Consider the following 72,089-nt stretch of genomic DNA (forward strand, 5'->3'; position numbering starts at 1 on the left):
AGGCGGACTGGCAATACTTACCTCAATATCAACCATTGGCACAACGGAAGTAAAAAGAGTAAACATCACCCCACCAAATGAAATACAGTCTATATCATTTACAGTCAAAAACAAACAGGTCATTCAACAGCTACATGTCATAAACACATATATTCATCCGAAGCACAAGAAATCTGGGTCAAGGGAACTTGTCAAAGAATTGATAAGGCTCATGGTCGATGGGGATATGGAGAACATACTTGTGGCAGGAGATTTCAACCTCAACCTCTTTGGAGATAAAACTAAGGACGAAATGACAAAGGAATTGGACACCATCTGGGAAATCCCAAGCCAAGCCATCCCCTCCCGAAACAAACACACCAAAACCTCAACCCAGTTAGTAAAAGAACTTGAGCAACTAAACCTAAGAGTGCTCAACGGACGACTCATTGAGGACATCCCTCCAGCACCAACACATTTCTCATCAAGCACTTCTTCACACCTTGACTTCATGCTTGTGTCACTTCCACTGTACGAGAAAATAAGCTTGTTCAAGATAGGAGAAAGTACCCAAAGTGACCATCTGCCGCTAGAAACCAATCTTGGACTGACCTGCGTGAAGGAAGCAGTCGAAAGAAGATACATTGCCACAGAACACACTACCAACTACAGAAGAATAAGATGCAAGCCCACCGAGCCTGAGAAACTATCAACCAGTGCAAAAATAATTATACACCAGACATCCAGCTCAAACAATAACCCACTTGACGCCTGGGTAGACTTTGTAACGGAATTAGGAGCCAAACACGCTACAGAGATAAAAATTAAAAAAGGCAACAACACCACCAGGTTTACACATGGCAAAATAACAACTGCAGAGACAAAAAATATAAAGCGAGAAATAAAAAAGACTCTTAAACAACTCCGAAAATACCCTAACATTAAGGACACCTAAAAGAATCTCCGCATGTTAAAAGCACTGCTAAAAAAGAAGACCTGGGAAAGGAAAAGGCAACTGAACGAGGATCTCTGGATAAAAATTCTTCACACCTCCAAACAGAAGAACAGCTCCGGCTTTTGGAATATCCAACAGCCAGGTCACAAAGGCCTCCAACATATCCGAATCTGACTGGGCTACCTATCTATCAGCTCACTTCAACACAGCTGACCCAGCAACGGTCGAGTCAACAAGGGGAGACAGGTCAGATGGAGCATGCCAGAGCCCCGACAATTTCGGCACACTTAACCACAAAGAGAACCAAGCCCGCAGGTGGAAACCAACCCAGGACCAAACCTCAATTGAGGCTAAATGTCTATTACCAACATTCGACCCATCCGTATTTGGAGAAGAAAATTCATTCCCGGATACACCAGATAGGTTAAGAAAACTAATCTTAAAGGGCAAACTTGAGGGGGCCCCCGGTCCCAACGGGATCCCGTCGATACTATATAAGCAAGACCCTGCCTTCTGGAGCAACATCCTGACACCAGTATTCCACGCAATAAGGGAAACAGCAAAAACACCAACATCCTGGAGTGGCTCGATAATAAGCCTGATTTACAAAAAGGGTGCCAGGAACGACCCAAGTAGCTACCGTCTTATAGCCTTAATTGATACAGAGGCAAAATATTACGCGGGACTCATCTTGGAGGAATTAACATCTTGGGCAACAGTAAATAACATCATCCCAGCAACCCAAACCGGATTCCGCAGTGGCCAGGGCACCTCGACAAATATCATGGCTCTAACCCTTTTGTCCAACGCAGCAAAAGCTTCCAAGAGTTCCCTCTTTATGTGCTTCATCGACTACAGCGCTGCGTTCGACCACGTAGTTCGGCACAAACTCTGGCGGAAGTTGGACAGATGGGGAATTCCAGGCCCACTCTTACAGCAGCTGGTAATGCTACACACCGGCACCTGGGTCAGGATTAAACTGGGACCTGGCACGCACCTCTCAAGACAAATCAAGACCAGTAAAGTTCTGAAACAGGGCTGCGTCCCAGCCCCCATGTTGTTCAATCTCTTTCTTGCAGACCTCCCTGGCGAACTGGAGACAGTTAAATCTCACGCTCCAAGACTAGGCAACATCACGCTCTCAAACCTCCTCTACTCAGACGACCTAGTCCTCATCAGCCGGTCCCCCGTCGGTCTCCAACACCTTCTTGACAAAACCAATGCATTTTCAAAAACTAATTCATTAACAATTAACCTAAATAAAACAAAAGTAATGATAATAAACTACCATAAAAAACGGAAACCCGTATGGTTCCTGGACGGACAGAGGCTAGACCAGGTAGCCTCTTGCAAATATCTAGGCGTCATAATAGACGGCAATGGCTCCTTCAAACAACAACTAGAGGCCATACGTCGAAAGGGCACGACATTCCACCTATCGATAAAGCCTTTGGAGAAAGCACTCCCCGACCGGTCACTGGGCCCTCTTCTACAGGTACTAAGAGCTCGCTTACAGCCCATGCTTACCTACGGCAGCGAGTCCATGCGAGGCAAAGATGCAATAACACTAGACAAAACCATCATCCGAGCATACAGGGTAATATTTCATCTCCCCACCAACTCATCACCCGCACAAATCCGCCTCAAATTCGGCCTGCGGAAACAAGCGGTGGAAAGAAGAGGCGCATATTTAAAAAGCTGGCGGAAAATCAGAGATGCCGACCACGGATCCCTAAACGCCCACCTCTAGACCGAACTGACCATCAGAGATAACTCACCTGCAAGAACCTATTTAATGGAATCATTGAAGATCTTAGGACTAGCAGACCTATGGGAGTCGGCAACTGACCCTGGCACCTTCTAAAAAGTGGTGTCGAAAGTCACCAAGATGGTCTCATCAATTGAGGATAAAGCTACCCTAGCCAAGAGAGCACACGGATGGGTCGTGTTGAAAGGTTACAGTGCTATAAAACCACAAGAGTACTTAACAACGGGCCTCACACAGAAGACAAAAAAGAAGTTCCTTAACATGCACATGGGCAAAATTCCTATAGCTCCGCACCTGGCACCATGGATAAGGAGAAACCCTGCAAATCAATGCCGCCTCTGTCTTTCTGGGAAAGAGGACCTTATACACATTATCTGCATCTGCACAAATCTCCGGGACTGAAGGCGCTCTTTGTTTCGGGCTCTATGGAACCAGAAGGGCATAACAAGCTGCAGGCAGGCCGTGATGCTCTGTTTTAATCCCGAAGAAACTCAGCTAAATTGCAGAACAACAAAATACTTTGACATAGTGGCCACAAGACTAAATGAAAAATCCAGAGGGTACTCAAGCATTAGCCAAACAATACCAAAGTAAACACCCCTGGCTACCTTCGTTCTCGAAATTTGGAAGCATCAAGGCCACGTAAACCCCACTGATTCTTATGCAACCCAAGCTGAGACTTTTATGCTCTTAAATACTTGAGCCACAGCTCCTTATTGTTTTAAAGAAGTTATTGACTTTTAATATTTGTACGTTTTAAAATTGTGAGTTTTTATTAACTGTACAATAAACAAACCTAAACCTAGACTCTCGACCCAGAGAGCATTCTAATAATAGGGGGCCATTTTAATTGCCAGTTTGAGCCCCTTAGCAATGTGAGCCTAGATGACCAAGATAGTGAGAATCAGTACTGGAACATTCCAGAACCCCTGATCCCATCTGTCAGAGCGTGGACGCCGCTGGTCCTCCAAATAAATTTGTTTATCCTTTCTTTTTCTCTGAGGGCTTGCAATGGGAGATTAAAATCGGATTGACCTGGCCTACCCACTTTTAATAGAGAAGGGCAAACGTCAACTATAGACTATACAGATTTACCAGCTGAAAGATAGCGACCACAACGCTCTAGATATGACACTTAAGCCAGGGAGCTGGGCCCTGTCCAACTATCCAGTAGTGCCCATTGTAGCTCAACAACCTCTCCTGCTACATAACAACAGGCGGAGAGTAAAATGGCCCCATATACTAGATTCCCCAAATAAGTTAGCACACATATATCAGCAGGTTGTACCATATCTTAGAGAAAGGGCTGGGGTCGGACCATTGGGCACTCAAGTAGCGCAGGACGTTAGGCCGCTTGAAATACACAATCAGCTGAGCTCCAAGCTGCTTGGGGTGTTTTATCCGGAAGTAAGCATTAAGGAAAAACCGGTCCCATCTCACCCCATCTCACCCCTGGTATAGTGCCTCCTGTCGTAAAACTAAAAGAGATTTATTGGAAGTTATAAAGGCCAGGGACAAGCCGAGAATAAAGGAACTTCGGTTGCAGTACAAGCGGGTTATCCAATCTAAGAAAAAGGCCTGGGAAGTAAAAAAATGGGATGATCTGAGAACTTCTCTCCAGTATAAGGATTCACTTTTGGGCAATAGTTAGTGACGGGGGAGGGAGGGTAAATCAGCGATAGAACCAAACATAGCACCAGCAGTATGGGAAGCCCATTTTGGAACCCTGTATGCATATTTTCGGACAATGACGGTTTAGCACTTCCAACTTTAGGCCTCCTCCATGAGTATCGATTGGGGGGGGGGGTGGGTACAGGAGATTACTCCTGTTGAAGTTGAATCTGCTATCGCCAAGTTATTACCTAACAAGGCGCCCAGTCTTGACAAGCTTCCAGGGGACCTATTTCAGTCAGAACCAAAAATATGGGCCCCTTATCTCTGTGTCCTGTTTAATTTCATCCTAAGGGGAATGGACCCGCCAGACTCCTGGCGTGGTGCAGAGATAGTTCCCATCCACAAAAAAGGCTGCCCCCTACTACCGTCCAATTACAGGCCTATCAGCCTGATAGACATCACCCAGAAGTTGATGGGACGAATAATCCTGGAAAGAGTCCAGGCCTGGGTCGAGGAAAATGAGATCTTGAGCACTTTTCAGGCCGGTTTTAGGACGAGTACGTCAACTATTGACCAGATATTCAGACTTCAGGTTCTGTATTGGAAAACAGTGAGTGTGGAGGGTGGCAGCCTCTACCTCATTTTTGTTGACCTGAGGTCTGCATTTGATCTCGTCCCTAGGGCAAAACTGTGGAGTGTACTCTTAGATCTTGGCATCCCACTATACCTCTTGGATGTGTTAATAAGGCTCCATACAGAAACCTATGCCCAAATGAGGTGCGGGAAGCATGGAGAACTGTCAGCTCGCTTCCCGGTAAAAAAGGGAGTGTGCTAGGGGTGCGTCCTGGCCCCTACCCTTTTTAGTTTATATATAAATGGGCCTATAGATCACCTACTAGGTGTAAAGGATATTGATGCCCCAAGGTTAGTTTCAGGTCGGGTACCCGCATTGATGTTCGCGGACAACATTTTTTATTTTTTTTTAAACTCTTTTTATTATATATAAAGAAAACAAACAAACAAGGCAAAAAGAGCAATACAGTGCAGGTGCATTCCGGAGCAGGAGGGAAAAAGCAGGAAAATCATAATGCAAGTCAATTAACAAGAATCAGAGGGGGGGGCATAATCGGGGGAAAAGACTCAAGATTTTAAAACGTGAAAAGTAGAACAAACCATGGAATGTTGGATCAGGGAGAGTGTGGGACATCGGGGACATTAGGAAGGGGTGGTGTGCATATATCACCTCTGTAGGAGTTCCATTGACTCCAAATTTTACCCCATTTTTTGGGCCTACCTCGCGTCACATACACCGTCTTCTCTCGAAACATACACCAATCCATGTTCTCCTTCCATACCGAGACAGTCGGTGGGCGATGAGCGCCCCACAACTGTGCAATGTCTCGTTTGGCAATCATGTTGGCCTGGGTCGCCCATCGCGTCTGAGCCACGTCATAGTCATTCGGTTCCCACACATTCAACAAACACCGCCTAGCTTCCGGTTGCATCTCAACTCCCGTGACCTCTTTCATAACCACATGCACTCTATTCCAAAATGTAGCAACCTCTGGACATTCCCAAATTATATGAAGGAAGGTGGCAAGTTGACCACAACCACGGATGCATAACCCATCTACAGAATAACCCATTGGAATCAGTCGCGGGCCAGTCACATAAACACGGTGCAAGATTTTGAGGCACTCAGTTGAGAGGCCCAGTAATAGCGCCTAATATCTGGAAGAGCAATACCGCCGTCATACCAGGGAAGCGTAAGTTTAGGGAGGGCGATACGGGAACGCCCATCCCAAATCAGCTGTCTTTGTAAACTCTCCACCTCCCGGAAGTATTTTGCCGGAACTGCGTCAAACGTATTCTGGAGCGCGTATAAAAACCGCGGTAGAGACATCATTTTGAAAAGGGTCACTCGCCCTAGGGGGGGACAAAGGAAGGCCGCGCCAGCCCACCACGTCAAAACGCAATCGTTGTAGCGTAGGGAGTAAATTACGATCATACCTGACCACGGGGTCCAAAGTGATAAAAACTCCCAAATATTTGAATCCCGCATGTGTAACCTGTATGGGACAACCACGCGGCAATACAGGGGGGCCACCCGCGAGCACGTATATACAGGACTTAGACCAGTTAATCACGAGGCCTGAATTGTGGCCGAATGAAGTCAACACATCAAACAGCACGTTTACGACTTTTTGGGCGAAGTGAGGTACAACAAAATATCATCCGCATAAAGCGATATGCGATCCTCAAATTCAGGAGACCATTGTATACCCCTCATCGATGGTTCCCAGTGGAACCATGCAGCCAGAGGCTCCAGGGCAAGAGCAAAGAGAAGTGGAGACAACGGACATCCTTGTCGAGTACCCCGTCCCAGAGCGAAGGGGCAGGAAACCCGACCATTGACCACCACCTGCGCCAACGGTGTCTCATATAGAAGTTTCACCCAGCCAATAAAGCCAGGACCAAAGCCGAATTTCGCAAGGGAGGCCCACAAATACGACCATACCACGGTGTCAAAAGCCATTGTGGCGTCAAGGGAGACGAAGATGGCCGACTCCCGGAGATATGGGCCTCTTGCGAGAGCGCCGTGCAAGCGTCTCAAATTCAGTGCTGTATTGCGGCGTGGGATGAACCCGGACTGGTCCGGGTGAACCAAGTCACCAATCACATTTATAAGACGGTTAGCTAGTACCTTAGCGAGGATCTTAGGCTCCGCATTAAGAAGCGATATGGGTCTGTAGGACGCACAACAAGCCCGTGGCTTCCCCTCTTTGTGAATCACTACTATCGATGTAAGACGTTGATCGTAAGGAAGGGAGCCAGTATCTCTCGATTCCAAGAACATATCGCGAAGATATGGTGCAATCCTATCCGGACGCAGCTTATATAGTTCAATAGGGAGACCATTGGGACCCGTAGCCTTCCCCGATCGAAGAGAGCATATGGCAAGAGCTATCTCATCTACTGAAAGTGGCGCATCCAACAGCTCCCTATCTGAGTCCGATAGGCACGGCAGCGAAATATCCTTCAACAACTGATGTGAGTCTTCTTCGGGCCTATCAGACACTGGGGAATAAACCTCCCGAAAGTGATCAGCGAAGCACTCAACTATCTCAACCGGGTCAGTCACATGCATTCCATCAAGCTTCTCAATCATCGGAACCACACGACTCGCTCTTTCCTTTCTATCCAACCAAGCAATCAATTTCCCAGCTTTATCCCCCACATCATATAGCCGCCCCTGTCGCTCCCTACTCATGAGTTTAGCGGCATCGGTCACCAGGGCCCTGTAATCAGACTGCTTGAGACTAAAGACATGAAGTTTATCACGGGTGACCCCCAACTCCAACCCCCCTTCCAGTTCAGTAATATCAGCCTCAAGTCGGACCACTGCCTCATTTCTACTTTTCTTAGCACCAGCAATCAATGATAAGGCATGTCCACGAAGCACTGTCTTAAACACTTCCCACAATGAAACAGAAGAAGACACCGGTCCCTCATTCTTAAGAAAGTAGTGATCCAGAGATTTAACAAGTTCAGCACAGGTCTTAGGGTTGTGGAGATACCCGGGGTTAATCGGAGCCACTCGACCCCAGTGCCCGAATTAGTGTCCATATAAAGCCATACGGGAGAGTGGTCTGAAATTCCCCGAGCTAAATGTCTGATCTCCTTAATCAATGAGGCCTGTGCTGCCGGCATCAAGACATAGTCCAACCTGGAAAGGCTACCATGGACACCCGAATGGAAGGTAAACTGTGCCCGACCCGGATGCATCACCCTCCAACAGTCAATCAAGCCCAGCGTTTCCAGAAATCCACTCAACCATGATTGGGACCTTGCGAGATCCCGGGGGGGATGGCGGTCCTCTACACCAGTAACAACAGAATTAAAGTCTCCACCCACCATCAACATACAGTCAGGAAGTCCCAGAAACACCCTCCCGAAATCAGCGAAGGTCGAGGACTGCAAACCAGGGGGACGTATAAAGAAAGCAGCGTGATGGTCTTCCCCTCCCACCTACCAGTGAGAGCAGCATATCGCCCTCTGTCATCACATATTACATTGTCAACCACAAGGGGAAGGGAGTTCCGAACAAGAATACCCACCCCCCTGGAACCGGAGGTGAAACCAGCGTGGACAGCAAGGTGGTACCCCCGCCTATTCATAGCTTGACAAGTGTTCCCAATCAGATGTGTTTCCTGCAATAACACTACATCAGGGGAGAAGCGTTTCAAGTATTGTAACACCACACCCCGCTTTATCCTATCCCCAATCCATTAACATTCCAACATAAAAGTCTCAACCCCCAACCCCATACACTCGAAACGGTAGCGGAGCCCTCCCCACCCACAGCGCAGCACCCAGATCAAATAGTAAATCAATACGTTGCCTTGAGAAAGAATCAAAACACCCCCCAAACATTCCCCACCCTCCCCCCACAATCCCAGAAAACGAACTCCCCCCACCCTGCACACCTGCGTTAGACTCAAAAGCCACCCCAATTTGCAGTGTGCCTGTCGCCCTAACATAAACTAATCTACAAAAAGAAACCCAGAGGAGGAAAGATTCCCATCTCCTCGCCACCTCTAAATATACACATAAGTCTTATAAATACAGGAGACGTCAAACCACAGCAACATGTCGTAAACAGTGTCAGAAATCCGGGAGCTTCCGCTCATTCTTTCTCAGGTTGGCCGCCCTCAGCTCCGCCGGAGTGTTCTGTGCGATCTCGTCGCTCAGGCAAGGAATCAAGCCAGTCACTCACTCTATCAGGGCGATCAAAGAAAAATGTCCGGTCCTCATATTCAATCCGTAGTCGGGTCGGGAAAAGCATCGCATACTTCAGTCCCATGTCTCTCAGTCTCCGCTTCACTCCTTGGAACTCCATCCTCTGTTTCTGAACAGATTGTGTTAAGACTGGGTAGAAGCTCACAGTGGTATTCTCAAACTTTACCGGGCCACCCGTCCGCGATGCCTGCATGATACCGTCTCTATCCCTGAAGTAGACGATTCTAGCAATAATCTGACGTGGGGGAGCACCGGTTTTCGGCTGACCACCCGGAACCCTGTGCGCACGTTCCATGGCAAAGAATTTGCTGAGGCCTTTAGGAGCAAGATGGGTGAGGATGAGGTCCTCAACAAGGAGATCCGTGGAAGAGGCTGTGGAATTTTCCGGAACACCAATGATGCGCACATTGTTGCGTCACGACCAGCTTTCAAAATCCTCCGGTCGACGATTAAAGAGGTCATTAGAGGACCGGAGATTACGAACCTCCGTTTGTAAGTCAGAGACATCCGTAGTGAGGCTGGAAGTCTTCAAATCCAAGGATTTTACCTTTTCGTTGGTCTTTGATAAGTCCATTCTGATAATGTTGACGTCAATGGCCACTGTGTCGAGCTTGAGGGCGATGGCCTCATACTGTTGATCCATAGAAGTCTTCATACCAGTGATGGCGCCCATGACGTCTTGCAATGTAAGATCAGCCACCATGGCGGGGTCCTCGGTCACCTCACCCCGATTTCTGTTCGCCCCCCCGGCTGACACCTTAGGCTGGGTGTAGCGGTCCATAACGTTTGTTTGGATGGCACCCCCTCGGAGAAGGGTCTTGGTTTTGCGTTTCTCGCTGTTGGGTTTGCCCGCCATGTCGGGTGGTAAGCCCCCAAGAAGTGCCCTGGACCTGGTGAAAATGGTTTGTGCGTTTTCCACAAATATCACCAAAAGCAACCCTAGCGGGCATATGGCGGTAACCACATACACGCCGCCACGAGCCTACAGTGAAAACTCAGGGTCCGGGCGCAACTCGGGCAATCGAGACAGGATAGAGATGCGAGAGGGTGAAAACCCAAAAACGAAACCGAAAGTCCACTCGAGGCAGCAACCAAGACTCCGCAAGCCGTTGTTGTTGATTTACAGCCTGGGTACTAGGACCTCTCGAGGCCCGGAGTAGTCCATGAGGCAAGCCACAAAAGTTCAAGAGATCATAGTGACGGTTCCCGGAGTCCAAATCGATTTCTGAAAACAGCTAGTATGTCAGCTGGGTTGCGTCTTCAATAGCCCGTCGACGTTGGCAGGATAATATTCAGGATAAATGCGGGAGGTGGCAAGGGTCTCGGGAGCCCTGGGCTCACGCGGCCATCACGGATGTGCGCGTAGCTCCTCCCCGAGGACGACACTTTGTTGTTGTCCAAGACATCAATGGGTATCCAACGTACCTTGGACATCTTCGCCGATTTCTGTGCATTGAGATGCCTGGAGATAAATGTATCCAAAACTAAATTTATGATCTTCAATCCACCCAGGTAGACCCTTCCAAATCCAGTATTAGATGGCATACCTTTGGAGCGAGTAAAAAGCTTTGAGTATCTGGGCATCATCCTTGCGGAACATCTGGAATGGGATACTCAGGTAGCAAAGGCTGCTCTAAAGTTAACTCAAACGGTGGGAGGGATATCGAAAATGCACAGAGTATCTGAGTACAAGCCTGCGCTCCTGGTATAGAAATTTATAAAGTACAGGCTAGAGCGGCTTCTATGTACGGGGCAGAGCTCTGGGGGCACCATAGGCCCACTAGCCTTACAAGGGTAGAGCACACATTTATGAGGAACCTGTTGGGACTGCCTGTTAGCACCCCGTTAGTACCTCTCCGGCTGGACCTAGAGCTACTCCCCATTGAGGAGGAAGTGGCTTTAAGGCCACTTACTTACTGGAAAAGACTATGGTCAGTTCCTGAATTAGCTCCCTATAAAAATGAGTTTAGGGATGTGTGGGCTGAAATCAGAACTTACAGAATCCTGTGGTTAACTCACATCAAGGAACATTGCAGTAGGATTGGCTTACCCGAGTTACGGGGAACACCAGAAGAAGCGTGCCCGGCAATATCTAGGGCCGATCTGGTATACCATCATAGGCACTGTTAGACCTGTCTGCTTCTGAGAGTCCCCTCACACTATGATTTATTTTGTTCCCCCGTGCCTCCTAAAATTTGTCGCTTTTTCTTTGTCTACCAGGACCTTTTTGTGTGTTGTCCCATGGGGCTAGATGCTCCTTGATGCCCAGTTGCTCACCAAGTTCCTGGCACCTATGTACAAGGCGCCTGACGGAACCGGTGGCATAACAAACTGGGGTTGTCAACCCTAAAATGGTGGACACCATTGTCCCCTATGAGAGTGACTCCCATTGGAGCCCCTCTGACCTCTGACCCTTTGAAGGTTTTGGCGCACTTTGTGTAACCTGCAAACCTGACAGGAATCCCCTCAGGAGTTACAAGTTCACAAAATGGCTGCCTTAGGAAGCCCAGTACGGTGGCTCCTAATGACCAAAAAGATACCTTGAAAGGGCCATGTCATTGACATAGCCAGGGAAGGTTCTAGAACCTTCTGGCTCGTGCTGGCATCCTAGGGCACTGGCTATAAAAGGCCCAGTCCCTGGCGGCCATTTTGGAATATTCAAAGAACACCAGAAGAAGAGGACTTGACCCCAGATTGACACCTGCCCTGTTAACCCCCTGAGGCAGCTGATAGCGCAGGCAGAAGAGCAGCAGAGGTTGCTGGCGTGGACCCTGACTGGCGTTCCAGTCAGAAGCGTGAGCAGTGACCTCTCGCCTTCATCGCCTGGTCAGCGAGTGCCCAATTGCCCCTCAGAGACTTTGTCCATAGTTAGAGCCTCCCCGCCCCCCAGTGGTGAGATCGCGACTGCAACTCTTAAAAGTGCCACCTTCAACTTAAGTGCCTCCTGGCGGGCGTTCGGACGTCTCCGAACCCACCGCCGTCGACGCGCTGTTTGTGGATAGAAGGTGAGGTGCTGCGCTGGGGCGGGGAAAGGCTGGCCTTCATTTGGGCGAGATTACTGTCTCTGCCCTGCCCGAGTGACTTGGAAGCTGGTGTGTGGGCCGGAGCCCCCCCCCCGTGAGTGAGCTCGGAGGGAGGATCGCAGAGCCCCTGGAACCCCCCTTCGCCCTTGGGAGAAGTGCCATACTGACTGGAGCGCTTACCGGCGCCGCCGAAGTGAGGTGGGCCGTCTCTTCCCCTGAAGTTGCCGCGTTGTTGTGGAACTGTGATGCGGCCTCATTTTGAACTGTGCGCGCAGGTGTTTTGGCCCCTCCGGCAGCCCGTTCGACGGTCCCAAGACTCGTGAACTGGAGCCGCCTTCGGAAACCCCGCCTGCGCTGACAGAAGAGCACAGACTCCTCCGGCAGCAGTAGCATTGAACCGGCTGGCCGCGGAGTGTAATTGCCGTAGTCATTTTATGCCTTTATCTTCCAGATATACGCGCAATGAGTTGTGAGTGCAACTAAGGGATTATCACGCGTATCTTGTGCCCAGAGAGCCCAAACCCGTGAACACTTCAAAAACTGTAAGAGCGCGCATTCCGCATTGAATGACAAACGTAATGTGTTTACCCGGAAAGTGATTAATTGGTGGCAGCGATACCAGAATGACCCTGTGATATTTATGTGAAACGATCAGTATCTAACCTGCTAGGAAACTGTACTGCATCGCTGATATTTATTCCAGTCATTGCTGATATTTATTCCCGTCATTGCTGATATTTATTCCAGTCATTGCTGATATTTATTCCAGTCATTGCTGATATTTATTCCAGTCATTGCTGATATTTATTCTAATGTATTGAATCCTGATATTTATCCAGTATATTTATTTATTAGAGTCCAACTATTTATTCCTGAGAAACCAGTACACAGCTAATCAAACCCATGTAAGAAATGTGAATGTGATTACCTAAGTGAACTTCCTTCAAACCCAGAGAACTTTTACATAAACGAAACGTATTTTTCTATAACAGTGGTGTGGTGTCCTTCTTTTTGTGTGGTGTGCAGGGAGTTATTATTTGGTCATAGCCGGCTTAACACAACAGCCTTCTACCGCCTTGTCACTCAAGCCAAGCTACCCCCCTTTGTGCTGGGCTTGCCCATCGCAGTCCAACAGGCACCATAACTATTGTCTCTTCATGTGAGTTCTACAGTTGGTAGACTGACATCTCAGTTCCTCCAAGTAAAAGAGGACTACAAAAAGGAGGACTTCCTTGACCTGATTTATCCAGCTTCGGCAAGGAAACTAAACATGCAATTCAGGATGGGTAATCTGCCGCTTAAGTCATTTACCATCAAATGGGACATAAATAAAAATACTGATTGCCCAGCGTGCAAATACCATCTTGAAAATGAGATTCACGTCCTTTTTTCTGTCCCAACTACCAGGCTGTACGCAAATGCTGGGTGAAACCCATTTCCTCCTAACCTTGGCTTCAGAGAATGTTCTAAGACCTCCAGAGTATTAAAATAGGACACGTACCCCCCAATCGTTTTTGCCGTCTCCAGTTTTTTAAACGGGATGTGGCATAAACGCAGGAATTTTTTATTGAAATCATTTGTTGATTTAAATATTTGTAGGAAATTAAATGTACAATTTCGATAACTATCTAGAATGGTTTAATTTGATTTTAATATATGATACCAAGGTTATGGTTTTAAATTTGTGAAGCAGGTGTACATATATGATTGTGATTGTCCTTGTTTTGTTTTATGTTATTTATCCTTTGCATTGTAGTGTTTGTATGTATTTTATTCTGTACTTTTATGGTCCATTGCGACCGAAATAAACTTATCGAAAGAAAGATATTTATCCAGTAAAATAGCGACCGGATTCGGAGTAGTGATTGTTACTTGCCCGCACCAGTGAGAGATGGGGAAAAGGGAAGCTACTGAGGGCACAGGGCAGCCCGAACGGGCAAGAAAGCAAAAAAGTCCACCAAACCGCTGACGCACAGAGGCAAGAATTGCGTCATGGATCGCATTGGTTGCCTGATAAGTGATTGCGAAGGTGCCTTAGTTGCCTCAGCAGGCCCCGATCCCTGTCCTGCCATTAGGCAACCTTCCACCAGTTTCACCAGCCCCAGTGGATATGTTTAGAAGATTACCAACCAAAGCGACTTTGTTGAGCAAATAGGGGGAACTGTCTCATACTGTGAGGGTCCACTTCCACACCCTTAAGTTCCATTATACCCCATATAAGCCAGCCCAAGCCTGCACCTGAGTGCACCAATAGGTCCTCCCCCCTTTCTGATCTGATTGATGACTCGATGGACCATCAGTCCGCAGATGGCCTAGGCGAAAAAGTATCTGCACCTGTCTCTTACCATGGGTGTAAGAACCAATGCTCTTATCAGCTCATCAGCAACCTTAGAACCGAGGTAGGGACTTTAATATCTATGATTGATGGGCTTACTACTTTGGTCAAACAACTGCTACAGAATGACACGCAACCTCAACTGCCCATTGAGCCCTCCCAAGGAACACTCAACCATCCAACTAGTACAGGACCCTCTTCACTTTTGTCTGGCAAATCGGAAGGGGTTTGCCTTCCCCACAGGCAACCCTGTCCACACTGTGCTGTTATTTCTAAAACCCAAGGACCAGCCTACCAAAAATTCACTCCTACTAACTATTTTCCCACTGTAATGTCCAGAAACAGCTCTTCCAAACACTTAGGGGTAAGAAGTATAATCTCGCACCAAGACTCAGTACATTCAAACCACTACAAGTCAAAGCCGTACTTACCACCCCCTATTAACTCAGCATTAGTTCAGAAAATTCATATGGTCAATGTCCCCAAACTAAACGGGAGTGTGGGGTATGAGGGAGAAGATGCACTAACCAACAAAGCGATTAATTGGATTTGTCACGTCAGGTGATGTCGTTCTGTGATCCGTGACGATGTTATCAGGGCAAGAAGACTCACATTCCCTGTTCAGCCCTATGACTGTATTGAACTATTTCTTAAGGGTGCTGATCTGTCTGAGGGTCTACTTGCTTTGGAATATCGCACTTGCTTCCCTGATGATTCTCAAATCCAATTTAAGAGCTGTAGACCACAAATACAAAGAGCTGTTGGCTCCTTTGCTGACCGTGGTGAGTCTATCTGAGTTCTTATTTAGATATGAATGATTGACTCCAGGGGGAGGAGGGTTATAATGCTGTGCCCTTTCCCTCACACAAAACAAACATGCTCATGAGGGATAGTCCACCAACCATTCAGAGAAGTATCATAGTGCTGGGGGAAGAAACTACACAGGAGGGAGGGGTGGGAGGATCTTGTTTCACTTCCAGAGAGCCCGACCCTGGTAGAAACATCAACCGCCATGTAATCATGCAGTCTCCCACCAGCACCTGTCCCGCTAGCCCAGGATCTGATTTGCTTCCCAGATCAGAACTTGACCAGCAGCTTAGAATAGTCTCCTGGAATGTGGCAGGGTTAAGATGCAAAATGTCACTCCCCCACTGGAACACCTTAATTGAGGGATTTGACATTGGTATTTTCCAAGAGACCTGGAGCCTGGTCCCCTTGTTCAAATCTGGGTATGCATGCTATTGCTCTCCAGTGACCACTAGAGGAAGAGGGCGCCCAGCAGGGGGGTGGATAATATGGGTGGGGATCGCGCTGGGATGTCAGATCACCCTCCTCCCAAGCCCCAGTCCTGATATCTTGGGGGTCCGCATTAAGGGTCCTAATGGGGGCATTTCCATCGACCTATTTAACATCTATGTTATGTTACGTTATGTTAAGGGGGAGACCTTCGCCCACGCTCACACTTCTGGAAGAGGAGTTACATAGGTGCCCATCCTTTTCAAGACTAATATTAGCACGCAATTTCAACACCTCTTTTGAGCCCCTAGACATAGAGGACTTCATGTGGTCGAATGAAGATGGCTGTAGATGGGCTGTCCCCCAATTAGACCTTCCTCCAGTTAGGAAACGGACAAAGCTGGCACTCCAAAAGAATGCCCTAAGCGCAGAATTTCAGCCAAGGGCAGTGAATGGAAGACCCTCCTCGGATGGGTTGGGCGTGAACACGTTCAATAGGGCCAGCGGTCCATCCCCGATCGACTACATCCTCCTCGACGTGGGGCTTTGGAGGAATGTGATCGATTTGAATGTGGGTGTTACAACACACAGTGATCATAATTCTCTCTGTCTCATTATGAAGCCCCTGTCGGACAATCTCCCTACCTCTATGAGAGGCGCCCTATTGAGTAACACCAAGGAGGTTTATCAATCCTACTACAGGTGTGCATTAAGATGGCGGAAGGTAGTCTTACAGGAAGATCAGATCAGGAACATACATAACGACTTGGAAGCGGGCACTATTGAGCTTCAATCTCTGGCCACATGTCCAGGTAGCAAGGATGAGAGAGTTATGATCCATACATGTATCTTTGCTCACCTCAGCTCCAACTTCATTGATTCAAGAACAGACCGAAGGCCAAGCACTTCAAAAGGGGGAACAGTCTTGTGGTACACAAAGGATTGTAAACGCGCAAGCTCAAATCTAGCTTAAGTCATCCAAAGTAAAAGATGGTGATTTAATAAAAACCTCTAGGAAGAGCTATAAGTCAACCTTGCATCAGGCGAGATGGGCCTGGGATGAATCCCAGTGGCAGCAATTAAAGGAAGCGTGCACGGGTAAAGATTCCACATCTTCCTGGTCCCTGGTTGCCTGGGGTAACCAAGAAGGGGCCCAATCACCACCCACTTATATTACGGGCAAGGCCTGGTTTGATCATTTCTTGAATCTTTTTTCGGCCTCTGGGGAGACGCCCACTATGGAGGTAGCTGGGACCCTTATCCAGCACTCGACAAACTAGTTCTTTACCCTGAACGAGATCAAGTCCTCTCTAAGGAGAATAATACGATCTAAGGTGGCAGGGCCTGATGGCATACCAGTGGAACTTTTTCTTATCAGATATTCCAAGCTGGGCTAATTACATCTTACACCTGTCCAATGCTCTGGCCAATGGTGCTCCAGTTCCAGGGCCATAGAAGGGGGCCGAGGTGATCCCAATTTATAAAAAAAAGGGGACAGAAGCAAACCCTCAAATTACAGGCCTATCATCTAGCTAGAATCCCTCCAAAAGGTCTTCTGTAGAGCCCTTCTGCACAAAGTACAGGCTTGGGAGGAAGAAAATGCAATCTTATCCCAATACCAAGCAGGTTTTAGGGAAATGGCGGGACTATCGACCACGTATTTCGTCTTCTGCTCCTCTACTGGAAAGTGGCTCTGATCGGTCGAGCAGTCTACTCTTTATCTAGTTTTTATCGGTTTAAAGACTGCCTTCTACTTAGTTCCCAGGCATAAGCTATGGCTTGTGCTTAATGACATGGGGATTCCGCCACCTATCCTCAGCTTGCTAGTTTGATTGCTTGTGGGGAACCATGCACAGGTCAGATGGGGGCCAGAGGAACAACTTACAGAGCATATCCCAGTTAGTAGGAGCGTGCACCAAGGTTGAGTCTTGGCTCCCACCCTTTTTTCACTGTACATGAATGGGGTGGTCAGTTTTCTGTAACAAGAACCTGCAGACGCATCGAACTTGGGGAGACAAGGTACCAACCCTATTGTTTGCAGACGATACTCCGCTGGTGTCCAAGACTCCGGCAGAACTTCAGCCTCTGCTCAATAGATTTCAATTGTTCTGTGATACCAGGGGTTTGGTCATTAACTCTACCAAAACCAAATTCATGGCCTTTAATCTGCATAAGTCCTTCAAAGGCAGTGTAGTGCTAGATGGGTTCCCCCTTGAAAGAGTCGGTACCTTCGACTACCTGGGTGTCCGCCTCTCAGACAGAATGTCCTGGAATCCTCAGGTAACCAAGATGTTACTGGGCCACAAGCGTGTCACAGGAGTACTAGGGAGGGAACATCGCTCCTCACATAGTAGACCGGTTACTGCCGCCTCGCAGGTCTATGATTTGAAGGCAGATAGTGCAGCGCTGTATAGCCAGAGTTGTGGGGCTTTAATAAGACACCCAAGCTTAGTACCTCAGAGAATAAATTTCTCAGGAACCTCGTGATGCTTCCCCAAACTACCCTGCTCACACCACTAATGTTTGATATGGGCAGACGCACTATTAGTGACAGAGCGAAGCTCAGCCCGCTGCTTTACTGGGCACACATTATGAGGACACCGGAGCTACTGCCCTTTGCGGAAGCCTTGGCAGAGGTTGCCCGTCTTGACACGTAGGGTTTCTCAAAATAATCTGCACCGTATCCTTTTTTGTGCTTTATATAGGGACCCAAGAATCCAGTTTATTAAACCTGTTTTATTATCACTTGGTTCCCGTTTTTATAAAGAAGGTTATGATCACCTACTGTCCCTTTCAACCCCAGTGATATGTAGGGCAGTACTTGGCTTTATTAGAGTGGCCCTTGCCATTAGAAACCGCTATTGAATGGTACTCCTTGTGGTGTCACTGATAGAAAGACCATTATGTGGATATGACAATGAAATTCTACATGCACTTTATGAAATACTGAAACAGTTAAATTGTTTATCCTTAAAAGTATCCTGATCCCAATATGCATTATGTACTGTGGAGTCCAAGATGAATTTTATGTCTTTGTAATATGTTAAATGGACTTTTAAATATATGTATACTTCTATGATTCTAAAGTATGAATCGAAATAAAGTTATTCTGATGATGATGACACGTGCAATAAGGTAGGGTGGATTAAAAATGTCAGGAATTTGGTGTCAGATGTCGGGCTCAAGGGTCTTTGGGACAAGCCAAATCCCACCCTGCTACAAAAAGAGGTCCAGAAGCAATACTACTGGAATGGGTGGAGCAACATGAGCTTCCCAAGCATACTCTGGGGAAACTTACAGAGGAATTTTTGCTCCATAAACAGGTTAGATCATTGGAACCCGATCTACACATAATCCAGGTCCCCCAGGAAAGAACGCTATACATTCACTTCAGGTTTGTTGCCCTTCCTTTGGGCGAGGTTTCAGCTAAGTGGCACCCTAACTCTTCAAGTTTAAGCAATTGCCCCGGTTGCAACGCCCCAGTGAAGTCCATAGCCCATGTGCTGTTTGCATGTTCTGCTTATATGCAGCCCGACTGCGATGCACTTCGCATACTGAAGTCGGATGCCAGGCCCCTTTTTGCCTAAACCACATGTAGGGCATTAGAAAGAAGGCACTTATGAGATCATCTAAGTAATGACTAGGTTGACCCATAGTTGGAGTTGCCTTTTGGGTCCCAGTGACTAAACTTAGGTTACCCCCACGTGTTTTAGATGTTGCACAAGCACTTTATTGTAGATTGATTTCATAACCTGATTGCTAGGGTGGGACCTTAAGGTCAACCACGTGACATCCTCTGCTTGATGCTTTTACCATCCTTCACTAGTTTTTATATTCCACACTAGTTTTTAATGATTGAATCTTATTTTTAAATTTACGAAAGATTTTATGATGTATTACTCTCAACTGGCTACTGTCGAACAGATAAGGTATGCATTTGCTGGTTGTTACAGGGGTGTGCTTTTTTTCTAACTGTTGTGAGTAGTTGAACTGAACAACCTATGCAATTTTGATCACATTGGTCTAACATGCTTTAGCCATGCAGGTAATTTGCTGTCAAATCAACATTTTGAGATATACATTTTTGCATGTCTATTGTGGGTGGTCTTGTTTGAATTCTTCTTCTTTTATATTTTTAACAATGTTTTACTATGTAAGTTTTGTGTAGCTTTTATGACTTGAACAGTCGAAATAAAGTTTAATGATGAATCATAACAACATCAACAATCAAGCTCCCTCCTTCACGTACTTACCACCACACTCATTCATGTGTGACAATTGAGATTAATCCAGGTGGCCCAAACCTATACCAATGCTTTGTGCGGCAGGTATCATTCATTTTCATTGTTTATTGAATAGCAAAACAACTGTTGCTGTGCTTAATTCACAATTAGACAGACATCCCCACCATGTGGCAGACCGTCATAAATGCCGGTGCTGGTATTAAGTGCAGTTACCGAGCACCCGAAACCACTGGCTCAAATTAAGCACTGGTTTCAACCTTGAAATTATTTAGGTCATTTCTCACCAGATTCAGCCAAAAGCGCTGAATTTGGTCCATTAAATCAATACTACAGACGATGTATTTTCAGAGAATAATAAGGGTCATCACTTCCATGCCTGCCCTTCAACATTTACTTGTATTAATTGACACAATTCCTGAGGTAACACCAGGTGAACCTGCAAATGCAATCTGATGAAATGCAAATCTACTTTCAGCTAGAAAAAAGGCTGGTGAATCAGGTGGACACACATATAAGACAATGTGAGGTAGCTTGCAATATGTTTAACCACTGCCAATACCTCAGGGAAGCACTTCAACCCATCATTCTTTTGCCCATCATGCCACCTCAGATTAGACACTGCCATGTGCAAGTCAGTTTTGACTCTGCTTAACTAGGAATAGTCCAGCCAAAACTGCCAATGCAGGTCCTCTCTGAACCAGAACTTAAGCAACCCAAGACGCTGTTTCACCCTGATTGGGGTTCCTCAGTGGGGTGCACGTTGATTCCAGTGGCACAGTGAGAAAGCACCAATGTTCGGGCATACCCTCAGCCTCTAAGAGCGGAACATGAAACACACCATAGGTGATAGGAATATGCTTTCAGTAAGTCTTATCACTTGTAAATGCTCTTTTTTATAATTTCAGTCCATCGTTCCTTGGTCCACATTGCCACCTCAGTTAAAACAGATATATCTGCAACTCAGTCTTCACCCAGCTCAAATAGGAACTGTCCAGCCCAAACTGGAAACCCAGGTCATCGCTGAACCACAAAACAAGCAACCCAAGACTGGTTTTACCCTGATTAGGACTCTTCAGTCATTGATTTAAGTGGGACAGCGAGTGAGGGGCCCACGACTAGGTCTACCTTTGGCCACATAGGGCGATACATTATGATGGAAGGCTGCTTGCTATAAGTCTAACCACTGGCAATTGATTGGGTGGCATTTCAACCCATCGTTCCTTTGGCCACCATGCCACCTCAAATTTGACCCAGCCATATGCAAATCAGTCAAGATCAATAGGAACAATCCAGCTCGAACAGCCAATCTGGGTATACTCTGAACCAGAATATAACCAACCCAAGAACGGTTTTGCCTTGATTGAGGCACTTCAGTGAGGTGTAGCTTGGGTCCAGTGGCACAGTAAACATGAAGCCACATCTAGGCATACCCATGGAAACTTAGAGCAGTACATTACACACACAAAAGCTGATAGGAATATGCTTAATGTAAGTGTAACCACTTGTAATAGCTCTGGTTAGCATTAAACCCCAAAATGTTTTTGTCCACCATGCCATCTCAGCTTAGACCCAGCCATATGCAAATCAGTCTTGACCAAGCTCTAATAGGAACCGTTCAGTCCAAAGTGCCCAGCCAGGTCTTCTGAGGACCAGAATTCAAGCAGCCCAAAACCGGTTTCACCCGAATTGAGGCTCTTCAAACCAGTGTAGCTGGGTTCCAGTGGACCAAAGAGAAAGGGACCCATATCTGCGCATATGCATGGCCACTTAGGGCAATGTATCACACACATAAAAGGGGATCAAAGGGGATGTTTGCAATAAGTCTCACCACTGTCAAATGATCGGGTAGTATTCCAAGCCTTCGTTCTTTTGCCCAAAATGCCACCTCAGATTAGACCCAGCCATATTAAATCAGTCTTCACCCTGTTACAAAAGGAACAGTCTAGCCCAAATTCCCAAGGCAGGGACTCTCTGAACTACAACACAAGCAACCCAAGACTGGATTTGCCCTGATTGGGGCTGTTTATTCACATGTAGCTTGGTTCTAGTAGGACAGTGAGCAAGAGACCCATGTCTGGACATACACTCAGCCAATTAGGGTGATACATGAAACAGACAAAAGGTGGTGGGAGGATGCTTGCTATGAGTGTTACCACTGACATTCACTCGAGTAGCATTCTAACCCATCCTTCTTCTGCCCTCCATGCCACCTCAGATTAGACCCAGCCATATGCAAATCTGTCTTAGTTTGATTTCTAGAAAGTGACTAGATATATGCACATCTGATGATAAATGTGTATGTCTGTTAATATCGCTGAGAAAGGTGGCTAATGTGTATTATTTATCTTGTGATGTTCTAAGTTTTCTTGGATATTAGAAGCATACACTGACTACATGGAGTATGTTTCTTGATACATTTCTTACACCCTTACCCCATGCCAACAGCTGTTCTCAACTCTTCAAGCAGTCCTGGCACCTTGTGGCAAACTTGGGTGACATTGTGTAAGGAAAGGCAAAAATCGGAATGCCTGTCATGCTTCTGTGAACTTCTTTTTGGTGCTGAGTCTTCTTACGACTGGCAGGGAGCATGGGTTTTTTCATTGAATCTTTTTAACATGTGGCCTGCTCCTTCTTGCACCTGTTACCATCAGTGGTAATTGTAAAACGCTGTAGAATCTACTGAAGGTTCTGCACTTATAGGGGTCATTTAATGACAAATGATTTGAAAAGATCAACGAATACCAAAATTCTCTAAATAGGGACAACAGGGCATTATATATTGAGAATTCTAGATGGGTAACATGAAATGATGGGGGTGTTTTTCACAAAGGGACTCTGAGTGAAAACAACCAAACATCAAGAGTGAAGCTTTACTTGTCTATAGAGTCACTCAAAACTCCAAGGTGAAAAACAACCCTATAATTCACCTCTTATCCATCTACAATTTTAGAATATGTATTGCCCCCAAATCATCTAAACCTGTTTTCACTTGCTATGTAGGAGAAGAGGATTAATGGATGAACCATAAATCGCATGGCCTCTCTGACATGTCTAAAATATGCCTATTCTTTCAGAAGCTATGCTCTGTGGTTTCCAGCACTGTTTTGACAGGCTCTTATAGAGCCCTGCCAGATCAGCCTAGAATTCCTTTGTAACGTAGCAACAGTGAGTAACAGTTTTTGTTAACAACAGTTTCTAGGTCAGAGCAGTGAGTTACTGTGTTTGAATCCTATTATTCATCTTAGCATTTCTCTAATAGAGCCACGCATCAAAAAGATTTCAGTAGCAATAGATTATAACCCGATGAAAAGGAAGTGCAAATTTCTCCATTTAAGAATTCTGTTGTTGAGAGTCTGCCCCCAGAATTAACTTAAGGTAACTATGGCAGAGATAATTATGATGGCACATACTTCAACAATGCAAGACATGGAAATGCAGGATTTATAGCTTACTCCACAAGTCTAAGGATTTCCCTTTAACATATAATTCTACATTTTTCCAATGTGTTGCTCTCTTATAAATATATTTTTACACAACTGTTTGCAAAACAAGGCACACATTCTTTCTCATACAATGGTGTCTCATGTCAAAAACTCTCCATTACCGAAGACATGTAGATTCTGTTTGCACATTGTATGTTACATGTATTTTTTTTTTAAATATGCATTTTAATAGATTTTTAAAGAATTGCATGTGGAACATGACTAGAACATCTGACAATTAGTTCAGTGACACACCACTACAATTTAATTAACTGGATTAAAGGCTTTTTCACAAATATATTTGGGAAATATACATTTCTATGTACCTGACAGCAATTCAATATGTATTGGAAGACCACAAATTAAGCTTAAAATAAGTGTGAAGTGGGCTTAAAATTAAGTGTAATCAATTTAAAGAGGTGTAAAGTACTCCAGTCGGAAAATTGTTTTGCCATACCATTTAATGTGAAGGAAAAGAAGTTTGGTATGGTTTTACATTTGCTCCAAACCAAGTGAAGGTTTGCTCATTTTTATTTTATTATTTAGGATTTCAAACAGTTGCTTGGCACAAGTTACCCAAAAATGTTGACTGAGAACCCTAGCATGAGCACGGGAAGTGCTCTTGCTGTCCGACCAACACACTGGCCAAACATTAAGGTAAGCAAGTCATCCAATATTATGTATATTCTCTGAACATGAGTAGTGTCTCACTAAGACTAGACAACTCACTTGGACCTACATGCATCTGCGGGCCCATGCACAATTAATTTGTGATAACCTACAAGCGAGTGCATGAGGAGGATCTACACAATGAGGGCCTGATTCACAGAGGTAAACTTAGACCTGAAGTATAACTTTAGACCAAAGTCTAACTTTACAACTGAAGTGTAACTTTATGCTTGAAGTATAACTTTACACCTTAAGTCTAAGTTTAGATCTTAAATCTAAGTTTAGACTTAAAGTCTAAGGACCTGATTCCCAAAAGGTAATGTTAGACCAAAAATCGAACTTTACTATTCATAAAAATAAGTTACTACTAGTAATTTTACTAGCACTAAACTTACCACTAGTAACTTTACTATGAGCAAGTTTACTAATAGTAACGTTACTAGTGGGAACTTACCTTTGAGAATACTGAAATGTAGTAAATTAGACTTTTGGTCTAAATTAGACGTTTGGTCTAACTTTACCTTTGTGAATCGAGATGACAATGTGCATCTTTTAGTACCGTAGACCATAGGTGTCAAAGTCACACATATGTCCAGATCATTCAGAGACCAAATACTAACACCTGGGCCTTTTAACTAGTTGAGCACCTTTAAATTCATGCAAACACAACATATTTTTGCTCATGCAATGCTTTTCTAAACCTAAAATACAGTGCAAAAAACAGTATTGTTTGAATAATTAAGAATACATGAGATGTACATTTCTTTCTATAAATTGAAAAAGTAGTTTTCCCTCAATGATTTTTCAGACTTTTTTCAAAGTATGACATGAACTTTTACATGTTCTTTTTGAATGTTCAAATTCTCTGAAATATTGTTTGTTCCAATACCAAATTGTTTAAAAGATTTATTCTACATTTTGACTTTTTTGAGGACAACACAGTACCAATTCATGGAACATGTGCCACAGTAGATATGTTTTTATATTTTTTGTAACCTACAAAACGTTCATCCTAAATCAATCACTTTCGGAAATCCAACAAATGCAAATTTCCTGGCCGGTGATGCAATTTTGAAAACCCATTTGAAGACAGATTTAAAATAAGGTCAAATAAGATCAAATACATTGGAGCAGTCAGTCTTTTATTTTAACCACTTTATGTGGTCTACAGATAAAAAGGTAGGGGCAGATTTACAAGCCCCTTGCGCCACTTTTGCGTCACTTTTCCCATGTTGCAAGTGATGCAAAAGTGGCGCAAAGGGTTTGTAAATCTGCCCCGTAGTGTGGATTTTGGAATGTGTAGCATCAATATGTAAACTCAGGTTTTTAATCTATTTCTATTATATAGGATTTCAAACTGGGGGCTGCGACAGCCAGTACAGCTCATTCATTATTCACGCCTAACATGAAAGGTGGAAGGGTCATCATTTTCCAACTCAAGCAGTGGTCATACACCCAGGCACAGAAGAAAACCTTCTTTAGGTGTATTGTTGATTTAGAATGGCTTCAATTCAATGGGTTTGCAAGCAAAAATATGTCTTGATTTCCTGATGATGCACTGCTTTAATATCATCTCATCCCAATTCTATAGATATTCTGACAACTTTCTAGAAGCATTTTGAACTTCAAAATAATTAAGTCTTCAGTTTGAAAAATATTGTAAATATTTAGTTGATGCACCCTTCCCTACGACCCAAAAAAATAGACATAAGCTCTTTAGGCAGTCATATACTTGAGACGATGATCAATTTACTTTGTTTCAATTTGCAGCTATGGGTATTTCTGAAAAATGTCTTTGACTTGTCATCACATTTTGACTGTTTACCCATACCTAGCCGTGGACATAGACTCTCAACCTCAATGATACAGGTCACTACTGAAAAGCTCTGCCATTTGTTCTATGAATAACGTGATTCACATGATATTATATGATTTCTGAAAAGCCCTGACTTTGTTTGTAACTAATGGCTAATTACAGTATCTAAATGTAAATGTACAGGAATTTATATAGCACAAATCACCAATCAGTTTCTAAGCGCTTGCTTAGGGAACCCGTCCTGGTATTCCCCTGTGAGATAACCCCAGCAGGGTATCCACAAGGTGAAAGCCAGGCATCCCGCCACGAGGGGCCGTTGTGGAGATTAAGCAAGCTATTGCCCAGAGTCTGAACCCATGAATTGAGTAGGCACCGGAGCGAGAATTGTCGAGTCCATGGACATTTTAGGACTCAAGACCCCACCGAGCCGGGAATTGAACCCTGGTCCCGGGCTGACCTCTGCTTCCAGGTCTGCCTCCTCTAACCAGTGAGCCACACTTCTCCATAGTATCTATTGAGATCAGTGTGAAAGATGGTTAATGAGCAAGATTTATCTTGTAAAATCAACAATTTTTCATTTTGTACTTTCACTGACCCATTAGTCCACATGGGGGTAAAGTGTTTTGATAAGATCACACTTTATTTCAGAAAATGTTGTATCCAAATGTACAATTTTGGCATTTTCCTACTTGTATATGAGATCTTTAAATTCACACCTGCAAGCCATACTTGTGCTTCTGCATTTCTATTCTAAAACTACCTTAGTGTCTGTGCATCAGTCTCACAGTCTTTTACAAAAAATATAACCATAATATAGATGAGGTGTATAGTTTAGATATTTCTTTCTGTTATTTATAAAGTATATATGTTGTTTAATCAATGCATAACAAAGGTTTTACAAAGTAGCACATCAACTCAACCATCCATCACGGAGTCATGAAGATTTTCTTTTAAAGTAATGTGAGTTTCCTTACCAAGCTGTTTAAACCATGTATTATGAGATATCTTACTTTCATTTACAATTTTTCATAAAACAAAATTGACAAGTTGGTATGGAATTAGTGAAACAGCAAACTTGTTTTACCTGTACAATGTAAAACTCTAGTAAAGTTATGTCATTTTGAAGACTCATTTTAATATAGGTTTGATAAGGTCCACTATGGTCAATAGACTAGATATTGCTTGTCATTTAAACCTTTGTTACAGTTCAACAAAATAATATCCCTGTGGATTATAGAATGTGGAGCAAGAAATGTGAACACAGGTTTTTAAACCTATGTCAGTTTCATAGGATTTCAGCCTATGGGCTGTCAGTCAGCACAGATCTTCTAACAGACCCACCTAAAATGTGTAGTTATTAAAAACCATTTCTATAGCCAATATAAAATGAACAGCTAATTTTCTACGATGATATTGCTTGCTAAGCAGCGAGTGGCAATGGCACTGGGTAGTTGCAAAGCACGCCATTTTTAAGACTAGCTAAAGGATATCACACCTTGTGGAATGGGTTGTGACCCATGCTGACACCCTTCCCATGGTGGCAAAACCAAAAAATGTCTTGGAACCCCTACGCATTTATTAGCCAATCCTCAACACTGTGTAATGTGCTTCAATTTAATTGTTGGGAATTGAGTGATTAGTATAGTGGAAGATGCTGCTGTTATAGGTATTTATGAGTCGGTTAGCCCCCCTGCATTGCTCCAACTACAGTGTGTGATATTTCCCAGCGTATGGACAGGAGGGGTGATTTGGGGTTGGGTTTTATGATGTCCTTGCTGTGTCATTTTGTGGTTACAAAATGTGTTTCTTTTTCATTTCTTGGAGTGATGAATACACCTATTCCCTTTGTATACTTACTACTCTCTGCCTGTATATTTCATAAAATGTTATAACTAAAAATCTTTTTAAAATGGCAGCTTTAGGAAAGGTCACTTCAGTTAGATTTTTGCTATCTGCGGAGGATGGCCACCTCTCTCGTGATACCAGACTCCCAAACACTTGTACACGACTGCTCTCACCACTGATTGACCATTCAGATGTCAGATCCCTGTTTTTTTTTTAACTTTTATGCCAAAGATTAATATATTAGTTTTATCTGAATTTATTCTTATCTTATTGAGATCCCAAGAAGAATGAAGCTCAGATACATTAATTACAATTCTAAACTGGTCTTGCCTAGCAGGACAATGTTTACATATTGAAGAATCAGTTTTAAATGTCCTCCTAAATTTGAGTGGAAAGAGCAGTAGTTGAAAAGTGTGTTTCCCAGATCTGCCACAGAGAATTTGAGTAGAAAATGTACCCATATTGCCAATATTACAATCCCACATCAAGCCTCTAGTAGTATAGATTTTAGGACATGATTTTGCAGTGCTGCTAATTTAAATGTTAACCCTTTTCTGTTCATTCAGTGGAAATGTCTCTATTTTCAAATGTACACAGTCGCAAAAAGCCAAGCTACAGACACAACCAGTTTTTAGGCACATGTTTGGTGTTTTAATAGCTTTCATTAATTGATTTTGACAAATTAAATGCTGCTTGCTCTACTAATGATGCACTGTTTCAAAATCTCATGTCAAGAAATGCTGAGCACTTTCTAAAATCTACATTTACATAGAAGTAATTGAGCCTGTTTCAGCATATTTATAGCTATGTTTTGTGTAAAAGAATAGTAGTAGTGTAGATTTTAGGTTGAGAAAGAAAACCATTGGCAACATATTTTACCTCTTTTCGTCCTATAGGATTTTGAACTATGGACTGCCACAATTTGCAACAAGATACCTAAAAAGAGGTTTGAGGTCATCCCTGTTGTCATACAGCTACCAGATATCCAGGTACAGTGACTTAGCCATGGAAACAGTTCTGTAAAGTTAAAACTTAGGGCCAGGTTTAGCAGTGGACAGTAATACACCAGCCAACAAGAAACAGATGCCCTTCCTTCATTCAGGTAAATTATTGTGCAGTCAAAGGCATTGTTTCAGGCAGAGGAGTCATCACTAACTCCAAGATGGGGAAGACAAATGAGCAGCAATACAATTGCTGGAAATTGCATTGAGCTGACCCCCAATCTTAGACGGTGGTATGTCACCATGCCCAGTGGTGCCACTTATACATACATTTTGAAAAAGCTTTGTCTGACAAAAAAGCACTAGAAACACCATTCTCTATGTGCAAATATACAGAAACTGAGGGTGTACCAATCACTCATTATTATAATATGTCACTATATAACATTAAACTGAAGAACCTTTGATCATAATTGGAGCAGTGATACCATACATCATATTTTATAATTCCATTTTGGAGATACCATATATTGTTACTATTTGGGTCTTTATATTAGCCCAGAAGAAGTTTTTACAGAGATAAAGGAAAGATATGTGGTGGCATAAAACATGATGGAATAATGCATAAAGTGATTGTAGAATTTATTTTTAACACAAGTGTTTATAGTTGGAATTCATCTATTGAGCGCACCACAGTTTATGATTCAATTCTCCCATGTGAACTATCATTGCCTGATACAGAAAATACTCAAAATGTACATATCTACATGGCCAGGATATTTTTAATGTGGGTACAGAGAATGTACCTCTTGTTGCAGGGTATAATTTTGGGGACCGCATTAGTGATGACAATTGCACCTTGCAGGAGAGGCAAGGTGGTATTAAATGCAGGGTTTTCAATAGAGACAGCTTCAACCATGCTGGAGGATGAGATGTTTGACTCACTAAGTAGACAACCTAGCAGTCTAACTGAGGACCTCTTAATGAGGCCTTACTGTTTGATCTTCTAAATCATTCAGATGGGTGAGGTGCATTTTGAAAATTATGAAACATAATATTTAATTTATATCCTCAGACGGGCGTGGCCACGACCACCACCAAGATGGCCGCGTTCTTGTGAGGCTCTGGCACAGGCAGTCCATCTTCAGCAGCAAACACCATTGTTAACTATGCACAACTGGTCACAGAATCCAGGAAAACCCTACATGGACCTCTGAGAGACAGCGGGATACAGTGAGACGACTCCCAGGGTTGAAAACACGGAGAAGAAGAGGGAGCCTCAGAGGCCCCATGGCGACAGTGACCATGGCCGAGCCTGAGGCCGGGACCGCTGAGTCCCGCCAATGTGCACACCAGCTCCCCCTGATCCCATTCCCCATCCTCGCCCAGCTGGCCACCACCCTCCCAGGGACATTCACCGAGGCTGCATCTGGAGCCCTTACAGGAACACAACCATCTCAGGCCTGCCTGTGAAGGAGGACGAACCTATGAGATGCGGACGCAACTGATATAGAATCAAAAGATACCCTTAGGTAGCACTCCCCATGACAAGTCGAAGACAGTAGAACTTACGCTTATATACTGGAATATCCATGGCATTAACAACCCACGGAAGGGGAAGCAAGTGCTCTCCTACCTAGCTAAGCACAATGTTAAAATCACTCTGCTGCAGGAGACCCGTCTGTCTCCATGCACTGATCCCCTTTTTGCCAATCAGTGGAAAATCATAAGTACTTCTCCTACTATAGTTCGTACTTCCTGGGGAACCTGCATACTGATCCACAAGAGTGTGCCATTTACCCTCACGGCTCAATACTCTGACCCCAACGGCAGATATCAATAAATCCAGGGTACATTGGCAGACCGAAGGATCCAAATAGTCAATATATAGGCCTCCCCAATGTTGATGACCCTGAATTTTTCTAGGAACTATATACTCGCCGAGAAATGACCACTGGATATTGGGAGGTGACCTGAACATGTTACCCTACCCACAGATAGATACAACCAGGACACAGCCAGTTCGCAAGCTTCGCACCTGGGAAGCATTCAGCCAAGTTACTGATTTATATTTACTATTAGACACCTGGCGTACCCACTACCGATGTACACCTGGTTTCACATTCTACTCGTCCCCCCACGCTGTCTGGACTGGACTAGACTACTGGTTTCTTTCATCGCTTGTCCATCAAAGACTCAGCAGGATCTCCGTCCTTCCCTGAAAACATTCTGGCTATAGCCCAGTCCTGTTATAAATGAGAATCCCATGAAGTTGCCCGATGGCCTTCAGCTAGAGATTCGGAGGAGAAGCCCTGCTAGAGCCTGTATTCCACAATGAACTACAGTCCTCTATTACAGAATATTTTGATTTAAACACCGTATCCGTATCCACACAAGTAACCCTGTGGGAAGCCTTCAAGGCCTATATCCGCTAAGTGTGCATTTCCAAACACACAGTCATACTATGTGATGTTCACACTCAAGTGCAGAAAACTGAGAAGGCATTTCATGACACAGACCAGACAGTGGGGGAGGGGGATAAGGACTGGACGCACCAACAAAATATCCTCGTTAAGGAGTTCCAGGACTTGGCGGATAGGAAGATTTAATACATGGACAAACATGCTAGGGCACAACGTTATGGGGAGGGGGAGTGACCTGGTCGCACACTGGCGTGCTTATTACACCCAAACGGACAGCAGAACTACATAGCCAGGATATGCTCAGATATTGGAGCCGCTTTCACAGGCAGCGAAAACATCCTGCATGAATTCAAAACATACTATCTAAACCTCTATACCTCTAGCGCCACTTACAATCCCACAGTGATGACCTCCTACCTCGAGGACTTAGCTATGATTTGGCTGTCAAACGGGCAGCAGGAGTTCTTTAGTGAACCGTTGATGCTGGAACACAGAACACAAGCTATCACCGCCTTAGGTCCCTCCAAGGTGCCAGGCCTTGGAGGGCTGACTGGTCCCTTTTATAAGACATTTAAAGAACTACTCGTCCCACAGCTCCTCGCGCTATATAACAAATCTTTAAGTACCGGCGAACTGCTGCTGACACTCCGAGAGGCAATTTTCATGATAATATTGAAACAAGGCAAAGATCCCAGAAAATGCACTTCATATCTCCCATTATCGCTATTTAACCTCTATAATATAATACCTGCCAAAGCGCTGGCCAACAGACTGGCATTGCTGATGGAGCAAATCATTTCACCAGCCCAGGCTGATTCGTCCCACACCGCGCAACTTCCCTCAATCTATGGACACTATTTGCAGTGCTCACTAAGGTGGCACCGGACACACCAGCTGCGGTGGCCATGCTGCATGCGGAAAAGGCCTTTGTCTCACTTGAATGGCCTCTCTTAAGAGCCGTTCTGAGAAAACCAGGCATTCCCCCACCGTTTTTTGCATTGATTATGCTACTATATACCAAACTCACAGCCTGTTTGAGAAAAAACGGCACGCTCACAGACGCGATCCCAATATTTCGGGGCACTATACAGGGATGTCCACTTTCCCTCCTACTCTTTATAATTGCAATGGATCCACTGGTAAGGGCACTGCAGGACAGACACATACACAGCGGAATGCAACTTACATATGGCCCATTGCTACTATCGCTATACACAGACAAAATGTTCCTGTTTATGCGACACCCCAGGGATAACTTACCCCCGCTCATGCAGGAGATAGCCAGCTATGGTCGACTCTCAGGACTCTGCATCAACTGGGCAAAGTCGGAGGTCTTCCCGCTCACGGATGCCACCCAATCCTACCGACGGAATACCCCCTCAGATGGACCACTGACTGCACTAAATATTTGGGTATCCAAATACATAGGGATAGAGATCAGGTCCTCCAGCCCAATTATGGACCGGCATTGGCCACCCTGAACGCACAATTTGAACAATACGTAAAATTGCCTGTTTCATTGATGGGACGTGTGGCTATTCTTAAAATGGTGGTGCTACCATGCTTTTTATATCTGTTCACTACCACCCCCATCCTGCTCACACATTACTTCTTTGGCAATCTACGTGGCATTCTGCTGTGACTGACCTGGGTGGGGGGCGCCCCTGGGTGCGCTGGGAGTCATTGACACTTTCCAATAAGCATGGAGGTCTTGCAGTACCTGACATCTGCCTCTGTATCTACACATATCATTGGTACTACCCTGACGCGCGCATACCATACATACCCCCAGAACGCGCTCAGCTGGACGGCTTCCTCCACTCACAGATACTGCCGCTGGGCATCCCATTCAAAATGTTGGACATACAGACAGTTTCCACAACCTGCTGGCCATGGCGCAGGTTACGACATATGCTACAGGGCGGTCCCCTGTCCTCCGACGTCATCCCCATCGCAGATAATCCCTGGATACCACCCACAAGGAGACATTTGTCAAAAGTACACTTCACAGATACTTAATGTCCACCCTTGGCGACCTGTTCCTCAATGGACACGTCATACAATTATCAGGCGACATGTGGCCGCCAAATGCATCATAAATGGACCTCTCTCTCTTTAAAAGGCTCCAGAGCTCCTTTAAATCTCTTATACCCACCTATCCAATCCCTCCAGAAGACTTCACACCCTTGTCTGTAGTGATTGAGGCATCAGATGGCGGACATATGACATCTAGGTTATACCAAGATTCCCTGGTCCTAAAACCAGACGTAACATCCCGGGTGCGGAAGGTCCGGGAGAAGGAACTTGGGGCTCCTATTGCAGACCAAATATGGGGCTACTGCTGCGCACAAATAAAACGCATTTCCATTAACCAAAGACATAAATGGATACACTTTAAATATTTCCACATGTGCTATTTCTCCTAAGCAGATATTGCAAAGTTCGAACCCCCAGACTCGATAAATGACTGAAATGTCATACCCTGGAACCGATTTTGCCCACCTAACATGGACATGTCCGGTGATTGCTCACTATTGGGAAAATGTATATATCCAGATCCCCAACATGACAGATTACGAGATGGCTCCCAATCCAATGGTTGCTCTGTTAGGTTACACCTATGACATACCCCAGGCAATCTGCTGGCTGGTTTCTGTTGCATTATTACTTGGCATGAGGGAAATATTCCTGAGCTAGGGTGGGCCCAGACCTCCTACTGTTAAAGAGTGACTCAAAAGCATGAGCAGAAGCGAAAACATGCGGGGAGACTATGGCAATCTACAACCCCTTGCATCATGCCCCAGGGATATTTGGTCGTCCTTCCGTGTATACCTACACTCTCTAGACAAAGACGTGACTGAATAACCCCCCCCCCCCACGTCTTCAACACAACCAACATAGAGAGACCGCTTCATACCTCAATGTATTAATTACTGCTGGCTATGTATATTGCACTCTACTTGTCCTTTAAAGACTGTACTTGAAGACGAAATAGACTTGTATGGATCTAATGTTTGTAGTCACCATATAAGTTTCATCATTATCTTACAATACTTGATGCAGCTGTATTATGTCCCTAAAAACCAGTAAAGGCAATTAAAAAAAAATATTTATATCATAATTTTTACTTTGGCTTATCAAGAAGATTTTGTTTTGTAAACACATGTCAAATACAATGTGCATGATGCACTTTATGCGTGCATTTGCTGCAATTGCTGAATATGATTGCCATGTGGCTACCACTGGTGATGAGTATATTGCACTGCACTGCACTGCACTGCATCTACAATGCCAACAATAAATCTGTAGATCAGATGAGTTGGGGTAGATAATGCTATGTTCCACAATAAATGAAAAACAGATATGAGCTCTGGTGTGCAGCAGAACACATCTTTAACTAAGATCTTTTTTTTTCTTTTAGACAACATTGGGCTCCTTGGAGAACGTAACCAACTGTCCCTCCCATTTTGACCGTGCACTCTGGACTTGCCTTTGTAACAAATTCATTCTTCTAGGATATCTGCAAAATGTAACCAGCTTTCCTTCAAATTTTATCAGTGCCCTCAAAACCAGCCAAAGCCACAAATTAATGATTCAGGTTAGTATTATAAGGTTCTGCAAATTGTGCAGTAAACAACACATGATTGCTATGATCTGGCATGATTCTGGAATGGCTCTGCTCTCTTTATATTTACTGTATGTCAATGGAGATCCATGATATTTGAAGTTAGCATGCAGTATTTAAGGTGTGAGGTACCCCATTCTTTGGTCCATGGTGTGAATACATAGACTACATCTTCTGTGACATGTATCACACTCTTACAACAAGGTATTACCAATCTTAACTATGTATACTTCTGGTACCCTGTGGCACAACATAAAACTATGCCCCAGGAGTGAAACTGTGTGAATTAAGTAGAAGCACAGAATATGCTGATCACATTTTTCAAACATCTTGTTGGTACCGGGTCTACTTGCAGGTGGGTTGCAGATTTTTTGTCTTTGGCTCCATGGCTCACATGGTCAGCAGCTTTTCACATCTGTGACTAACACCGTCAATGTCCAATATGAGAATCTCTCATTTTTACTTCTTTTCAAGCAATTGAAATTCAACATCACAGTTTAAGTGAGGCCATGTGGCTCGATTTGAAGTTGCCTGTTATTGAACTGCCCTCAATGTGTGTGGGATTAGCTAACTTTAATGTTAGAGGATACTTCTCTGGTGAACCAGCAGAAAGTCTATGGTGGACACACCACAGCTGGCCCATTACCAGCCACCTCTAAATCAGAGCCAATGTTTTCTTCTCTTATAATATACTGCTCCAAAAATAAAATGTATCTTTTAATCTTTTTACATTCAACAGGATGTAACCAGATGGCGTGACACAAGCAACAAAGAAATGCAGACTATGATGCCTAGCATGAGATGCGGGAATGCCCTTGCTGTCCAATCAAAACGGCTGCGAAAGATTGAGGTACACACTCTTTTGTTAGGTACAGGGATATATCATCATATATAAATTGTGATTTCCACTGTATTTTATCCATTGGATGTTATTTGATTAAACTATACAGTCCAAACAAGCAATTGCACAAACATTTCTTATGAGATTTCCATTGTATGACTAATATAATTTCCACAACTTTGATCTTATGTCGTAGAAATAAATCAAACTACTTCTGTTTCATTCCTATAGACGTTTTAGCCACTCTGTAACTTCATCAGTTTACTTTTTCCATTATGCAGTTATTGGCAACAACAGACCAAAGATCGTCAAATTTGTCCTGTGCACCAAGTAGCATCTTTGACCACACCTACTTGACCCTGACACCCCAGGTTAGATTGAGAAATTTCAATTTTTTGGTTTTTGAACAATTTATGGAACAAGTAATGTAGTTTGTCTGCTGGAAAGGGAATTCTCTACCTCAAAAAGATATATTAATGTATATCGAGAATTATGTGCAACATTGTGAGTGTGCAATATTTTTTTGTGACTTGTTCCATTTCTCTGGCATTAGTATTATACTCTGAGTACATAAAACACATTTTTTGGTAATCTTTTACTCATACTTTATGACCTCATTCATTCTCATCTTGTTAAGTATTTTCAGTATCTAGAGAAGAACTTGAAGCTTAACACTAACAGTTAAATTATGAAAGCAAAGGACACAATGCACACCCACTATATTACACAATCCAACCTTCCATTTATAAACTACATGACTCTGCTCTTACACTCACCTAGGTAAATCTGGCATTATGACATAATCTCTCCTTTGTAATAATGTTGTTACTGAGACTTTTTGGAATCACTATTAAGGTGTAGGCATTGTATCTTTGGTTCTTTAGACCAAATGGTCAGCAGCTTCTCACAACTTCTGATCCGCTCATAGAAGTTATAGACTAGCATGCTCATGAATCTCCTCCTTTTTTTCTAATGTAATTTATTGGTATTTTGGTTAAAATAATAACCAACCACCCAAACAATACAAGGATAGCAAAGCAAAGTATGGGACATCAAACTGCCCTCTCAGATTGTCCTTGAACTCCTCTCCTGCACCTCATGTGCCCTCCCCAGCTGTCTTCCCACTAACACTGCCTTAATTTCTTTTAAGGGTTTGTATTTCTGAATTGAAACTGAGATCGATCTGTGTGATCTGTGTGTATCTTGCGTGTAATTCCTCGATAATGGGCACTCTCTTGTGTGGACTACATATTGTTCTTATGAAAGAGAGTTTCTTTTATCTGAAATGCCAAGACAGAAATAGTGATTGTGTGAGGACCAGAAACCCTTCCAATGCATTCAAATATAACATTTGGGAGACATGCCTCATATTCTTCAACATTTCAGCAGCGTAGGCCACTGTGGACCATGACATACTGTAAAGCAGCCTCGAGGAGTTAGTGTTTCCATCTTGAATTTTTTTGGGTCATTCTCCTTCAGATGCATCCAAAAGCTTTGGATTGGGTCTATGAAATAAACACCACACATGGTGCCTTTTTGAATATTAATAAGGGTCTTACTTACCATGCCTCCTCGTCAAAATGTACTTGTATTAATTGACACAGCTCTTGCAGTAACTCCGGGTAAATTTACAGTTGTAAGCAAATGATATTTAAATGTACTTTCAGGTTGGAAAAAGGCTAACTAATCAAGCTATCACAAAAAGGCAATTGGAGGATGCTCGCAATATGTCTAACCACTGCCAATTGCATTTCAACCCACCATTCTTTTGCCCGTCATGCCACCTCAAATTAGACCCAACCATGTACAAATCAGTCTTGTTCCTGCTTCAATACGAACAGTCCTGCCAAGCCACCCCCTCTCTGAAAACAAGCAACCCAAAACTGGTACCACCAATATTAAGGCTCTTCTGTTGGGTGTAGCTTGGTTCATTCGGCACAATGGGCAAAGGACCCAACTCGGAACATGACCCTTACCGCTTAAAGCAGTTTATGACCCACACAAAAGGTGATGGGATGATACTTGCACTAAGTCTACCACTGGCAATCGCTCAGAGTAGCATTTTAATCCATTGTTCTTTTGCTCAATATACCACCCCAGATTTAAACTAGCCGTATTAAAATCAGTCTTTACTCTACTACAATAGAAACAGTCCAGTCCGATCTGCCAAGTTACGTCCTTCCTAACCCAGAACACATGCAATCCAGGACAGGTTTTGCCCTGATTGGTGCCTTTCAGTTGGGTTTGTTTGGTTCCATTGGCACAGTGAGCTAGGGACCCACGTCTGGGCATATCATGGGCTACTTAGGGTAGTACAGGACAAACACGAAAGGTGATAGGAGGATGCTTGCAATAGGTCTAACCACGAGCAATTACTTGGGTAGTGTAGGGGAGTAGGATATGCTTACTATGGTTACCCCCACGTTTTGCTGTGTTTCACTGATTTATCGACTTTAGTCTGACTGGGGCCCTGCTAACCAGGACCCCAGCCTAGCTGCTTCCTCTCTAAATTGATTGCATGTACATTAGGTACACTCCAGATTGGTTACTGGGTCACCCTTATGAGTCCCTAGTATATGGTACCTTAGGTACCAAGGGCATAGGTACCCCAGAGGCCTACCAGGAGCTGAAGCATGTATTGACAATACTGAAGGCAGAGTGCTTGGTTTGGTGTGAGAGGGTGCCCAAGCATGAGCTGAGCCCTCTGCAGCTTTCGGAATCCCTTCCTTATAGCTGTTCTATGATACAGCCATACCATATACTCTTAAGTGCATTATAACCTCACGGTAAATGCTAACTTTAGAATGTCAAACACTTTGGAATACTACCCCCCCCCCCTTCTGGAGGGAGAAGACATGTACACACTGGTAAACCCGGTAGAAGTTAAACAGAGCCCCAGCATCACAAAATAGATGCTGCTTCCACAGACTGACCTCCTGCTGCTGGACGAAACTCCGGCAGGGGAGGCTTGGACTATAGGTTTCCGGTCCCGGGAGGTGGCAGCACCTCCCCAGACAGGCTTTAGTGTATTGGGGCAGGGTGGGTGCATTCAGTGAATGCTTTCCAGACAAACTTTGGAATGTCAAACACTTTGGAATACTACCCCCCCCCCTTCTGGAGGGAGAAGACACGTACACACTGGTAAACCCGGTAGAAGTTAAACAGAGCCCCAGCATCACAAAATAGATGCTGCTTCCACAGACGGACCTCCTGCTGCTGGACGAAACTCCGGCAGGGGAGGCTTGGACTATAGGTTTCCGGTCCAGGGAGGTGGCAGCACCACCCCAGACAGGCTTTAGTGTATTGGGGGGGCAGGGTGGGTGCATTCAGTGAATGCTTTCCAGACAGTGCCTGTGGCACACAAGGTGTACCCAATGCATTTCCCAGTTCAAACCGGTTGCTGGGGCACTCAGCCCCAGCTCTAGCGTGAAACTAGACAAAGTTGAAGGGGTGTAAACACCCCCTCCCCAGGTCCTCCCATAGGTGGGACCCTAGAGTTAGTCCAACGCCTAAACTTAGTATAAGTATAGGAACCCAGTCCCTAGGACTTTAGATTACCCTGGACGAAACTCTGAAACATAAATCTTGGACCTTCGACATTCCATATCGACTGGAAGAGGGAAGAAATCTCCCTTGGGGTCAAGGAGCGACTCCCCTGTCAAACAGGCACCAAAGAAGCATCTTGCTGGTCTGCATTTTCAAAGCTCCCGCCGGATCCCAAAGAATCTGCGGCACAGGACATGGACTTCCAGACATCTCCGAGGGTGACATGAGTCCCCAGCAGAGTTGAGACCTGTAGCTATCAGGAGAGACGTGGGACCGGAACTCCTGGACATCCAGCACATTTGCTAGTGCATTGACTTCCCAAGTTTTCCCAAAGTTTTCCCAAGTTTTCCCAAAGTGGGCTACTTGTAGTCCAAGCCCTGAGCACCTTTTGCCCTGAAGCTTAGAGACATACACTCCACAACTGTTCATTGGGCCCGCTTCCTGCATTTCTGCTTGAGGTCCCTTTATGATCCCTGGTCCGTCGACTGGTGGATCCCCACAAAGGAATCTACTTTGTTTCTTGAGCTTTACTGGTTGCTCAAGACGTGCCTGGACCCCCCCCCCAAAGGGTGAGTCCCTCAGACCTTGCTGGTCTGCTCTGAAGCCAATCTTTCTATTTTGTGTGGGTTGCTGTTGCCAAGGCTTGTTGGGTCCAATCTGGATACCAACACTGCAGCACTCGACAATCGACGTGGAACAGCTCTAATCCAGCTCCTGTTTGTTGTCGACGCCTCCTGGACCTCGTGGCTGAAGAGTCAAGCTTCACCTACATCACCCGAAAGCACCCGACATTGGCTGGCATCTTCTTGTCGCCTTCCTGGTCACTGGCTAGTGACCCAGACTCTGTCCCCTCTGCTTTCAGGTTCTTCAGATCTCCGATCCACCCTTGGATCCATCCGTACACTCATCACTTGGTCACCTGCAGCACTTCTTTGCAGTTCTCCATTGGAAACGACGAGAAAACCCGACACGAAAAGACACCTATGCACCCGGCTTCCCTGGGTGAGGTAACACGTGTACTTTGGTGCTCCCGTGGGTCTTGACTCTCGAAGTGTCCAGTACTGAAAGGGTTTTTCCAATACATCATTCTTATGTCTATCATGCCAAATCAGATTAGACCTAGCCATATACAAATCAGTCTTGACCCTGCTCTAATAGAAAGCATCTAAATTGAACTGCCAAGCTAGGTCCTCTGTGAACCAGGACAATTTTTTCTTTTTAAAAAAAAAGTTTTACACAGCTCGAACTAGACCCTAGACATCGGCTATCAGAGCACTTTAAATGAGCATCAGTTTTGTTACATGAGAACACATTCATTTTTGTTAGGCACAGGAAGATTAAACTATTTGCCCAGAATCGCAGGATGTTGAGGGTCGTTGCCAAGACTCAAACCCGGTTCCCCAGCTTCGAGGTCGACCACTCTAGCTGTAAGGCCAAATCCTCTCCCCACAATCAATCTAAGACCGGTTTTGCCCTGATTGGGGCTCTTCAGTCCAGTGTCGCTGGGTTCAAGTGAGACTGCAAGCAAGGGACCCCTGTCTGTGCATACCCATGGCCATTTAGGGCAATTGATCTGGTAGCATTCCAACCCTTCGTTCTTTTGCCCAGCATGCCACCTCAGATGAGGACAGCCATTTGCAAATTAGTCTTGACCCTATTCAAAAAGGAAAAGTCCAGCCAAACTGTCAAGCCAGGTCCTCTCTGAACTGCAACATGCAACCCAAGACTCGTTTTGCCCTGATTGAGGCTGTTCAGTCATGTGTAGCTTGGTTCTAGTGGGTCAGTGAGCAAGGAACCCATGTCTGAAAATACACTTGTCCAATTAGGTACTGACAATCTTTCAGGTTGCATTCCAACCCATTTTTAACCAGACGGGAAGATGGAAGTGGCCGGCGCGGCAAAAATCCCCTACCTTACCTGGAGCATTCGGCATATCCTAGAGTAACCACCCTCCTTTGGACACAATTTGACAGGCAAAGCACCAGCACTTTCTCCCATGCTTGCCGAAAAATATTTGGTTATATGGCTTGCCACCCTATAGTGGTGCAACATTATCATGGAGTTGCAGGAATGAGCTACATAATTAAGATAGGACGGGATTTGAGGGTACAGTGCTATCCTGGTTCAGCTCCTGATGGCAGGATGGTCCAACCTCATAACTGCACTAAAGTGCACCCTGAAGATTGTGGAGTCAACTAAATCTCTGGGTATCATTCTGGACAAAAACCTTAATATGTCGGCACATATCAACACAATGGCAAAAAACGCCAGATTTCACTTGAGTTACTTACGAAAACTAAAACCTTTTTAAAATAAAGCAGACCTCAAAACAGCAGTTCAAGCATTGGTCATCTCAAGGATTGAATATAGTTGCACAACCTTAGATGGACTCCCTAAGATCTCAACAGCCCAGTTGAAAGCATGTCTTAATGCAGCCACAAGACTCATAGTGGGATCCCAAAAAGTTGACCATATCTCCACCAACTTGAAAGCTCTCAACTGGCTTCCTTTCGAAGCACGAATCCAGTTCAAAATGGCATGCATCACCCACAAAGCAATACACAACAATACTCCAGTCTACCTCGCCCAGAAACTCACGCTGTCGGGAGGGTCACGTTCCTCCAGAAGCAAGGCTGATCTACTACTGAAACCGGCGCGCTTCCGTAAGAAAAGAACATATGACTGAGCATTCTCAGGGGCCGCACCGAGAATCTGTAACGCCCTCCCCCCCGACTTGAGAAGAATGCCAACCATCGCAAAATTCAAAAAGGAAGCAAAATCGTTTCATATGAGGAAATTTCTCCCATAATTCCTTAAAACTGTTCTTTATTTATTTCATTCTGCCTGGCGGACACAATTTTCACACTACAAGCTCACTGTACAATGTTGGTCTGTTAAACTTGTTTTTATCTCATTGTTTTAAAAAGACTTTATGGTAATCTATCAGTGAACTTTTTGGTTGCTGCTATCCCTTCGGAATTGCAATTACTGCAACCACCAATGTCTAGTAATATGTAAAGTTAGGAATGTTGTTTAAATGCTACTGTAAAGCGCTCTGACGCCCTTTGCAGTGTCATGTTCGCGCTATAGAAAACACTAAAAATAAAATAAATAAAAGAAACAAGATATCATTAAAGCAGACCACAATAAAGCAACTCGTATAAGATTTTTTGAAGTATTTTCTAAACTGGGACTAAATCTCACAACAGAGGCAATGTAATCAGTTATCTGAGCGTCTGCGATGAAAAGAAGGTCTAAAAGAAAATGTTCTCAAGGTTTGTGAGTTCCCACTCTCTCTGCTTTTTGGAAATAGTATTTACAAAGTAAAACTGGAAGCTTTTCAGGTATACAGGAGGCAAGGGTGTATTGGTTACCGGCATCAAAAGAAACAGTGTCATCTGCAGACATCTCTAAGGGGAGCGCAACTACTACCTAAATCACTTAGTAATGTGACAATATTGATGGGACCATATGGCTTGTAATTCCTTAGAAGAAGGTGTAGAACGGAATCCAGAATTTGGGTTGTATTTCCATGAACGTGCACGTCTTTTTGTCGTGTACTCAGTTTTCTCTCAGTATATATGTGATGGTAATGTGCCCTATTTGCTTCTAGAAGGCTTTTGATCTGGTGGTATTGCTATTGCCACTTCCACCTTGTGTGATCCTGAGCCACGATCAGCTTCTTAGCTATTAGATTTATGAGGGAAATGTGTGGCCCGAAATGTTCAAAACAAGATTCAGTTGAGATAACTAATTTAAAATGTAAATATTTGACTCATGCACTTTGCAGCATGTCCTTTTAACTAGCTATTCAAAATTTAGAAAGTCAGGTTGACATTTTGAAAACAAAATCATCAACCATCAGGCATCAAAAGCAGATAGTCTGTAATTTGGGCATGTTTTTATCTGTACTGTTTCCTTCTTTTCACATACAATGTAATTTTATTTCCAAGAGAGGATTTTACACTATTTAAGTTCACACAGATTGGAGGTTTGTTCCTGCCGCCGTATCACTCTTGGACACTGTACTCTACCCTCTTGTGCGGACCTGTCCATATGCCCCAAGGAGAGTCCAGCGTAGTCAACCTAGCTCTCTTGAACAATAAAAGAAACAAACAAAGGACCAATTGATACAAACAGGGCAAGTCCGAAGGAAACCTTTAGAAGTGAAAATAGATCAACAGACCCTTAAGAGAATACCAACTTTTATAATGGGACTACATTAATAATACACAAAGGACTAACAAGGACATGAGTACAGCAAGTCAATAGGATTTAATTAGAAATGGGAAGAGACCATTACACATCACTCATGGATATGCACACAGATTTGGTGAACTGTACAGCTCTTTTTGTGACAAAGCGAAATAAGTTTCGACTTGTTTTAGGCAAAAGTTTGGTACTTGTTGGCTGTACCTTTCATTATGTGCTTTGAATATCTATCTAAGTTTTAATGTGCTCTGGTCCGTTGATGGAGCCTACAACTAACAATTGGTTGTGTCAGAAAACTTAAGTCATGATTTTTAGACAGTTAAAAAAGGAGATATTGTTATTGTAAAAAGTCCAAATAATCCCAAAACAAATATCTGTAAGAGTGTATTTGGTCTGGAAGGAGACAAATTGTGCCTCACTGGTCCTTCAGATCTTTTGAAAAGGCACAACTATGTAACCAAAATACATATCTGGTTAGAAGGTGACAATATTATGAATTCCCTAGATTCTCGTGCTTACGGCCCAGTTCTGTATGCACTGATAAAGGGGGTGCATTCTTCTAAAGATCTGAGCTCTCGCTCCGTTTGGCTGTGTACAGGAAAGTCCTAATGGCCGTGTACTTCGAGATAGTTGAGTGATAGGCAATTATTCTGTTAATTTAGAAGTAGTTTTATTAATTGACAATAAAGTATTTTTTCATTAGTGGAAGGTAGTATGTAATTTAGCAAAGATGCAGCATAAATATTATCAGAAGTGCACATGCAAATGTTGCTGATAAATTCATACCTCTTGTTGGAACCTAACTGTGCATGTGACCATTCTCTGTGCGGACCCAGATCCCAGTTCAAGACTGCCAACACCAAAAGTCGTCTGGGAAAACACGTCTTTGGAAGCTCAGCAGCCTAAAACTTTCAAGGTGTTATAGGTTACTCACTCAGCTTAAGAAATTCTTAGCAATTTCCAATGGTTTTCACATTTTTGAAAGCCAGTTTAAAAATTTCATGAACATTAGAAAAACATCGTTTTAGCAAAAGCATAGTCTAACCACTTTCAGAAGTATGAACATAGCATGCCCTGTCCATCCAAAACAATCCTCTGGGAAATAAATATATTTTCTGAACTGGTACCTCACATTCAGAAAGGGATGCTAAATTAGACAAGCAGCATTGTTTCCCCATACTTTTGTAGCATATAATGAGGATGCCTGAGACCTCTTATGTGAAATCCTCAAACGATTTGTGATGAAACTTTATAAGATGAAACCTGTTTTGTACGAAATTCACATTGTTCAAATATATGTTTTGCGTACAACTGTACTTTGATACATTCTCACATGCCTTAATTGAAATCCTCCATTATTCAGGAAACTATAGGAATGGTCTGTTAACGTACTAGTAGAAAATATGTGTTCTTTATCTAAGAACAGTATTTTGTTTTTCCATTTTTCAGATATCTAACGATGACCACGCAAAATCCAAGAATAAGAAGGGTAAAAGACAAATAATAACCATCATCATATACCTTAGGTCAATCCACCCAGTTTCTGAAAATGGAAATGATGGAGCAGGCACTGCTCCTACACATGTGTAGGTGAGTAGCATCATGGTGTGAAAATATCAAGGTAAATAAGGACATCAATCTTACCGGTGTAAAGGTTGTCCTGGGATGATGAGCTTTAGGTTAATTCTTCATCTTATTTTGGATAACTCGAAATAAACTAAATGAGCTCTCAGATATGTTTTAGGCAGTTCTTACTCAGAAACAAAGTGCAAGTGCAGTGCAGTGCGCTTTACAAGTATACCTACAAGGCCCAAAGGTTTCCTTAGTAGCCCACTGATGGTAATACCAAATGCCAGAAATGATAAATAGCAAGGCTGCCTAGTCTTGATTCCAACTTAGGCCTATGTCTTCCACCACACTATATTTCCGTCCTCTTAACCTCACTCTTGCAGGGTTTTTTAATCCCTGCTTACTGCATAGAGGCTGTTTCTTATCTTCTTCTTCTTCCATCTATCTCTCTTTTCTGTCTTTCTCTGCCTTACTATAGATTGTCAAATGTGAAAAATAAGTCACTAATTCTATAAAAAAAAGTGTGCCATTGGCCACAGCCTGTCCCCACCTGTACAAATTAAGCAGTGGTTTTAGGGCTTCTACTACTTGACAACACTTGTCATATCTTGCATTACATTCCTCTATTATTATGACAACTCAATTACCTTATCAAGTCAATGGAAATGCTCTCTCAGCAGTTCCCTCCCTTCTGTTCTCCTAGATTGATGCACAGGATCTCTTTCATAAATACTGTTGAATTTCAACTACTGGTTGAATGGGGTTACTATTAATACTGGTTTGAAACTCCAGTGAGAAAGTCAGGGCAATAAAAGGGCACGCTTTTTAAAAAATTCACTCAAGGCACTTCATCTTCCCAGGCTTTCTAGCTGGCAAACAAGGACTGACACCAACTAGTCGTGCTACATGCTTTGCCTCCGCTCAGCTCCCTTCATTGCTAAATGCATCAGATGGCTTGGCACCTTCACGTGGAAGAAGAAAGGCAACTGAAAGATACTATGTTGAGATTATGTTATATATTATATATATATATATATATATATATACATATATACATATATATATTTACATACAAATAGATAGATAGATAGATAGATAGATAGATAGATAGATAGATAGATAGATAGATAGTAGATAGATAGATAGATAGATAGATAGATAGATAGATAGATAAATAGATAGATAGATAGATAGATAGATAGATAGATAGATAGATAGATAGATAGATAGATAGATAGATAGATAGATAGATAGATAGATAGATAGATAGATAGATAGATAGATAGACATATATTAGGTTTTGGGTAATGCGCAAATTATGACTTTAAGCTATAACTATAAATGTAGAATTTTGAAGATTTGTGTAGTTTATTTTGGCTTTGTATACAAATAATTAATAGGTCTTTATAACTATAACTTATCTTCAAACTTTGGTTTATTAATTGAATTTCAATTTTTATAGATATTTACAAACAAGTTTAGAAAGATTTACCACAGTTTTTTCCCATTATTGTGCTGATGTTTGCTCTCTTGTTTGGATTCCCATGAAGCCTTCTATATCTTCTTGTTTTTTTGCACCTTTCCTGTTGCCTCCTCTGCCTTTGTGTCCATAACCTCTGTACCCCCTGTGCACCTTTGCCCGCTTGTGCTATCAGGCTTCCTTATGCCGTATGGTTGAACACCTTTAAAATGTTTGATTTTACTCCTGCCGCTTCTTACTGAACTGATGTATCACTCTCACTTTCAGCTTGCTCTGGATTGCCACTATTCCTGATCATTGACTGTCTTTTTGATTCTGCCAGAGGCTGCTCCCCTTGCATCTTTTCTTGTATATTGTTTCTTAGGTGATCAAATTTTCTACCGGTTGTGAGGATTTGGCCTCTTTCATAGTCCACTTTGTCTCAATGGAATGTGCGTTGTTTTTTAGCCTTGATCTCTTATTCGACTTTCTCCATTCTTCTTCTTCTTCTTCAATTATTAATATCATTATCAAATTCTTCTTTGATACACTTTCTTTCAACATATTGGTCATTTTTTCGAGCTCTGCTGATAATCTTTCACAGTATTTGTTGCATATTTTTCAAGGATTTTGAGCATTGTTATTCCTGCAGTCATGATTGCTTGTCACCCACTCCTCAATCATCTCTGGATCTGGGTTGTTGAGGATGGGTGTAATAAAGATTCTTAATTCTCTCTGGACTTTGCCACAGTCCATATAATTCTGCAAAGTGGTAGCCTTCCACTACTTCAATTGTTCTTGTTTAGATGCCCTCCATAAGTTATCCCACAATTATTTTTTAAGTATGTGTCTCATCCTGCGTTGCATCGCCATTGTTATCATTGGTATTAGTCCTGTCACTGGGTTGAAGAAATAGTTTCTCTGCAGCTTGCTGTCTTTTTATATCCCTAGCTGCAGCCATTGTAATGTGTTTCCTTTCTGGATTCTGGGTTATCCAGCAATCCTATGAATCTCTTGGGTGTTTGGGGCAAATGGGCGCTCATATAGTAAAATTCACTTATTTTCTCTATTTACAAGGCAGATTAGTCTGGTGCATCCAAAATTTTGGGAAGAGAACACCCTTACCTCCCTAAACTCAATCACAGATTGAAAACTCAATACAATAGTTTTTGGAGCACGCAAGCACGTATCAAGGTCTAGATTACAGAAATAATATAAAGTATCAACACAAATTGTCAATGGGGCTCTTGAAGTTCTTTTCTTTATTTTCATCACACTCCAATCCCCTTGTGCCAACGCGTTTCGCCGTGGTTGGGTTACCCTACGGCTTCAGCAATCCTATGAAGTTAATGAGAAAACATGCTATTGCTGACCAACCTGTAGTCTTGCTTTCAGGGCTGTTGTCCAGACTAGATGACAATTGAACTGATACCAGTGTATAAAGATGTTGATGGGTGTGATTTATTTTATGCCACAGATGATATGAGGACATGTTGATCACGTTGGATAATCAGTATGTTAAAATGGGCGAAAATGTTACATTGACCCAGCGTCAACAGGAGATTCCTTCATTTATGTTAAGTGACTATGAATCACATGGGTGTATTAAAAGTACGTGATAGTGATCATAACCTGACCATAATCAAGGAGTCAATTGCTCCGGAACTCTTTGGGCTATTTTGCTGCCTATTTGTGTAAATAAACCTGCTACATTCGCACCAGAGTGATGGGCCGTCTTCCCTTTTTCACCATATGGAATGAGAGATATTGGGAAACTGGATTGGTGGATTATATGGGGCTCGCTACCCCGCTGCACAATCGTAGCACTAAAGAGGCTTGGGGAACTAGCAACATCTTTGTTTGGGTGGTCTGCTGTGACGACGTGCCCTCTGGTTAGGACTTTGCGTCGGCTGCTACACAAGCAATATGAAGGAATATATATTATATATATATATATATGTGTATATATATATGTGTATATATATATATATATATATATATATATATATATATATATATATATATATATATATATATATATATATATATATGCGAAAGCTTCTCTCTCCTTCGAAAAAGAAAAGGGGCACAGCATATATATATATATATATATATATATATATCCAAAACTACGCAGGAAACCCCTTTGCAGAAAGCCACAGGAAGAATGTGCTCTTTTTCACCTGATTTATTGGCAACGTGCAAGCAAGTGACATGGAGGAGCTTGAATCAGGAAATCCTTTCGCCAGACGCGTTTCGAGAGTCTCTGCCTCTCTTCATCAGTGGCGGGCTGCTTGCACACAAATGAAGGCACTGTTCCACTGCGCACCATTAAATTACAACACCTGCTGATGTGGGCGTTACCACCTGCATAGCCTTCTGGTAGTTGTGGTGCGCTGTATCATTGCTCCAGTGAGCGCGCTGTTCATTGTCCCAAATAGCATCAGTCTAATGTCCCCAATAGGTTTGATGCAACCACCAGCATTCACGAGCCCAGCTTCTTCGTTGTCAATGTGAAAGGACATGCACCAACCTGCAAAGGTGCATGCCCGTCTTCCTCCTTGAACTTCAGGCGCCCAGCTGGACACCTGACAAGACCCGCACCAGGCGGTGGACCTTCTAGCACGACCGGGACCGGCCGTTGTAAAATCCAAAACTACGCAGGAAACCCCTTTGCAGAAAGCCACAGGAAGAATGTGCTCTTTTTCACCTGATTTATTGGCAACGTGCAAGCAAGTGACATGGAGGAGCTTGAATCAGGAAATCCTTTCGCCAGACGCGTTTCGAGAGTCTCTGCCTCTCTTCATCAGTGGCGGGCTGCTTGCAGACAAATGAAGGCACTGTTCCACTGCGCACCATTAAATTACAACACCTGCTGATGTGGGCGTTACCACCTGCATAGCCTTCTGGTAGTTGTGGTGCGCTGTATCATTGCTCCAGTGAGCGCGCTGTTCATTGTCCCAAATAGCATCAGTCTAATGTCCCCAATAGGTTTGATGCAACCACCAGCATTCACGAGCCCAGCTTCTTCGTTGTCAATGTGAAAGGACATGCACCAACCTGCAAAGGTGCATGCCCGTCTTCCTCCTTGAACTTCAGGCGCCCAGCTGGACACCTGACAAGACCCGCACCAGGCGGTGGACCTTCTAGCACGACCGGGACCGGCCGTTGTAAAATCCAAAACTACGCAGGAAACCCCTTTGCAGAAAGCCACAGGAAGAATGTGCTCTTTTTCACCTGATTTATTGGCAACGTGCAAGCAAGTGACATGGAGGAGCTTGAATCAGGAAATCCTTTCGCCAGACGCGTTTCGAGAGTCTCTGCCTCTCTTCATCAGTGGCGGGCTGCTTGCAGACAAATGAAGGCACTGTTCCACTGCGCACCATTAAATTACAACACCTGCTGATGTGGGCGTTACCACCTGCATAGCCTTCTGGTAGTTGTGGTGCGCTGTATCATTGCTCCAGTGAGCGCGCTGTTCATTGTCCCAAATAGCATCAGTCTAATGTCCCCAATAGGTTTGATGCAACCACCAGCATTCACGAGCCCAGCTTCTTCGTTGTCAATGTGAAAGGACATGCACCAACCTGCAAAGGTGCATGCCCGTCTTCCTCCTTGAACTTCAGGCGCCCAGCTGGACACCTGACAAGACCCGCACCAGGCGGTGGACCTTCTAGCACGACCGGGACCGGCCGTTGTAAAATCCAAAACTACGCAGGAAACCCCTTTGCAGAAAGCCACAGGAAGAATGTGCTCTTTTTCACCTGATTTATTGGCAACGTGCAAGCAAGTGACATGGAGGAGCTTGAATCAGGAAATCCTTTCGCCAGACGCGTTTCGAGAGTCTCTGCCTCTCTTCATCAGTGGCGGGCTGCTTGCAGACAAATGAAGGCACTGTTCCACTGCGCACCATTATGGTCTGTCCTTAAATTGGGTGCCTGCAATTTTTGGATATATATATATATATATATATATATATTATGGTTTAGCAATGTTAAGAGGTAGTGAGGTAAATGTTGGCTTTTATATATATTATACCTGAGGATTGGATTGTAACTCAAACCCAGTGACCACTCTTAAATGCTTATACTTAAATACCAGGTCCATGGTAAAACACCACCTGGATATTTTTCTCCTGCTCCAGGCTGACCAACCAGACTTTCTATTCCTCTCAGAGACCTGGCTTAGTGAAGGATCCCTGCCTGACATTTTGGCCGCTGTTCCTTCGAACTATTACATTCTGCATGCCGATAGGCCTGCCGGCAAAAGAGGTGGAGGGGTCGCTGCGATCATTCGCAGCTGCCATAAAGTCTCTTCTTTACCATCTTTAGACTTAATAGGATCAGATAATCTGATTTTCAAATTGGATACTAACTTAGGATCATTACTCCTGATCCTTTTAGACCGCCCCCCTCAAACTATGTCCACATTCATCACATCCTTTGCAGAACAACTTGCTTCCTTGACAATCTCCCACGATAAAATCGTACTACTGGGAGACTTCAACCTCTGGCTGGACTCTACTGAGTCTGATCCTCAGGCTGCCATTTTAAAAGAAACCCTTGTGGACATGAACCTCACTCAACATATACATCTTCCTACCCATGATAAAGGGCATAGCTTAGACCAAGTCTGGTCTCAAAACATCCTTCTTGCTATTAACTCCATCACGCCCTGCATTTGGTGGGATCATTATTTGATCAATTTCACCATTACCATTGAAAGTAGTAGAAGGTCCCTACCCCAGCCAGGAGGAAAAACTAGACTGTGGAAGAACGTCGATATCCCTACATTCATCGGATCCTTAAATTCCTCCCCTCCCTCACTTGACCAGGGCATTGATGAGATGGAAGAAGCCTTCTCAGGTTGGCTACTTCAGGCAGCCGATATTTACGCTCCCTGCACCTACTTTCCCCGCTCTCGCCCCAATGACGCTCACAGGTGGTTCACACCTCTTTTGAAAACCCTTAAGCTTGAAGTCCGTCAACTGGAGCGAAAATGGCGTTCAGCCTATTTAGAACTAGACAGGGATAACTATCGCAAAGCCCGCAGGGACTATCAAAAGCTGATCCTGAAACATAAAACTGAATACTTCTCTGAAAAAATTCTTAAAGCCCACAACAAGTCCAGAGAACTGTTCAATATAGTGGAAAACCTCAGTACCAGCGACAGAACCTCCCTTCCGATAACCCCCACTCAGGAACTCTGTAATTCACTTAACTCCTTCTTTTTTGATAAAATCTGCACCATCAAACAAAGCATCCCTACTACTCAGCCTTCTCTTTTGTTTTCAGACATTTTTCATAACCCTGTCACCCTGGACTCTTACCCCCTCATTGACAATATCATCCTATCCAGACTTCTTACAAAGATAAAATCTGGCTCCCCCGACGACATCTGCCCCCCTCACATCCTGAAAGAAGTGGGTACCCACATTCCCGAGGGCTTACTTCCCTTGTTAAATGGATCACTTACACAAGGGAAAGTCCCAAGTAACTTTAAAAAAGCCCTCCTTATTCCTCTCATAAAAAAGACAGGAGCTAACCCGTTAGACCCACTTAACTACAGGCCCATTTCTTTGCTGCCATACTGTGCCAAACTTCTGGAGTCCCATGTTTGTGACAGTATCTCCACATTCCTGGAAAAATCAGAGTACCTTGCACCTAACCAGGCCGGCTTCCGCCCTTGCCATTCGACTGAAGCAGTCATTCTTTCAGTGCAGAATACCTTGAGGCGGAATGCGGACGAGGGGATCCACCAGGCTCTGGTGCTGTTAGACCCCTCTGCCGCGTTCGACACGGTCGACTATACCATCTTGGTCGACCGTGTCGAGCAGGCAGGCCTCAGGGGCCCGGCACTGAGCTGGATCCGCTCGTTCATCTCTGGCCGAACTCAATCGGTTAGACTGGGCACTTTCACAGCTCCTACCATATCCACTAACTGTGGAGTACCTCAAGGTTCTTCGTTATCTCCCCTGCTTTTTAATTTGTACCTGCGCCCTCTTCTGTTTTCCCTTAGAAACGCAAAGGTAACCATCTTCAACTATGCAGATGATTTGCAGCTCATCTTTCCTCTTACACCAAGGACTCTGTGGTAGAATTTCAAAACACCATGTCCCACATTCTGAGTTGGATGAGCTGCAATCATCTGAAACTTAACCCTGGCAAGACCGAACTGGTCTTGCCTGGACAGAGTATACATAGTTGGAATCCCAGCTTCTGGCCCTCCTGCATGGGTGCCCCCCCATCTAAGTCTCCTTCGGTCAAGAGCCTGGGCATCTATATCAGCGAAGACCTTTCCTTGAAGAAACAGGTGGGAGCAGTTGTATCCTCTAGTTTTTTCCAGTTGAAAAAAATCAAAAAAATTGCCTGTTTTTTTTCTTCCGCCGCCCTCACACAGATTGTTATCTCCTTGGTCCTGTCCAGATTGGACTTTTCTAATAGTCTCTATCTTGGGCTCCAAAAGGGAGAGCTTAGACGCCTCCAGTTGGTTCAGAACCAAGCAGCCAGACTTCTTTTGAACATCCCTAGAAGGCAATCAGTTAGACTTGGTCTGAAACAGTTACACTGGTTGCCGGTGGAGCAACGCGTGGCCTTCAAAGTGGGCTGCATTTTATTCAAATCCCTACATGACATTGGTCCCCAATTCATTAGAGATCTATTTCAAAGATACAGCCCTTCCCGCAACCTCCGGTCCACCCATAAATCTCTCCTGATTGTTCCTCCGTACAAAAGGAAACGTCTCGGAGGCAGCTGCTTTGACCATCTTGCAGCTGCCTTCTGGAACTCTCTTCCCCCTCATCTAAAACTAAGTGACAATCTCCTTAGTTTCAGACATCTTCTGAAGACCTGGCTTTTTTCTCAGGCACATCATTGAGCTGCTTCCTTCTACTAATCGACTGATGTGCCCTGTTCCTTTCTACAGCGCCATGAAGCCTCCGGGCGTACGAGCGCTCAATAAATGACAGTTAACATTAACATTAACAAACAAACTCGGCATGGAATGGTGTCTCATGCAGTGTCCAGAGAGCAATGTAGACTAGAAAATTTTAAAAGTATCATTAAACAGACTGCTAAAAGCACCAACGCAAAGTCTGGGGGAAGTTTACAGACACTTTTCTTGTTATTTGGATTGGTGTGCAAGCTCTTCATTGCTTACATATAATATCTATAGTTCAACTGTTCATGTCTTAGATTTGTGGCTTCATTTCTGTAAAGTGTTAAAAGCTCATATGTGTACCCAGTTTCCATGTTTGTAAGCAAAACTCCGGCATGACTGGCAAGATAATTCTGTTTGATAGGGTGTTGATTCAACCAATTAATTATTAGCATAAATGATACTGACGTGATTTAAAGAAGCAAAAGTTGATCTGAAAGCACTCAAACCTCTGATCTAATAAAAAAAAACATTTTATTTGGGGCATGTTTCAAATTAGTTTTAGGCATGTAATAAAACATATTATCTTGGTTTTACATTGCGTTTTCCATGTTTCATCTCTATAATTACGTATATGAATCAATCAACCTGTGTTTATGCTATACCAACCAAACAGATATTTATGTTACTTGTTCTAAATTCTGCAGGTTTTCAAATTTGGCACAGCAGATGGTGTGGTAACAACTGCCTTGAGTTCCAATAATGAATTCAGAGGAAGAAAGATAATTTCCAAATCAACTAATTTTCCATTTAGAAAGAGTTTTTGTTATGAATGATTAATTTGTCCTTGTGTGCAGTATTTGTTCACAAAATAAACTTTATTTATCTTATTTGAACATTGTCTTGGCATCAATTATTTAAAAAGTCTCTGAAACTATCCTCTTTCTGGAGGTTTGTAAAGCAATTTTATAAAATATAAATCATCTCACTTTTGATTCCCCTTTTTGTCTAAAGGTAGATTAATGAAAATATAGCACATAATGCATTGAATAGGCTCTCGCAACTACATATGTGTATATTAAGACAAGGTTCAATGACCAACAGTAAAAAAGAAAACGCAGAAGCAGGTTCTTTGGTGTGATATTTCTTGTTACAGCAAGTTGTTTACTTTTCTCCAGACTTTGAGAAAGATATCAATCGCCGACACGTGTTTCGTCGTGTGTGGATGAGTCAAACACGACTCTTCAGGGCTGGTAATACAAAACAATGTGGGCAAATTTTAATCTAGACATGTAACATTTGATACTGCATATGGTGACCTAAGTGCACTCCAACATGCAGTCTGACGTGCGTTTTGTGTTGCACTGATAGGTGAAAATTAGTGACAATACTTGCATATTCAGGCAAGTGTTCGGTCTGAAGTGCTAATGTGCACGCAGTGAGTGAAATTAATAAAAAGACCTAAGTGTGGTCATGGTTCACTCGTACACAGTGGTCCTGAGATTAAGAGGGTGTCCGTCGTGATGGTGAATACAAATGTGAGATGTACTACATCTTTGCTTCTGATACATAAGTCAGGAGGTGTTATTGTGACCTCACAACGTGATAGTGAAACGTGCCTATAATGAGTAAAGAACCAGAGAGTACAAATTCATGCAATTTCTGATGATCTAAAAGTAATGGTTATTACCTTAAACTCCCAATACCACTGTGTGGTTGGAGTAAGTCTGGGTCTTTACAAGCTCTGTTTCAGGCTAAGTGATGTTAGGGAAGCAAAAGGAAAAGAGACTCATGAGGAGGCTTCTAAAGGAAGAATTGATTAAAAGACTTCAAAAAAAGTCTTGGGCAGCACAAAAAAAAAAAAAACTATTTCTTACCAAAGGGTATTCTGCGTATACATACACAGACGAGGCTGGTTGAAAGAAAGATCAATGGTAGTATATGAACGAAGTTATCATATCCCTTTGGTAATCCTGTAGAGATAGTGTAGCGCTATATGTAAAAAAGGGGGGAGATAGGGAAATCGTGTATTACTAACATATTGCGCTGATAGGTAATTCAATACAAAAAATGCTGGCTAAAGGAATATTTCACAGTGCCTGCCCAGGTGCTCTCGAAGGATCGTGAATATTGATAAAAAGAAGGGGGGGGGGGGGTTTCTTTACCTGTATCCCGCTATGCCTTCAGGCGGGAAGCCGGGAGGGGATTCCTATTTCGTGCCAAGGTTGAGGAAACGAGTAAGTTTCTTCTGAGGCGGTGTGCTGTCAAGTAAAATTTAATTACGGTGAGAAAAATGTCCGTGGGGACCCGCGTTTAAGAGCAAGAACATTCTAAAAGTAATCGACCAAAGTCGGCTACCTGTGTGTAGCATAGCGGTGTTGGAGTCGCACTTACCCGCTTCTGGCAATCCCTCCTCTGTCTGTTCCCGGCGGTCGTCTCTCGTGTACGAACACGTGACCCCGGGAGAGGAGGGATTAAATAGAATTGAAAGAACATAGAAGACGTCCTCACGGCGATGCATTTACCAGCGCCATTGTTAAGGGGTAAATTGTAACAGGAAAAAGAAGGGCGTCTAAGAGTTAAGCCAAGGTCTATTTACGAGGAGCAATGGCAATGCACTAAAGTGTTCAGTGATTTAAAAAGGTAGCGCTACTTACATTTATTCCTGTTCCGGAATAAAAATGTCAAAATGATACTGACAAAATCTGTCAGTTCCATAAGTCTCTTGTCATCTGATCATAATTAGAGAAAACCTTAGAAAGGAAAAGTTATAGCGTCCAGCATGCATTATCAACCCAAATTGTGGTCGGATCATTCTTAATAGGGTGCAAACTCCGTAGAAAGTGGGTTGATTCGTGAGAAATGTGACAACACAAGGGGGACACATCATACCCCCGCATATTTAAAAGTATATGAACATGTTCATACAAAGTTTCTAAGCACAATTGCGTGGAATCTTCAAAAAAGTCTAACATATGGTTTGCCAAACATAGATATAAGTCTGTGCGGGTGGACTTCATGACAAAAAGCATTTGGCTCTATGACATAATATAAAATACAATACAAGGTTGTCCCAGTAAATCAAAACACAGTAGTGGAAAAACATTTAACTCCTAAAAAGAGAAACCACTTTCATATTCTCTTATATCATTACCATCATGGAGTTCAGTATTGTTGTGTGGGGAAATTATGTTTTCCCAAATCTGTAAATGGTGTGCATCTAGGATCCCCCTAGTGAGATTCTAATCCCCCAGGAAATACTGTAGCTCAGAATCGTAGTTAAGCCCATGTTCTACGCTGCGTAAGCGCATGATCCATGTCGCCTCCCTACGTCTGAGCATCAGTTCACGATTGCCCCCTCTGATATTGAGGGGAATTAGATCGATTCCAAAAACACGTACTTTGATGTCGTCCTCATTTGGTTGGCACTCTGCAACATGAAGGGCTACCGGGTATCTAGCATCCCTCCTTTGTATAGCTCTCATATGTTCAGCTATCCTCTCCTTGAGGGCCCTGATGGTGCTCCCTACATATATTTTCCCACACTTGCATTCAATAATGTACACCACAAACTTGCTGAGGCAAGTAATGTTGTGTTTGATCTGATAGACCATACCATCATGACTTACAAAGTTTTTCGTACCGTGTTTTCCCCATATACACATCGTACAAAATCCACATCTGTGGAAGCCTAGGCCCCGTGTAGAGAGCCAGTTCTGTGCCGAGGTGTTAGCGGGAACGGTAGGACTACTAACGGTCCCAAGAAGAGATCTACATATTCAGCGACTCTTTCAGTGGGACCCCCAATCCCTGACACAATAGGTCTGCCAGGTGGGAATGGTTTATCCTTGTGTATTTTGGGTAAAGTATAGAGCCATGGATGTGTAGGTTTAAGAACCTTGAGATAGAGATATTCATTGTCATCTAAAAGACCTGACTGTTTCCATTGTAGCAGTTGTTCATTTATTAACTTAGTGAGTGGACCTATAGGGTTGTAGTTGAGTGATTCATAGCAAAGACAATCACTCAACTGGTCAAGGATCTCATTGTTGTAATCAACTAGATCCATGACCACTACATTACCCCCTTTGTCAGCCTCTCTAATGATGATATTGGGGTTTTTTTCGAGAGTAGAAAGTGCCGAGCGTTCACCTCTAGTTAGATTGTCCTTGTACTTAAATTTAGTGTTAAGGTTTCTGGTGTTAATCCTGTCCAGGTCATCCAAAACACGTTTGTGAAAGTTATCAATATTGTTTCCCCCCGCTAAGGTAGGTATCCACCTGGATTTACTTTTCAGACCACTCGTTATGCTATAATCTGTCTCCACATCAAGTTCTTCAAGTAACTGTTCCATTTCCAATGGGCTATCCTCTCTGTCAGTTAACGAAAGAAGCAGGTGTGTTGCTTGTACATCTTTAATAGTTAATGGTACATCATCAAATACATTAGGAACAAGGGTAGGTTGTCTCTGTAACTGTTGTGATCCCGCAAAATATTTTTTAAGTTTCAGGTTACGTGTGAATTTGAAAAGATCAATTTTAGTTTGACACAAATCCCCTGTGGCATATGGGTTGAAATTAAGACCTTTGCTTAGTAGGGAAATCATATCTGGTGTCAATGATATCGAGGAGAGATTAATAACTTGGACACTATCAGCAGGTGTAGCTAGTTCCTCTGTGTCCCCGATCTGAGTTTTCTGCGATATTCCTCGCTTGTTGCCGCGTTTACCCCTATGGGGTTTGGGTCTACTGCGGCTTTTGGAGGTTGGGTTCTGTTGCCCTTCCTCACTCGCTCCACTTCTAAAAAAAAGTTTGAATTGATCGGTTGTGCATTGGCAAGAATCTCATTCTCAATGTCACTGAGTCCAGTAGAGCTCAGAGAGGTGGTGCTAGAATGGGCAGAGTTGGAAGTGTCAGGTCTACTGGGTTGGGAACTATTCTTAGGTCTGGGGATCAGTGAGTCGTATTTGCGGTCAAAGGTGTAAACCCTCCCATTTTTGTAGTCCGCCTCGTCCCTCTTGATTTGGCGTGCCTTTCTATTTTTTATTTCTGTCTGGTGTTTGAGCAGAATTTCATCCAAAAGGGTGTAATTCTTTACGGTGGCCTCTGGTTTATTTAGATCTTTAATCTCTTGTTCTATGTTAGAGATTTCTGTTTGTAGCTTAGCGGTTTTCCGGTCAGCACTTTCAATAAGGATGTCCATAAGTGTGGTAGAGTTCTGATTTAGTGAATCCTCCCACTTGACCATGAGATCTTGGTCGAGATCGTCATAAGTGGGGAAAATGTGGGACCGTAAACCCCTCGGAACTATCTTTAGTCTCAAATAGTGCTTCAGAGTGGCCCCATCCCACCATCTAGAATTTTCTTGTTTTTTTAGTTTCTCTAGTTTCACAAATTTATCTCTAAGACCCTCAACTCGTGCAGGTCCAGCTGCGGCCGATGCCTGGTGTGTGGGCATGCCTTTGGCCAGGTTTTCAAAGAGATCTGCCGCTGCTTTATCTCTGTCCATTCTGTGCTGGACAAAATACTACTATGTGTGAGTTACTAGCGTAAGAACGGTAACGTGGAGGCACCCAGTCCTAAAGCCAATCTGAAAAACTGAGCAGTTTTTCAGATTAGCACATAATGCATGACACACCTCTTTTTAGGGCTCGGCCTACGTCACCACTGCGTCAGCAGTGGGGCAGAGCTCCGAGCCGTATTGTTAAGGGCCTCAGTATAGTGTAGCAAAAATTCCTCAGTGCGCGAGATTGTCAGTAGTTTACTTTGCCATCTGCATGGTAATTGGTCCTCGCGGTGCCGTGTTTGTAGTAGCCTTAACGCAATAGGCCATATATATTTCACGTTCGGCACTTCCTGCATTTTCTGTGCGGTTATGCGCACGGCAGTCCATACATTTCAATTAGGAGCTGTCAGGGTGCCGCGGTAATGGAATACAGATGGGCGGGCACGTTCACCATTCTGCAGTGAGTTTGGCGGAAGCGCGTTCGTCTGCATCGTTTATTGTGTAATATTCTATGCCAATATTCAGCCTGGGCTTCCATTCGACTTTACACTAGGGTCTGCAATTCTGACGCACTGTTGATGAAAAAAATGTCTTTTGTGCTTTCTAAATTAACTATGGGAGTACAAAAAAATCCACAATTCTAACTCTAAAATGCATCACAATGCTCTTGGACCTCTTTTACGAATACCCGTGGTCTAACAGAGTGGCATCCAAACTGCATAATGTTTTATGAAGTTTCAATAAAATTAATTAACAAGTCGCGAAATTATGACTTTAGTGTACAACGTGAGTTACTGCTATGTCGCTTTCCCCCTTTTCCATACCTCGAGTGAGAAAATCACGTGTGATACAAGCAGGAAACTGGTTCAATATTTTTCAGCAAGTATAATGCAAAATTCAGCGGTTTTTTTTCAAATTTTACTGTTGTAAACTACATTTCGCCCAGGTCTGGTCTAAACCAGGTTCCTCTTCTGATAACCCCCTTTTGGACAGTCTTAGTCCAGCCTTATTCTACCCCAACACAGCATTACAAACGTGGCTCCTAGATCGGTGTGCAGTACTCAAATCCGAGCACCCAGAAGAACACACACAGCGCTTCACAAGTAGTGCCCCGATTACGGCTATGAATGGGCCACGACAAACTGACAACAGGGCGGCAGGGAGCGACCCACACACGACCTCATACACAGGTGTGCGCTCTCCAGCGCCCCAGGGATAGCTCACAGGATTACTACAGAAGTAGGATAGACATGCGTGTTAACGTATTTACATGCGCCGGAGAGGGACAAAGCAGGAGTGCACCCACTCCATGTGCACACTGCAAATCCCAACAGCCTTGTATGAGTGTAAGTGTGCAGGGTGAACAGTGTATAGTGAGTGCAGAGTGAGTGCGAGAGTTACTGTGAGTGCAGAGTGAGTGCAAGAGTGACAGTGAGTGCAGAGTGAGTGTGAGAGAGACAGTGAGTGCAGAGTGAGTGCGAGAGTGACAGTGAGTGCAAAGTGAGTGCGAGAGTGACAGTGAGTGCAGAGTGACAGTGAGTGCAGAGTGACAGTGAGTGTGGAGTGACAGTGAGTGCCGAGTGAGTGCAGAGTGACAGTGAGCGCAGACTGACTGCAGAGTGAGTGTGACTGCAGAGTAACAGTGACTGCAGAGTGACAGTGACTGCAGTGTATGAGTGTGCAGGGTAAACAGTGTGAGTGTGCAGGGTGAACAGTGTATAGTGAGTGCAGAGTGAGTGCGAGAGTGAGTGTGAGTGCAGAGTGAGTGCGAGAGTGACAGTGAGTGCAGAGTGAGTGCGAGATGATAGTGAGTGCAGAGTGAGTGCGAGAGTGACAGTGAAAGTGCAGAGTGACAGTTAGTGCAGAGTGAGTGCAGACTGACTGCAGAGTGAGTGTGACTGCAGAGTAACAGTGACTGCAGCGTGACAGTGACTGCAGTGTGCAGGGTAAACAGTGTGAGTGTGCAGGGTAAACAGTGTGAGTGTGCAGGGTGAACATTGTGTAAGTGTTCAGGGCGACAGTGTGTGAGTGTGCAGGATGAACAGTGTGTGACTATGCAGGGTGAACAGTGTGAGTGTGCAGGGTGAGCAGTGTGTGAATGTGTAGGGGCAGTGTGTGAGTGTGCAGAAAACGAATACTCAAACTAAGTCCACCACACACATACTTAATAGCACACACATAAGACCACACACACCATACACACACCACACACACATACACCACACATACACCACACACACATTGTAGAGTGCTGTTGCTGTAGAGTGCTGTGTGCTATAGAGTGCTGTGTGCTGTTGAGTGCAGAGTGCAGTTGAGTGTAGAGTGCAGTTGAGTGTAGAGTGCAGAGTGCTGTTGAGTGCAGAGTGCTGTTGAGTGCAGAGTGCTGTAAAGTGTTGTGTGCTGTTGAGTGCAGAGTGCTGTTGAGTGCAGAGTGCTGTTAAGTGTTGTGTGCTGTTGAGTGCAGTGTGCTGTGTGCTGTTGAGTGCAGAGTGTTGTGTGCTGTTGAGTGCAGAGTGCTGTTGAGTGCAGAGTGTGGTGTGCTGTTGAGTGCAGAGTGCTGTTGAGTGCAGAGTGTTGTGTGCTGTTGAGTGTAGAGTGCTGTTGAGTGCAGAGTATTGTGTGCTGTTGAGTGCAGAGTGCTGTTGAGTGCAGAGTGCTGTTGAGTGCAGACTGCTGTGTGCTTTTGAGTGCTGTGTGACGGTGAGTGCAGAATGAGTGCAGAGACAGTGATTGCAAAGTGAGTGCAGAGTGACAGTGAGTGCAGAGTGAGTGCGACAGTGACAGAGAGTGCAGAGTGAGTGCAGAGTGACAGTGAGTGCAGAGTGACAGTGAGTGCAGAATGAGTGCAGAGTTACACTGAGTGCAGAGTGAGCGTGTGCAGAGTGAGTGTGTGCAGAGTGAGTGTGAGAGCAAGTGAGTGACAGTGAGTGCAAAGTCAGTGCAGAATGACAGTGAGTGTAGAATGACAATGAGTGCAGAGTGAGTGCAAGTGACAGTGAGTGCAGAGTGAGTGCAGAGTGACAGTGAGTGCAGAGTGAGTGCACATTGACAGTGAGTGCAGAGTGAGTGCAGAGTGACAGTGAGTGCGGAGTGACAGTGAGTGCAGAGTGACAGTGAGTGCAGAGTGAGTGCAAGTGACAGTGAGTGCAGAGTGAGTGCAGAGTGACAGTGTGTGCAGAGTGACAGTGAGTGCAGACTGAGTGCAGAGTGACAGTGAGTGCAGAGTGACAGTGAGTGCAGAGTGACAGTGAGTGCGGAGTGACAGTGAGTGCAGAGTGACAGCAAGTGACAGTGATTGCAGAGTGAGTGCAGAGTGACAGTGAGCGCAGAGTGAGTGCACATTGACAGTGAGTGCAGAGTGAGTGCAGAGTGACAGTGAGTGCAGAGTGAGTGCGAGAGTGACAGTGAGTGCAGAGTGAGTGTAGAGTGACAGTGAGTGCAGAGTGAGTGTAGAGTGACAGTGAGTGCAGAGTGACTGCAGAGACATTGTGTAAGGGTGCAGGGTGCACATTGTGTGAGTGTAGAGTGACAGTGAGGAGAGGTGTGGCTCACTGGTTAGAGGTGGCAGACCTGTAAGCAGAGAACAGCCCGGGACCAGGGTTCAATTCCCGACGCGGCAGGGTCGTGGACCCGGGGTCAATGGACTTGATAATTCTCTCGCCTCGGTGCCTACTCTAACCAGGGAACACACTCAGTAACTCTGGGCATTAAGCTTGCCTCATCTCTACAACGGCCCCCCACAGACGCCGGGGATGCCTGGTTTCACCCTGGAGATACCCAGAAAGGGACCATCTCACAGGGAAAACCAGGACGGGTTCCCCAGCGGTCTACAGCGCCAGGACACTCGGGTAGAGTAACAGTGCGCTTTACAAGAATCCCACATTTACATTTAGTGTGCAGAATGAGTGTGCAGGATAAACAGTGTGTGAATATGCAGGGTGACATTGGGAGTGTGCGGGTGAGCAGTGTGTGAATGTGTAGGGGCAGTGTGTGAGTGTGCAGAAAACACCACACACACATACACCACACACACATACCACACACACACACCATACACACACCACACACACATACACCACACACACATAACACGCACACAAACCACACACCACACTCTCTCAACACCACACACTTGTCACCACTCACCACAACACACTCACCCCCCCAGGCTCACCCCCACAGACTTAGCACCACACACTCATCACTACACACACACAAACCACTCACAACAACACACCCCCAGCCGTCAATGAATGCTTTCAACAGGCACAAACACCAACAACCATCAATGTACGCTTTCACCAAAAACAAACACGACCATGCATCAGTGGCACTAAACACCCAGGCACACAAACAATGTCAGTGCAACGTTTACCAAACACACACACACACCAACAGCTGACAGTGCACCAGCCACTCTTTCAATTGGCACAATCATCAACAGCTGTCAGTGCACCCTTTCACCAACCACACACATTACCATCCAGCTCTGTACACTTGACAGCCACACTCAGTAACAGCTCTTACTGCACGCTACCACCAGTCATATACACCTCAAGCCACCACTATACGCTTCCACCAAACACACACACCAATAGCCATCACTGCACAATTCCTACAGGCACACACATCCAGCACCCATCAATGCACACCAATTGATAACGCATCCACAAATTTATATTGTACCTATCGCACTATGCTGCACTCCACCTTTTAAAGATAATGCGTTAAAGTGCAGCATGCCACCATTGATAACATTCCAATCCAACACACATATCTCCAACACACACCACATGCTTGCACTCCAAAACACATGCCTAAAACACATTGCCATTTACAATGCCATTATCGCTAACTCAAACAAAACGAGCCCTAATGCATTCCTAATGCTTGTTTTAGATAAGAACTTGTGTCATTCTGGGAAAGCCTAAAACCTCAATGGAGGTATCTCTGTTAAATTTGACTAAAAGGTGTCATCACCCCTTGGGTGATAAGGTTTTTTTTTCATTTTGCAGTAAGCGCAAGTTGATTACATTGCTAATATGTAAACCTTTGTAATCTGCTTCCGCCTGTCACAGATGAAAAACAGGAAGGAAGGCAGATAGTAATCCTGAGATGAAGTGCAAATTGCAGATACATTGTGATTTGATTTGGACTCTGTGGGCCATGTTTACCAGGGAGAACCACACAAAATTCGACCATACAGAAAATCCGCAAAATCTACATGCTTCTCTGGTTCACCTGCAGAGCAGACATAGCCTGATTATGCTTTGCAAGTGGATTGAAAAAGTTTGTATTCTGTTTATATTTTTTGCTCATTATTATTTTTAGTATGAGTGAAATAGAATGGGCATTTGTGATTTCAGGCAAACATTTAAAAGAGTACAACATGCATACTTCAAAATTAATCACATTTTTTCAATCCATACTTTTTCATTGCTTCGAATAACAGATTAACAAAAACATACCAATCCCCTGTGACTCTAGTCTCTACAGATTTGCGCTGTCTGAATTTTTACATTAACTCAGTATCATCATCAACAATTCATGTGGAACTGCCTGGCAAAAAATAAGCCAAAACAAATAAAAAAGTGTTTCTCCCTCTAAGTAATAGTGGCATTGTATGAATGTGCCACTATATGAATGGGTATGTAGGGAATTTTAATTTTCAGGTTTATGACTTCTATGATACACAAAGAGGATTGCAACTACTGCATCTATTTCCTAATTGTCTTGCCTATTGCCTTGTCTAGAGGTCCGGGAAAAGGTTTAAAATAATACTATATAGCAGAAGTGAGGTTACGTCTCTGCATTACCTCCAGAGACAGGTATTTGCAGAACTACCTGTAAAATTACCTGCAGTATCAATGTTACTGCTGGTCTCTGTATATGTTTTTTGAATTTTTGTTTCAAGAAGCCATTGGTGGGCCAAGGCTATTAATAGTATATCTATGAAACAATAACATCTGCAACCCTTGGCTTGCCCATTGGTACACCAAAGACTCCACTTACGACCCTTGTTTACAGAAATCATGAAGGCAGCGGCTGGGACATTAAGTTAATAGGGTTCTGAGAGACCTGTTTTTAGCCTGTTGTTTTCACTTCGTGTCCTTAGTGTAGTGCCTGAGCAGAAAATAAGAGGATGTTAACGGCCAAGTGTGGAAGAAGGCGTAAAACATGTGCTGTTATTTGTGATGTTGAGTGTGGTGTCCTACCTGCTACCCCAACCATTTTAGTGAACAGATATCCATGTTTAGCTCTTTGGAAAATTTACAATTTGGATAATTGTTTATTATGGATCTTCTTCTCAGTTCTAAACATTAGAAATTCTTCCATGCAGTAAGAGTAAACCCACAGCATATGTAGGGGCATATTCTCAAGGACTTATCGCCAAGTTAGCAGCAATTTATTGCAGCCAAAGTCACAATAAATGTATTGTCCCATTCTCAAGCTGGTGCTAACATCTGATATCACCAGTTTCCCTGCGATAGCAGCCGCAAAAAACATCGCCACAGATGACACTGGCAACTATCGCTAATAAGATGCAGAGTAGGCGTTCCAGTGCAAAAAGCAGCGACAGCACCACTTCACAACATTCTCAACGACCAGCCAGATTGGCGATAAGATCACAAAACAGGCGATAAGGCACGTTAGCAGCAGGAATTTAACAACCTGCTCTTACCTGGTGTAAAGTCAGACAAGAACTGCACTATAACAAGCATTTGCAATGCAATAGGTCTCGCAGTTGTTAGAGTTTGAGCCATTGCCATTGTAAATGGCAATGCCTTTTATTTATGTATTGGTTTATAAAACGTAAATAAAAGGCATTGCCAATTACAATGCCAATGGCTCAAACTCTAACAACTGCGAGACCTATTGCATTGCAAATGCTTGTTTTATAGTGTTTTGTGGTCCGCTAGCCGCATAGCAAAACACCTGTGTGCGTTCAAGGCGCGCTGTCCCCATCTTGTCTCTGCTGTGGCAGACAAAAAGGTGCCAGGAGCGTCGATTTTACTGTGCGACGATTCTGTCTATTTTCCCTCTTTGGTTGTAAACTTTAATTACAGCCTGCGAAAATAGAGTGCATCTGAAGTGATCACCTTTGAGCACCAGTGCACATTTGCCATTAAATCAGCCACGCTAGACACAAGTCCGGGCGCACGTCCTCTGAGCATCTTACAAATCCTGTCCGTGCGGGTCTGGTGGTGGCTTGCCGTGGACTGTGGACCTGAGATAAAGGCTGCTTTCTATCCTGATCTACTCACAGGAGCGCAGCTTCACAGGGGTGTTACACCCTCGTAAAAACGTCTTGTGGGGTAAATAGCTGTGTACAAGTGCTTTGATTCTGGTTCTGTGAAGTCTGTCGGATATCACCTGGATTTTGACATGCCCACGCAAACAAAAACACAGTCTCGTCTGTGTTTGAGGTCTTCACAAATGTTTATTGGTTGGCAAAATATTGTGTTTTAAGTGCCCATAAGACTCTACACTCCTGCCCTTAAGCCCCACTCATGTCCTGCTTCTCATTTAATGTATATTTTAAAGATATGCCCGCGTCATCTCTGCCCCTCGAGCTCCTGTGCACATTCCGTCTCCCGGGCCTGCCCCGTCATAACTTTTAAGTTCCAGCAAAGCTGCTACCTGGAAAGATGGGATAAATTACCTGGCTTGTACCAGCGAGTATGGTATCAGTCCACAAGTGACGACGCATCGGTCGGCGGTAGCTCACGTTCTGAAAGCACGTCCATGGTGACTGCTAAGTGCTAATCGCCAGAGTGCGAGAGACCCTCCTGATTATTGTACAGCCGATTTTGCATTTTTAAATAGTGTGCGCATGAGTCTTTCTTTCTGGATTTAGACCAGTTAAGATATTTTCAATAAAGTTTAAAAAAAAAAAAGTCTGAAGTTAAGTTTTTGTTTTGTCTTTATGCTGAACTAAACGTCCGTACCCAATCGGAACTAATCGTTCCGAAAGCACGTCATTTATTGTGTTGTGTGTACGTTCTGCAAGTAGGTTACAGTATATGTCCTAACAGGTACCAGCCCAAGGTTTACTATAATTTTCCTTAAAGGGTATCAGCCCCAAGGTTTGACGGCCAGTGCGAGAGAGCGTATTTCGGCACTGCGTGCTACATTTTTCACTTTTTTATAGGCTTGCATTGTTAAACCTATCAATAAGTTCCTCATGCTGCAGTTGCTGTGTTTACTCGACAGGTTCTTAACGATGAGAACGTGGCAACCCACATTTTCCAGACGGATGGCTCTTTGTATTCAACAAGAAGCCAAGCAATCTGTGTTGGTATGGGGGCGGGGCCGCAAAAATACAGGAAGCTAACGGGAGCGCTCCTGTGCCCGTCGGAAGATTTGCGTGTGGAGAGCCCCGCCTGTTGGCGACCGCTGGCTGCCGAGGGAGAGAGGGACACGCGAAAACAACCCGGTGAATGGGGGGGGGGAATGTGTGTGCGCGTGTGTATGCGTGTGTAAAAAGAGCCCGATGACTGGGGGGGGGAGAGGGGATGTGTGCCCGAATGTCTGTGTGCGTGCGTGCGCGTGTGTCTCTGTGTGCTGTACGAGCTAGGGGAGATAGGAGATGGTGAACGCGCGCGTGACCTGATCCGATTACGGCAGGTTGCGCATTCACATCTCTTGTCTCCCTACCTCGTTGAAAGCAGAAACGATTGCAATAAGGTCTCGCAGCGACGATCGCTTTGCGATCGGTTCGCAGGAGCGAGACCTAAAAAAAAGATTATCATGAGTGATGCCTGCCCCAAGGCCCTGACTCTCCAAGAGATAGGGGAAGCCACCAAGAATGACGGAAGCCTGACACGAGCGAAAGAAGCCCTAGCCAACAGGTAATGGCAAAGCTTCCTAGATGGGATTCGGACCCTGACACCGGACTAGCGAGTTTCCCAGCAGTAGCTGTTGAGAGCCAGGAGTGAACTCAGTGAAAGGCAAGATGGCCTGCTGCTGTGTGGGCAGCCGACTGTGATACCAAAGTGCCTATGGGTCTGTGTGGTTGACCTGGCGCACCAAGAAACAGCGAAAATGAAGTCCCGCTTGGGAGGTAAGGTGGTCGGTACCAGGCATGGATGCAAAGGTTAATAACAAGGTACGCAACTAACAATCATGTACCATCAAGGCTCCGGTTCCGACAGAGAAACCCAGCCACCATTCCTAGTCGAAAGTCAATATTGGCTTTGGGAACTTTCTGGATGGACGGATCATGGTAGTGATAGTGGACTCGCACACAAAGTTCCCAGTGGTAGAGGTGGTGTAGTCCACAGCATTTTCCCAAGTCAAGCTAGTCCTGAAGAAAATATTTACAATGACGGGCCTTCCTGACAAAGTGAAGTCGGACAACAGGCCACCATTACAGGGACATGACATTATAGAATAATTAGTAGAATAATACATTACAAACATGTCCATCGCCTGTACTACACACCAGCGCGTATGCTCCGACTAAAACTTCGGGACAATGACCATTGTAATTGCTGCAGCAGCAAAGGGGCCGACTTCAAACACGTGGCTTGAGATTGTCACCCCATACAGATCTTCTGGGCGGAGGTTCTGGGTGCTCTAGATCTTATGACGGGCCTGCACATTACTATGGATTCCCTCACAGCATTATTGGGATACACTCTACCCCTCACTGCTAAAATGCGTAAATACATTTCCCTTGCGCTCCTTCTTGCAAAGAGGAGAATTGCCTGTAGATGGGGCAGAGGACGGGCGTTGAAGTTCAAGGACTGGCTCCAAGACCTTGTCTACTGCCAAGAACAATTGCAAACATATGCTGAACTTCAGCCCCCCTCATCACGGCCGAAAGACATTTGGGGTCCCTTCCAAACCTATTTACTAGAGCACGCTTCTGACACACACGCAGAGGCACCATAATGAATGACTACCACCCTCGCCAATATGCCTTGCTCATTGGAGAACATAGGACACCTAGTCAAGCTACTCCATGTTCACTTGACTAGACTGCACCAGCACTTTGAATACACACAATTTACTCGCAATACGTTTGTGGTCATGACCGTTTTACATTACATCATTGTCGTTGTTTGTTAATGTAACACTGCAATGATATTACTGCCCTTACAACCTGATATTCAAACTGACGCGGCCGGCCTGGAAGGTTGTAGGCGGCCTGCTGTGTACTCCCCTACCCCATCACTAGATCAGTTAAACGTTTGATGCATCGCAATGCTGGCCCTACTGCGGATGTAGGCAGTATGTTGACTACCACCCTCGCCAATATGCCTCGCTCATTGGAGAACATAGGACACCTTGTCAAGCTACTCCATGTTCACTTGACTGGACTGCACCAGCACTTTGAATACACACAATTTACTCACAATACGTTAGTGGTCATGACGTGTAGGCGGCCTGCTGTGTACTCCCCTACCCCATCACTAGATCAGTTAAACGTTTGATGCATCGCAATGCTGGCCCTACCGCGGATGTAGGCAGTATGCTGTGTTTCCTATCCTTTTTTCACTAATAAAGGTTTTTTCCCCCAAAAAAAAACTTGAACAAAGAAAAAATAATTAAAAGAATAATTAGAATCTCTGGTCATTCGCCACTGGAAAATCACCATGCAGTGGCCTCAGGCGAATGGGGAGGCAGAGAGATTCATGAGAACACTCAACCGGGCTCTGAAGATTGGGCTGGAACTTGGCGAGGATGCTGAATGCTGCCTGCACAAGTTCCTACCAGCGTACCAGCAAATCCCTCACAGCACAATGAACTGGGATCCAGAAAATCTACTGTTTAGGAAGCAGACACAAGATAGCATCCTGGCTGACACTGAGTGGCGACCGGCAGACATGGATGTTGAAGATACACAATCCCGGAGAAAAGCCACCAATGAGAAGGCCAGCCAGTGTCGCCGGGCAAACCCACTCTACAAATCGGAGCATTGGTTCTCATGAAGGACAGACATCCTGGGTAAAGTTTTGAACCCCTTACGAGACTGAAGCATGGGAAGTGATTAAGATCAACAGAACCATGGTCACAGTGCAAGGAGGTGATCACCAGAAACATCTCATGGTTAAAACAGGTGGCAACTTCCATAGACCGCTCAGAGAATGCTGCTGAAGAGAATGCTGAAGCAGAGGAAGAGTATCACCTGACCTCCACCTCCCAGCAGAGGTGTAAAACTCAACGAGCATCTGAAAGGGCAAGCACTAGAAATACCCCCACGTTCCCCTCACATGGACATGTGGAACTAAGAAGGTCCCCGGCTTAATGGGCATGAGACTGATAACATCTCCCGGAGCCTGAAGTATGGTCTTCAGCCACACCTGGTCCCCAGTCAGACACTGAAAGACTTTATGAGTCCGGCTCAAGTGTCCAGATTTTCTTTCATGCAAGAACATTTGAAAAGATGGGAGAGATGTAGAGTGCCCCTTGCCTCTACATTACAAAGTATCAATTTCCTCACACAGAGGGTCAGGCTCGGTCCGAGATGATAAATAAATGGGCAGATCGTTGCTCTGGGCCATTGCCAATAGTATAACCACAATGTGTGTGTGTATTCTGTTGGCGGTCCTGTGTGGTGAGGCCAAACCACATGGCCAACACCTACCTGACCTGCTACAGATGGAATCCAGCACTGGTCGGCTAACCATACATAAACAAACACTAAGCGCCTGGACCGGCACCAAGTGTACTTGGTGCCTATTGTTTTCTTGGCACCGGTTGCAAATCTTTAGTCCCAACAATATCTCCAAAAAGGTAATTTTCATTAAGGGCTGATTACAAAATCTTTAACGGGACCAGATTGACACCAAGTGGAATGGACAGGCTGCTGCTTGCATGACATTAAGTCAGGCAACTCCCTGCTGCGCTCAGATCACCCATGCCCAAGGCCGGCCCTAAATATAAGATTAGTGTGTTAAATAGACTGGAACCCATAGTTACTGAGTCGCAGCACTTCTGATTCGATTACTCAACTCCTCTCTCACCATAAACCGACAGTTCAACACTATATCCTCCACATGCTTCAACACCCTCGGCATACTCCACAAGACCTTCAAATGGTTGAAAGCTAAGGGGGTGAATGGGGTAATCAGGCACACAAGGGTATGTGCCCCTAAGTTTATAAATCCAATCGTACGTAGTGCTCTAAGGGTAAGGATGTAAACCCAGCATCCTCAAAACATTCAAACGTTAAGCTGTGCCCTGAGCACATACACAAATAGTTTCCCAAAAGAAGTAAAGTAATAGTCGTCAGATTGTTGTCCACTTTTCATCAAGTCTTCACTTTATTCTGGGATATAAATCGGCCTCACATCTGCCGATATCATACTTATATTCAGTCTTAAATTAACAAGTAAGCATATTTGTTCTTGTGTCACCTCCCGAGTATGGCCAGGCTTTATCATCCCAGTGTTTCCCACGCACTCATCACAAGCAGACTGGATACGGACACGCCCTTTATGCCGGACTCAACAAAATCTCTCCTTCCCAAACTTCATACTGTCCAGAACACAGGAGTAAGACTCATCCTCACCATCCAACAACACAACCACATCACCCAGCACCTCCACTCGCTCCCCGGCGAAAAAAGAGTGACCTTCAAGCTGCTCACACACGCCTACAAAGCCCTTCACAACACTAGACTCCAGTACCTCAACAAAAGAATCTCCTCCACGCCCCCAAGATACCTCCGGTCCGCTGACCTAATCCCTGTTTGAAATCCCCTGCGTACACAAAGCCAGACGGGAGGCAGATCCTTCTTCTACATCGCAGCCCAAACCTGGAACGAACTCCCCCTCAGCATCAGACGAAGCCCTACTCTGCAAATCTTCAGAAAAGACCTCAAGACCTAGCACTTCGAATGACCTCGGAGGAGCCCGAAACCCCCGCGCCCCATCACTTTGAGACCCTCACGGGTAATTAGTGCGCTCTACAAACCCCTGATTGATTCTCCCCTCCACCTCACTCCCTAGTAACATCTTCTACTTGGTCAAAAAGAGGACCGGTGCAGGTGCCACCCTCATGCTAATACCTAACATTGCAGGACAGGTGCTGATCCGCTGCTGATGGACTACCAATGAAAAGAATGTGTACTACTGACAACGAGGGTTACCATGTGTGCGTGCAACCAAAGAGAAGCCGAACTGAATCCTGGCTTGCACAGTGAGGAATAGTTTCTTGCTTATTGATATTGCTAGGAGGTCTCAGCCTACGGCTGAGAAAACACTGCGACTAATAAAGTCTTATTAAAACTGCATTACAAACAGTATGTGTGTCATTCAAACTGTCTCCATTTTCCTGTACGGAGTCACTCATAAGTACACTAAGCACACGAAAATG

At 44.2% G+C, this 72,089-nt stretch overlaps 1 protein-coding gene across 2 annotated transcripts; it reads left to right on the plus strand.

Moving 5' to 3' along the window:
• The first annotated feature begins 23,988 nt into the window (after positions 1-23,988).
• Positions 23,989-54,152, plus strand: LOC147692414 (uncharacterized). 2 transcript variants are annotated; one of them, XM_086936784.1, is made up of 7 exons: positions 23,989-24,093; positions 28,663-28,755; positions 34,552-34,728; positions 35,495-35,605; positions 35,878-35,967; positions 44,804-44,944; positions 53,966-54,152. In XM_086936784.1, the coding sequence occupies exons 1-6, from the start codon at positions 24,019-24,021 to the stop codon at positions 44,942-44,944; spliced, it is 687 nt and encodes a 228-aa protein (XP_086792910.1). In that variant the 5' UTR covers positions 23,989-24,018; the 3' UTR covers positions 53,966-54,152. The 2 variants fall into 2 exon arrangements, with proteins under 2 accessions (XP_086792910.1, XP_086792911.1); XM_086936785.1 differs by lacking the exon at positions 35,878-35,967 and having other exon boundaries at positions 24,007-24,093.
• Positions 54,153-72,089: the final 17,937 nt, after the last annotated feature.

The sequence above is a fragment of the Lissotriton vulgaris genome, chromosome 9, assembly GCF_964263255.1.
Source record: "Lissotriton vulgaris chromosome 9, aLisVul1.2, whole genome shotgun sequence".
NCBI lineage: Eukaryota > Metazoa > Chordata > Amphibia > Caudata > Salamandridae > Lissotriton > Lissotriton vulgaris.

Coding starts and splice junctions, on each gene's coding strand:
- LOC147692414 (XM_086936784.1), top strand. CDS start 24,019: ATGTTGACTGAGAACCCTAGCATGAGCACGGGAAGTGCTCTTGCTGTC. Junction 35,606..35,877: donor AACGGCTGCGAAAGATTGAG/GTACACACTCTT, acceptor TCCATTATGCAG/TTATTGGCAACAACAGACCA. Junction 35,968..44,803: donor ACTTGACCCTGACACCCCAG/GTTAGATTGAGA, acceptor TCCATTTTTCAG/ATATCTAACGATGACCACGC.